We start from the raw sequence: 72089 nt of genomic DNA, 5'->3' as shown, positions 1-72089 counted from the left end.
GGTAGTGTCAGTCACACATCAGTAGTAGCTGTCTGATGCCCACTGTTCAATATACCAACAAATAAGGTATGTTAACCGTGGGGTATGATGTTGACTCTGTAGCTTGTTACAATGTGTATAGCGGTCCTGGACACAGTTAGTTGCACGTGGAGCACCTCTGACGCATTGTGCTAAGTAACTAGCCAGGATGTGTGCACAACATAGTGGGATATGGGAACCCCTCAGCTGTGGGTGTGCCGGTCCAGGTATGTGCCTGAAAGGTATGGTCTGTCTATAACCTGTCATTGCAGGTGTGCTGTGCAGAGCCTAGAGGCAGGTCCCAGTCACTGCAGAGATGTTTGAGTGGTGCATTATAAGGTGTGCCTTGCCTGCGTGCGTCACAGAGGAAGATGCAAGCATTGTGTCACATGACCCCATGTCGTGCTTGCCAGTTCCCGTTCTGCCGGTGACAGTTATTGGAAACTGTGCAAGACAGGCAGTATAGAAGTAGCAAGAGCCTTACATGTGAGCTGTACTCCCAGGGCTGACAGGTGCAAGTTATCTGTGCCACAGCATTGTATTTGACCAGGTCAGTCAAAGCGGACAGATACCAGATGCCTGTGGAATGATAATAGGAGCATAGGCAACTGTTGAAGTGACACAGTCGGTCATTGTACAGTGGTATCGTGTCCGGACAAATGCAAAATGCTCCCCAGGGCTTGGCCCACACCCTCAGGGCTATAAGACTGGTGAGCTATTGCATGTCCCTGCACATGTAGTCTGTGAAGTGGCATCACAGGGCAGTCACACTAACATGGAGAATGACAGTCACATCGTACCTGGTGAGGTGTGGCATGGGTGCATAGGTTATGTTGCAGAAGCAGTAACCCGACAGCAAGATGTAAGTGACTATCGCCTTGTGTAGCCTGCTGTGTGGAACTGCAGTGTGACTCCCTACAGAGTCACCTATGACTGGTGTGTTGTGAATGTTATAACTCCCTATTGGCTGTATGTGATGGGCACACATGAGTCTGTGGGCTATAAGTTGATGATGTTGTCTTCCATGATGGGGGCTACCTCTGGTGCCTACACTGAGTATGGAGACGTACTGCACAAGTTGTCCTCGTAGGTGTGGCCAGTGGTGGAGATCATGTGAGACTATGTGATGGGTGGGGTGTGTTGCGAATGTTACACATCCCCAAATGACTGTCAGGTGCAGTCAGTGTTGGTGACAGCATTACCCCCAGCCATAGCTGTCAACCTCCTGTCCCCAAAATGAGGAAAATTAGCCCTCATAATGTGTGACAAATGGGCAAAACGTGGAACACTTACAATTGGCTTACTAACAGCTTCAACTAGGTAGGGCATATGATGGCTAAAATAGGCTGGTTTTACGTATAAAAAGATATTCTAATGAATTAATATAATTCCCATCTATTTAGCCATGGCTAGCAGGTAAACAATTTCCAACAATGAATGTGTGACAGACCCTTTCAATGTGGAACCTTGAGGAACATGCACCTTTTAAGACCCCAAATGAGGTACGTTCCTCGTAATGAGGTACACTTGAGAGCTATGCCTCCAGCACGGCTGCAGAAGTGCATCCCCCACAGGCTGTTGTGTCGTATGTTGGGAGGTGAGCATTGAATGTGTACATGAGACAATTGCTCTATTGCCACATGTACGACATATCCCTCATATAGACAGGCAGTAGCACTGGTACGTGACAGTTGGACATGCCTGTATATACAACCATGTCCCACAGGATATGTGCGTTACGTGTGTACAACAGCTGTTGTACCATAAGCAAGCTGTGAAGTGTAGGACAGCCAGTGTACCTGTGGGAAATGGTGTGTAATGGGTGTTATAGTAATCAGTAGCTCATGACATGCTCACAAGTTCTGAACAAGTGCCTAGCATGACCATACAATACAGATAGGGTGTTGGATAATATCAACCCACAAGTGGTGATGACAGTCATTTTGGGTGGCACCGCACTATAACCCTGCTGAGTATGGTGTGCATGTCCATGAACCAGTATCACTGTAGATGTTAGCAGTACAGATGTACAAGACAGCACGGATGTTTGATTACAAATACCTTTGTATGTCACAGGAGTGTTCCACCAGTGGCCTGTTGACAGACTCACAACTACAAAGGGTGCAAGAGTGACATGTGCACATCACACCAATGCCAGCTACAGTAGAACAGGGTTAATGTGTTGTACCCCACCCTCATTGTAGCCCATACCACACAGACAAATGTTAGGCATCTGTGTATGTAAGGCTGTGAATGGCCATGACCTATCAGTATAGCTGTGTCAGTGTTGTGAACAACATACAGAATGGGATGTGTGGGTGAGGTGTGTGACATATGTGCACAGTCTGATGGATGATAGCAGCACTGTCACCGCTAGGTGAACATCCCTGTACCCATAAACTACTACCTAGGCTGTGGTCAACATTATGGACACTGTGTAAGGGATGGTGCTGTGCAGTGCACCCCCCGACTTGGTGACGTCTCCTGGCCCCTTAGGTAGTCATATGAGGTACCCATGTCATGTCAGGGTGCCATCCATGAGCACGGAGATCACTGGACAGGCATATACAGCACTGTGGTGACCAATATTGGATCACATACCACCTTTAAGGGGTAATGGCTATGCATGGATGTGCGATACCAGCCTTCACAATCCTCACCTCCACTATGCAGCATGCTGTCTACCTTGCAGAAAGACATTTGCTACACCATGGTGATGGACATGCTACATGTCCATATCCTGATCTATAAGACATATGTCATGGACAGCCACCGTCCTAATACTAGGATCGCCACAGGCTGGACAGATCCCTGTGCCATATATGTGACATACTCCTGCCATACCATGCAACCCTGTCCATCAAAGCTGCACATGTCATCCCAGTCATACATGGTGTGATGGCCTCATGGTAGATGTACTATTAACTGACTGGATCAGTAATGTGGCACTGATGCACCTTCCGGTGGCATAATGGCTGTCTGTTACAGCTTGCAAACCATGCCCGCACATAATATGGTTGATAACCATCCCTGCGAATGTCGTCTGACTAGCCATTGTCCCATGTCTATCACATGTGCAATACAGGCGATCCGTGGCAGGATGTTGAACAGTTGTACAGTGCTGTGTAGATGTATATGGCAAAACACATGCATGTACAGGTGTCCATGCATATGTGTGCATTGTCACTGCTCAAGTCCATTATGGCTGTGTCTGTGTTGATATGTGACATATACACAGCATCCAGGTCAACAGCATTACCGTGGACACATCCAGGCATGTGCAGATAGGTAAGAACACAAGTGCAGGCAAATAGACATGCCCACAGCAAGACAGCTCTTACATGGAGTATGAACACTGTAATGAGGTGACACGCATATATGGTGATGATATCCAATGCATAATGGGTGTGACATGTGTGTGACACAAACACGTCAGTCGTGTCAGTGTCATGATGCTTTGCAAAGATAACTGTGCAGATGTAGTAGATGTCATAGAAATGTATGTGCAGCAGTATCTCTGTACATCTCTGAAACTGTGACCTGTCACCATCATTATGTCTTACAGATAATGCCCCGTACACACCTCCCAGCATACAGCCACCAGGAGGATGATGTCCTCATCCCACAGCTCCATGACAACTATGACTTGTTGTTCAGCCGTGTGCCACAGCATGCCCAGCAGTGGGATGACCTGTGGCAGGATCTACGCAGGAGGGTGAACGATGTGAGTGGCCATAACCGCACCTACCAGCAGGTGCGCAGACACTGCATGGACTTGATACGACATGCAAAACAGCGTGCCACTGCAATCGCCAGGGAACAAGGTGGAACAGGTGGTGAGCCACCAAGCCAGCCCCCACTCACACACACCGAGGAGCTACTGGCCAGTCTGGGGACACCCAGGGAACAGCATCCACAAACACTAGCTGCCATCATGGAGGTGGGTGTCTCCCAACCAATGAGCCTGGAGTTGCCTGGTAAGTCAGTACTGCACATATGGCTATTATATCCCATTTAGTTGCATGTGTCATTATGTAAAGTAACAACATATGCAAGGTATGTGGACACACATGCTGCATGCTACAGTATGCTACGCTGTGTATGCACACATGTGCATACTATATGCTATTACACAGGTGAATATGTTCACATGCACAGTGCAACCTGTGGCTGTCATACAGTCATGGATAATGTTCATACTGCTGTGTCACCCCTATACAGGTACCTCATGCCGCACAGACATGAGTCCGTTGCAGGTGAGACTGTCATCAGTATCAGGCATGTTACAGTGTAGATCTATTTGCCATGTGGCCAGTTAACACTTGCACACCTGATGTTTGTTCCAGTCACGATATACAGGTCGCATCACCCATCATTCACACAGACCACCCATGTGCAATATATACAAACAAAATGATACACCGACTTGAAACCACAGTACTTGTCACTGCGACATGTGTGGTCAGCTGTGCATACAACGGTGGAGGTGTTCTACAATGGAGGCATATGTAGTATGCATTGGAACAACATGTGTGGTACACACAGTACCACACAGTGAGCTGTGATATGGGCAGCCCACAGGTGTCACCATTGTGTCATATGCCCCTGCATTGAGTGCACACATTGTGATGTGCCACCTGACATGTCCCAGACACGTAGTGTTCTGTCTGCAATATTGTCACACTATCTCATGACCTATACCCCACATACCAAACATACAACCCGTTGTCTGCATAGCCCTGTGGATTGTGATATATCTGACATCTATGGGTGTATGTCATATGGGACAACACAGACATGTGAGATAGATTGCCATCACACACATTTGGCCAACACATGTGCACACATGGCCATGGGGGATGGCCAGAGACATGTAGCCACACAGTACATGGGATGTGTATACACCCTGTTGCACATTGTCCACACATGGTCCAATTATAGCCTTAGTTGACCGATTATACAGTTGATGTGGTACACTGGACATCCTAAAAGCCTGTGCACAGCTACTGGAGGTGTCACTGAAGTCTACCATATACGATCTGTTGAACATCACAACTGTGTTGCAGTTATGGATATGCAATGTGTACATATTATGCATTCTACAGCAATATAGATGCTTCATGATGCCATGCAATGGCACAGTGTCTGTACTTCACACTGCATAGCAATGTAGATGGCTCACACTACCCTCCCATGCTCATGCACATTTGCTAAACATGCATTCTATCTGTAGGGCATACAGACAATACTGAAATATGAAGCCCATTATGATGCTGTACATGTGTCAGGACACCACTGTGTCAGACATGTATGCATGCTAATGCACATGTCAGCAGATTACATGTCAAGGTCACGTCAGCCATGTGTACTGTTATCCTGTTCTGGGCCACATGGTGCATCACGGGGATGAATGCATACTACCATGATTGTGTGAACTGCATGGCTACTGATATGACACCTGCTTGCTGTAGTGTCCACCCCAGGGAGGTATGCTTACTAACACTATTAATGTCTGAGCTGCATGCCCTCTGCTGTATCACAGGAATGCTGCATGCCATCTGACAAATCACATGCATGGTGTGTCTGTGTGTGTGTGTGTGTGTGTGTGTGTGTGTGTGTGTGTGTGTGTGTGTGTGTGTGTGTGTGTGTGTGTGTGTGTGTGTGTGTGTGTGTGTGTGTGTGTGTGTGTGTGTGTGTGTGTGTGTGTGTGTGTGTGTGTGTGTGTGTGTGTGTGTGTGTGTGTGTGTGTGTGTGTGTGTGTGTGTGTGTGTGTGTGTGTGTGTGTGTGTGTGTGTGTGTGTGTGTGTGTGTGTGTGTGTGTGTGTGTGTGTGTGTGTGTGTGTGTGTGTGTGTGTGTGTGTGTGTGTGTGTGTGTGTGTGTGTGTGTGTGTGTGTGTGTGTGTGTCTGTGTGTGTGTGTGTGTGTGTGTGTGTGTGTGTGTGTGTGTGTGTGTGTGTGTGTGTGTGTGTGTGTGTGTGTGTGTGTCTGTGTGTGTGTGTGTGTGTGTCTGTGTCTGTGTCTATTGTACTTTACAGTATTTCTTTGCATTCACAGGTGATGTAGGTGCGTTACCCTCCTGCGGTCCATCTGATGTTAGTGTCCCCACAGATACTAACGGTGATGAACATATGCATGATGTACAGGCAGGGTTGTCAGGGGCTGAATCTGTGCCAATGGTTACCATCCCAGCTATGTCCCCCTCTTCCCTGCACACAGTTCTGCTGCCAACACATACCGCATCACCAGTGGCCATAGAGGAAGGACAGTCATCGTCTGTTAGCGTGGAACAGGAACGTGTGGTGGCTACAGAAGGTGTGTCTACACACCATGATGTCAGTGTAATGACTGCAGATGTGCCACACAGGCATGTGGCCGGTGCTGCTCATAGGAGGACCTCTGGCAGACATGCACCTGCAGGACAGAGCGCAGCAGCTGGTATCACCAGACGCATGTTCCAGACTGTAATGGCGGCACAGGCATGTGCTGAACGGCAGAACAGAGAAGGGCAGAGGCTGCAGAGGGCTGTTATCCATACCCTAAATGACAACATACAGGCATTGGCACATGCTCAACAGCAGATTGCTGATGTTCTGGATAGGCGATTGGGTGAAATGGTCAGAATCCTTGACCGAGACATGGCAATCCGCGAGCAGGAGCTGTCTGTGCTGGAACATCTGGTAGGAGTGAGGCGTAGGCCACGTGGATGTAGGCCAGCAACACCACCTAGTGTAGGTCGATGTGACCGTGCCACCTCACATGCCCACTCCCATAGTGCCGGTAGCAGTAGCAGTGCAGCTGGTGCTGCGCTGTCAACACCAGGACACAGCAGGCCATGTGGACGTGGCCCTGGACATTCTCAGCGGGGACACGGTTCCAGCGGACGTGTGTCATCAGACAGTAGCCACTCTGTACCTCCACCTGTTAGTGCCCATGCACAGGTCACGTGGCCGTGGACGGACACAGTGAGCTGTACAACCTGGTCTGTACAATCTGGGGCTGTCGATTATACCCCGTGTAGGCCTCACAAATGGCAGAACTGTGTACACACATACACGCACACAGCAAACACAACTGTAGGGCTCCACAACATCCACATGCATTCTGAACAGACATGTCCAATCAACTCACCGGCCCTTACACACACACACATGATGTTATCCATTGGTGCAGCCTATGCCCCTGGCAAACATATCACCCTGTGCATATGATGAAGCCTGTGCCGCATCCCTGTCATCCACACCATCGGTGCAGGGTTATGCACAAATATTCTGATGCACAAGGTGAACAGAATACTGAGAGGTGTATGTAATATTACCTGTGTATGCATAGTGAGGGATGTGTATGTTGCAGTGGTTGTGTGTGAATACTGAGAAATGTGTATGTGACATAGGTTGTGTACTGTCGACATGCACCGGTCATACCATGTAGTGCAGGTGCAGCATGCATTGTGATGTGTTCACGGTATGTATGTGTCTCAGTTACATCTGTAGCACCATGTTGGTTGTGATACCCTGGCTCCCTCCTATGGTGTACTTGCATGTGCCTACAGGTAGCAGTGTTTGCAGTCCCCCACGTGTAACTGTGGATTACTCACAGGCACGTCTGGCAATATCAGCATGCTACATGTACCCTCAACCTGACTGTTGGAAACACCAACATGACACAGATGTCCGCATATATACTGCACCTGACGCATGTGGTAAGTGCCACAGGCTGCACTGGACAGAGACGTGACATACATAGCAGGACACATTACAGGTATGGTGACATGGTGCAGGGGTTGTACATAGCGGTCTGGCCAATGATGATGTGAGGTGTCACTTGGTAGCTGGAGGCCACACTGTGCAGCAGTAGGACCCTGTAACAGTACGGGAACAAGGCCACGTTCATGGGGTGTACATCACTATAATGCACACCCCATAGTGTTCAGGTGGGGTCCCATGCCTATGTGGTCATCACTCTCAAAGTACTATGCACCCACACGACATGTCACAGAGAAGGAACATGCACAGGTAGCCAGTATGGCTGGGACCAATGGCATCAACAGGGTAGTGCACTGCATCACCATTACGGGTTAGTCACCACATGGGGTTAGTGATCATTTCTCTCTGTATATTAGCATACACCCTCACACCAAGCACCAGACATACATACAGACACACACACACTGTGGTGACCACACATGTGTATACAGACAGCCGACGTGTGTGATGCACCACACCGGCTGATGTCATGCTTCCCACACTGATGTATGTACAGATCTCTACAACGGTGTACAGGGATGTGTAACAACTAGGACATATTCCCCGTGATATGTGGCATCTCTGGTCACACATTCGGACACACATGGCAGTGCTGGGAATGATACACCTGACATATGATGACACGTTTGATAGACATGCAGCGGTATTGATTGCATTATGTGTACCAACGCTATAGCTGGCAATTTTGCTGCTATATGCACACGGGAGGTTGTAGGTGTTACAGGTGCCATGTGACATATAGTTGGTAACACCTGACCGCTGTGTATGCATTATGTCAGCACCGTCACGTAACAGCGACATAGCGTACTGTTTGCACATGGCATGATAGGATGGTGTGTGACACAACTGTGAGCCACTCCCTGCACACATACATCTACACAGGTGGTTCACCACTTTATGTACACACATCCCTCCATACGTGCTGTTTGTATGTCACCGTATACAGGTGTGAATGATGGGTCTGCATTGCGACTGCATGTCGTAGTTAGGTGCAACTATGTTACGGACATCGGCCACTGCACATGCATGGATGCTGCATGCACAGTACAGATGTCACATGTGTCTCCTGTTGCCATGTTTGTATGCATTGCTATTGTTGGACATGTGTGCTGACATACATAACACATGGACTGTGGCATGATATCACGGGTGTCACAGGCGACCAGTACAAGGGTATGTGTCCCGGTCAACATTGCTACCCCCTGTAGTGTGAGCATTCAACAGACATGGACCCACCTTCCATTTGCGTGTGTAGCATTGATTAGGCCACTGTTATGCACGAGGTACATCAAAGGCTATGCTATGTATGTATGTGTTGTGTGTGCAGTCCATGCACACATCCACACAATCACATGTATGACATATCCAGACGTGAGTTCATTGGTGTACAGCAACAGTCATGTGTCACAGCTGTGTAAGGGCCGTGGTATGTCTTGAGCTGACCTGTTCATGTATACTGGTATCATTGCAATGCATAACACCTGTTGGATCCCTGTTTGTACATGTGTACTCTGCACAGCTGGTGTACACCTCTGTACAGCCCAGTGGTCATGTGTCACATGGTGTTGTGGTACTGTAAGGCTGTGTATTGCTGCACCGATGACATGGTGATGACTTGACAGCTACAGTGTACACTGCAGTGTGTACGTGATTGACCTGCACCTGTGACAGCTGTGATGGCAGCTGTGTGTGTACAGGTCACTGCATGTGTGACCGCCCTGTGCGTGAGGACAGTTATACCTTACTGTGCCCTTCTGTACTGTGCCCTTCTGTGTGTAAACTCCATCTGCATGCATGACAGGCCTTTGCAACAGCTAAGTGTGTGAGCATGCCCAGTATGCTGTTGTATAGATGGACACACAGTACAGTCCATGTACACAGTTGTGTAGATGGACACATGGTACAGTCCAATCTGAGACCTTCCGTGTTTACACTCCATCTGCATGCAAGACGGCCCTTTGCAACAGCTAAGTGTGTGAGCATGCCCAGTATGCTGTTGTGTAGATGGACACACAGTACAGTCCATGTACGCAGTTGTGTAGATGGACACACGGTACAGTCCAAACTGAGACCTTCCATGTTTACACTCCATCTGCATGCAAGACGGCCCTTTGCAACAGCTAAGTGTGTGAGCATGCCCAGTATGCCGTTGTGTAGATCGACACACAGTACAGTCTGAACTGACGTATATTACCAGGTGCGCGGCCATGGCCAGTGACACCTTGTGTCGGTGATGTCCCTCTGTGCATGGGCATGGCCGTTGACATCCTGTATTGCCATGATGGTCATCCAGGCAACGGATTTCTGTCTTCAACGTCAGGATGGATGCCTACCGAGTACACACTGGGTGACTATCTGGAAGGGTGTACTGTCTGTGGTGCGTACTGTGTCTATGTATTATTGTTGTAGTGCTCCATACATGTATATTTGCCCCGAGTACACCACTGCCGTGTGTTTGTATATGTCTACCGTGGGACAGTACTATGTCTGATCGTACACTCTCTATACAATCCCTGCCGGCATTTTGGCATTTGCGGATGTTGACACGTGCCTAGAAGAATGCCTGTGGGACTGCTGTGTTTAGTAATCTCGGTAGCGCATTCTGTAAATGCGTCATGCTGTAGTGTGATAGGGTAGTTAGGTGCAAGTTCGATTCCCAGCCCTGCCAAGTGTGTGTGTGCACATGCTCCCGTCTGCCTGGAGACTCAGGTTATGCTTTTAGATGCTTCACACCACAGATATATCCTGCTGACGACTTTGCCTTTGCGGATGTCGACACGCACCTAGAAGAATGTCTGTGGGTCTGCTGTGTTTAGTAATCTCGGTAGCGCGTTCTGTAAATTCGTCATGCTGTAGTGTGATAGGGTAGTTCGGTGTAAGTTCGATTCCCAGCCCTGCCAAGTGTGTGTGTGTGTGTGTGTGTGTGTGTGTGTGTGTGTGTGTGTGTGTGTGTGTGTGTGTGTGTGTGTGTGCGCATGCTCCCATCCGCCTGGGGACTCAGGTTATGCTTTTAGACGCTTCACACCACAGATATATCCTGCTGATGTCTTTGCCTTTGCAGATGTCGACACGCACCTAGAAGAATGCCTGTGGGTCTGCTGTGTTTAGTAATCTCGGTAGCGCGTTCTGTAAATGCGTCATGCTGTAGTGTGATAGGGTAGTTAGGTGTAAGTTCGATTCCCAGCCCTGCCAAGTGTGCGTGTGTGTGTGCGCATGCTCCCGTCCACCTGGGGACTCAGGTTATGCTTTTAGACCCTTCACACCACAGATATATTCTGCTGACATCTTTGCCTTTGATGATGTCGACATGCACCTAGAAAGATGCCTGTGGGACTGCTGTGTTTAGTAATCTCGGTAGCGCATTCTGTAAATGCGTCATGCTGTAGTGTGATAGGGTAGTTAGGTGTAAGTTCGATTCCCAGCCCTGCCAAGTGTGTGTGTGTGTGTGCGCATGCTCCCGTCCACCTGGGGACTCAGGTTATGCTTTTAGATGCTTCACACCACAGATATATCCTGCTGACATCTTTGCCTTTGCGGATGTCGACACTCACCTAGAAGGATGCCTGTGGGACTGCTGTGTTTAGTAATCTCGGTAGCGTGTTCTGTAAATGCATCATGCTGTAGTGTGATAGGGTAGTTAGGTGTAAGTTTGATTCCCAGCCCTGCCAAGTGTGTGTGTGTGTGTGTGTGTGCATGCTCCCATCCACCTGGGGACTCAGGTTATGCTTTTAGATGCTTCACACCACAGATATAGCCTGCTGACATCTTTGCCTTTGCGGATGTCGACACGCACCTAGAAGAATGCCTGTGGGTCTGCTGTGTTTAGTAATCTCAGTAGCGCGTTCTGTAAATGCGTCATGCTGTAGTGTGATAGGGTAGTTAGGTGTAAATTCGATTCCCAGCCCTGCCAAGTGTGTGTGTGAGTTTCCAGCTGCATGACAACAGTACATTGCTTTTACAGTATTCACTCACCATAACATCTGTGCGGCGTCTTTGCCTTTGATGCCGCTGTCTACAGGCTAGACGTATGTCTGTGTGATTTCCGTGATCTACTAATCACGGTTGCACGTTCTGTCACTGTGTAATGCTGTTGTGTGGTACAGTGGTTACGTTCGTGTTTTGCTCACAACCCTGCCACGTGTGTGTGTGAGTGTGTGTGTGTGTGTGTGTGTGTGTGTGTGTGTCTGTGTGTCTGTGTGTGTATGTCTGTAGCTCTATATAGATATATATATATATATATATATATATATATATATATATATATATATATATATATATTTTCTGCCATAACTCTGCTCTTGCATGGACAGCTGACTGTTTCATGTATCGCATATTTGCATAGCTTTCACATACCAATGGGGTATGTTGCAAATCCCAACATTGTCCGTGCAATGTTCGTGTTATGGGCGGTGTTACACGCCCTTACAGGCATTTGCTGTATAGCTTGGCAGACATCTATCCTTGCTGTACTCTCACTCTACTTGTACACGCCGGAGGCTTCATGTATCATGGCCTAGTTTTGCTGTGTGTATGTCTATTTGTGCTGTGTGCATGGCTGTGGGTATGTCCCACTATCATCATTTGTAAAGGTGACAACCCTATAGGTACGTCATGTAGACTGCTGTGTCATTTGACATGTCAGCACATACCTGCGGACAGTACTGAACGTCCTACTGCAGCGCTTTTCATACCTTCTGCATTATCTTGCAGTCAATAATGCTGTTTCCTCACACATGTATCTGTTTCTGATCATACCACTCCACCTCCTAGAGCAAACATCTGGACAAACCCTTAACTGATAGTGGGACACATAGGGGCAGTATTTACATATTGCACTTACAAACGTAGATAGTTGACACAATAATAGGTTTTGCATTAGTATGACTTTTCTGACGGATTTGGTGTCTTAAACTCACATGTTTGTCATTATTTCATGACTTCAGTTCTCAGGAATTTGCTAGAATGGTACTGATTTTAAGTGGAACACACCAAACATATGAGGCAGAACTCTGCACATTCTGCGTAAATCTGTTCAGTTGCGGAGTATGTGTCTGATACAAGATATCAACTTTCTGACACCAATACATACACTGTATGGCGGCATCACAGGCCACATGCCATTACATTTATATTGCAGGACACACCCACCCAGAGGGTTGTATTCCTCACACAGGCCAACAGCTGCTTATCCACACTAATTAGTCTATCATGTACCTTATGTGTACGCCGGTATTTGCGCTTTCCGTCAGTGGCAGAGCTCACATATGAGTATGGGGGACTGGACATTGTAATGGTGACACTGCATGACACCCTGAGGGACACATTTCTTTTGAGTCTATTAACCTTCCACATTGACTTTCACAGGGCATACGTTGTCATTCACATTTGTCGGAGTACATGCGTATGACTTGTACATGTTTTGTCATTTGTCCTGACGTCTTTCTTCTCACCTGTCCACCTAGTATCACTAGTTCTGTACATGTATTTTGGACAGGTTACCTTCATACCCCTAACCTGTACACATTATGGGTAAACGCCCTGACGTTTGACCTTTGCTCTTGTTACATTTGTCATAATAATGTGCCTTTCTGGTAAATTACTGGCAAGGCATTACGAACTGTGCGGTTAGATAATAGTGACTGACATTTCTATGTCATGATTAGTAACACTCATAACATTCATATTCCTGGCTACTCCAGTATTCTATCAACGTTCTGACTTTGTCTGGGACATATCTAATATAGTCCCTATTTGTATTTCATGTACTATGCCTTAGTGCAGCTGTCTTATTCTGACAGTTTCCCAGGTATGGTTACCATCTTGGTCGTACGCATGTCCATCCATGATAATCGCCTACATGACACTGATATAGGGCCCTACATATTCCCACAATGATTTACGCAATATCCAGTGGATGGTTTTCCCCATTATTGAGAATATAGGCGTGTGCTATACCCCCATCACTCCCACAGGGCGGACCTAATAAATCTCTGCCAAACAACACCTAGGCCCATTTCTGCATACCCATGATTCCCATACCTGACACCCCTCCACAGTACCCATTACACATGTTTAATGTGAGCGGTACTAAAGTGTGGAGACACTTATATGCACTCCCCACTCTCCGGATATCAGTTCGTACGTCATACATTCTATCGACACATGTGTCATTACCCTTGCACCTGCTACTGTTGCATGTACAGCTATATTGTATTTGCTGAGGTCACTTATTTTGCATCAATGACAGTTGACACTACGTATGGATCAATTTTTGGGGTCCTGCAATGGACACCTATATTCATGTTTAAAGTGTAGAACTTGCTGGACTGTCACTTTCTGGCCAATAGTTTGGAAAGCAGCAGTTTATTCACCTTTCGTGCATATCTGTTTGTCTGCCCATATTAGCTATGCCGTGGCCTATTTATGTACATATGTCATATCTACGGGACATATGTTTGTTGTGTATACATATATACATGTACAGTCCTCATTTCATAATTTGCTTTGGTTTACGTCTGTGGATTATGTGTATACACATATATCTATATCCATACCATACCTTTCCACTGTACAGATTGTCGCAGAATGTACAGCTGGTTGCCTCTTTATCTTCGGTGTGTTTTTCATAACCTTGTGTCTATCTGGCAATGTAGTGGCATTTCATTAAAGACTTACATTGGGAAATACTGGCAAGCAGTTCAGGTTACGACTGCATACCCTTCAAAGAATCCATGCTACTGACACACCCGTTATTCTATCCACTTTCTATGTTTGTTCTGGCACATATCTGGGGTTTGTCCCTATTTGTACTGGTAGTTTGCATGCCTTTATCCGGTTTCATACTTTACGGGGTTAACAGGTTTGAGCCATGTATATCTAACGTGGGGGAAACAGCATTCATTTACTATGCTGTGAGCAGATCACACACGCACAGGCACTTGCATTTACATGTTGTGGGTTACATCTGTTTAATAAATGTGTGTGTGCTTGCGTGGCCTTTCATACTTCTGACCATAACACTTACTTATCTGTAGTCCGGTTTACGGACTGGTGTGAAACACACAGTTCACCTTTACGTATTTAACTGTGTGTACAGCACGAACGCATTCATTACACTTTACAGGGATATCTGCAGTGGTCGTAGGTCAACCGGGACTGCATTCACGTTGGACGGATGCCGGAAACAGTATTCTGTTGCTGTTCTGCCTCATTGATATGCATACCCATAGTACTTAGCTACATCAACATACGCCTCAACGCTTCACTTACAACCCAGGCATCCATTCCCCTGCTGTGGGAAACGTGGTACTACATATTACACATTCCGTATTGCCTACTGCTGTGGACCCCAGCTGCATTGTTAATCACTCAGAGGATATGCAGAACACCAGGGCATATAGTCGTATCACATACACATTTCTGATTGTCAGGGTGTTCATGTAGTGATCTGGGTATGGGCTTGTCCGCCTGGTGAACGGAACTTCCCTGGCCGAGTTCAAATGTCAGATGAAGCATGTGGACAGGGAGCTTCTCCCTATTATGAACATTTTACCTGTATTTATAGACACATGTGTTTGGGCACCTATCAGGAGCTTATTCTGTTGGCTGTACATATTATGGGTGGGGTTGTTACGGTCCATACTCCACGGTGAGGGGGGGGGTTCCCATTCACATTTGACTATTACCTGTATTCATTCATACGGGGATTATTTTCTTGGACATGTTGTGACTACAGGTATGCAGTTGTACATTACACAAATGTCATGGGTTGTTACTGTACATATGTACGGACCATACCTCTCGACCTCTTTGAGCAACAAATCTGCGCAAACCCTACATGATGGGGAGAGTAAGAGGGACACATTTTAACTAGTTTCCTTACAAGCTTATAACGTTGATAGAATACTAGGTTTTGCATTGTCACGACTCTTCTGCGGGATGTGGAGTGTTATACTTATTGCTCATTATTTTGTGATGTCAATCCACACCTATTTACCGGACAGATGCAGGTTGTCGGAGGCACACAACACTATGAGCCAACACTCTGGTCATTCTGCGAATATCTGGACAGTTCAGTGATATGGTACGAACCTCTGTGATACGCTGTTGTGTTCTGGCACAGCAGTAGCTCGGCATTAGGGACAGATGTCGGGATGTGCTGGCAGACATTTGAGTTTCAGACTTCATACTCCAGACATTAATGCCATTTTGCAAACTGTCATTCTATGATATATCTATGTTTATCCAACCACATGGATATATTCCTGCTTGCACCTGTTATACATTCTACGGATCTCACTCCTCTGAGCTCTCCATACTCCTGCTCCTCTCTACCCTCCAGCTTAACCAGACTTAGCTGACACTCACTTGACTCCAAGTATGTCATTGTTGTAAATTTCTGTATTACCACTACAAACTCTGGATTATGCACATGTTATGCATGTGTATTTCCTGACTGTATGCCTTTTACTCTTGTATTTTACCTTTAACATTATGTAGCCTTTATTTCCTTGTATTGTTTGTGGAGCTTTTCTACCCGGGCCTCCGCTGTTACTGGGCACTTCTTCGCCCAGTGGACTTCCCGGGTACTCGGACTGCACATACATGAATAACTTCTAACAGCTATATTTGCATATTGTACCTGCTGTTGTACCTTTGTCTCACTTGTAGTCACAGCTCTGTCCAGATATCTAGCTCACACAGGTTGTCAGGTATGGTCGGTCACGCCGGCACACACTAGGTATCCCTTACACTTCATCAGGGTTCTCCTGTTAATGTCGGGTGTCTTCCTCACCCTTCTGCCGTTTGCCACTATGCAAGTGTGCGATATATTCTCCTGCATATTTGTGTGGGGACACGTGCATCACGGGAAGGTGTTTTATCCTGGGTACTGGGTTATGCATGACCACTCAGGTCTGGACAGTGTCTTGGACCTGTACTTCACATTCTGACTTGTGTCCAGATATGTACAGGATTGGACATCTTGTCGTCATACCCATTCTACTATTTACACAGGTTACTTATCCCGTAAGGGATATTCCAGAAATTGGACCATTCCACACAGAAATGATATTGAAATGTATTTTGGCTTTATGAAAATGTGCAGGGGGTTTAACATGCAGGGAATACATGGTTTGCTATCCTGACACTGCCTAGGGTGACAATACCTACTACATATGCGTAGGGGTCGGTATGTGTAGCTGTGTCTGCAACGGACCAGTGGGCCACGTACGGGTGGATTTGGTGGACGTTCTGTTACGGGGCTGGGTTGTGTGATGTGGAGGTTATGCTGGGTAGCCCATTATGCAGCCAGGTGTGTTGCATTTGTTATGGCCAGTTCCATCAGGACCAACCTGTAGGTATGTGATGGTGACATATCTATACATTTTGATCGCACATTTACATGATACATATGTTTGTGGGATTGTGTTCTACACTATGGCCTGTCTGCTTGTCTTGCAGCTGTTTCTCCATGTGTTTGTGTTTATGTCCACTTCACCCTCTGCCCCCTCCTATACCTCTGGTTCATGTTTTCTGCATACGACACAGTATCCCTTTGCGGGTTTTACCATTACCCATCCACCCCTCACATGCAAATTACTCACATCCGATAGCTCACTACTTTTGTTGTTGGGCCATGACACGGCCAGAGTAGCACATTGACTGCCCTACAGGTGTCGGGTACCTTTATGGTTGTGTGGACTACCCTGCCATGTTTGCTTCCCACGTGCTATACCTCACACACATAGGTACACGCCCATACCTCACTTTCGTTACTTAGTTGGTATACCCGGGTACTACCCATTCGGCTATGTCACATACTAGTTTGGCTTCTACCGATGACTCCCGGGATTTGCAGACCTGTTGTACTCATTGGGGGGATGGCACCTTTTCTGATGTCCATGCTATTCCTTCCACATATCTGACTGTTGTGGACAATGCCTTCCCACAGTCTACGGTACCTTTTCAATTGGCCACAATGTAACATTTACGGAGGACACAACACATTTTCCACGCCGACACATACCCACGGTCAGTTCGGCAGATAGAACTTACAATTCTTGCCTATATCTAAGCTTTAGTCTTGTAGCATTTCAGTGGCTTATTCTTTTTCTTATGACATTTATGTAATATACGTGTGGAGAACAACTGTTTAATGCCACTATTACATGACGTCTGAGGGATAATTATGTCCTATAATCTCTGCACATTTGCCATGTTTACAAGCTTGTGTCAGGACACATCTGGCCGCAGCACTACTGTCGCTTGCAAAGTGGGACAGGTGGTATTCTTAGTCGATGGTACGGGTCATACTGTTCCTTTCGGCCTACATGTGTCCTTATTGTTGTAGCTTTTTCTATGCTCCTGATTCGTTTACATGTGTATTCTAGTCCCTATCACATTTGTTATGTGGGATACAGACATACCTTTTGTATGTGACTATTACATCCCTTGTGGGATATTATTCGGACATACAGTCACTACATATATCTACATTTCTCCTCGTGTATTTTGTTATGGACACATCTGCACAGCTATGTACCCTCCCTCACATTATGGGTCAGCTGGTGACCCTCTCCATTGGGCTGGACGTACCTCCTGGCGGCGCCCTAGCATATGATATGTTTCACTTCCACATGGTATAGCTATAAACACTACGTTGGACCACGGGCACACGTTTTTTCTGTCATTTGTTCAAGAGTAGGGACCTGTTATTCCCTATCGTGCATTTGTGTTTGCTTCTTCATTTTCTGTTCGCAGGGACTATCTTGCATGCTTTGTATACGTTTCAGTCTCCACGGACACTGATAGTTGCGAGTACTACTGCAGGCAGACTATACTATTCAGCAGTTTAGGTTGCTCATCGACAGCCGACATTGACACGCCTCCCTCTGCAACTTCGGTACGCCCCATGCACTCGCGCACGTTTCCTATGCACGTGGCTGTGGTGGCTGCATGCCTTCATTAATATGCATATGGCGCTACTACTCCATATATATGCCGCACGGCCGGCGCAAGCCTTACACCGGCCTTGTGCCGAGCTTCATGAATCCGGGGGATAGACTATTATTTTTTTCTTATTTTTTTTTTGTGTATGTTTGTCACAGATAAAGCCTTTCTTATTGTATGCAGTAAGCTAAAATAAATTACTATTGCTATTTTTTCTTTCTACTAGCTAGTCAGTGACAGGTGTTTTTGTCACTTAATGTGGATGGTCACTGTGCCTCTCTGTTACAGCAAGCAATAGGTTTAATTAAATAAGTGTATAGAATGTTGCCTGTTTTTCATTGTTGTTGGCGTTGACCGTGCCACAGCTGTTGTTCTCAGTCTGCAGTAATACAGTACTGATGCCAGTTCTTCTCCTCACTAGGCAGTAAGGTTTACTCTTTAAAGGCCATTGGGCTGAGGTGCTAGAGGGTTTTTCTATTCATGGTTAACTAAAATTTGGACATTTTCTGGCCTTTTGTAGTTCTGTAGTAAGGTTTACCACGCCTGCAAAGGGAAGGGAGGTACAATGCATGCACTCTGAGCTATACAGCATTTTATGTTTGTTTGTTTATGCAGTTATGACCATTAGCAATGCTTTTTTTATTTTTATTTTAATGGTAAACTTCTCAGAAATGGTATACAAGATGTAACATAAAGTGCACATCCTTTCATGTATTCATGATTATTGGTGCAGGTTATGGAAAATGTATTTTTCATATTTTTATAATAAATTAATGGAAACAGTAGACAGAGTACATGCAATCATACGTGTATAAACAATGGTAGTAAAATGGCATGGAAATGAAAGAGGTAACATGTAAACTTCCTGACATTTACAGCTTTGTTTCTGCCTGTATTTGCAAAAGTTATCAATATTTGAAGATGTAATATTAACCTCTTAAGAATGTCGTTATCAGTAACAGACAGCAATTCGGCATCTGCAAGTTGATATGAAATACGACAATATTATGTGCACTGAAACAGTCCTTCTGGTCCTGAAGACTGCAAATATTTATTGGAAAATACAATATTTTGTTACATTTGCTTTAATAATACATTAACATACTTGGTAAAAAGCTAAAAAGCATTTAATTATACAAACACATGCATAGGGTGGTAGTAAAAACAATACCCAAAAAATAAAGGTAATATAGCTGAACAGCTTTGTTTTTTGAAGAGCGATGGATACTAGCAAAGTTTGAATAGTAACATCAGTATCTAAAGAATGTCATACAGTATTAAGTAGCAAGGTGGCATTTGCAAACTGACATGATTTGGTAGATGTGTATAGTAAAGCCATCACTGCGGTTTGTACAGAGCCTGAGTAATTGAAAAGTATTTGCCAAATATTTAAGAATAATATCAGTTTCTTCTCATATTTCCATTAATAATGCAAAAATGGAGTGTGACAATGATATGCAGGGGAACATACATAAGTAGTAGAAGAAAGTTACAAATAGCAATAAAAGAAGATGAAAAAGATAAAGTCATCCAGAAATATGATGGCCAGTATTTTAAAACTGAGACTATAATCTCATGAATGGCAGATTTTGCATTAAGAGGTAAAATAGTATCTGGTAGTTGACATGATTTGATAGACATAAAGAGTGTAGCCTTCACTGTGGGTTGTACATGGCTTGAGTTATTGAAGAATGCCTGCCAACAGTATGAATAATATGAAATATTTTCCATATTTGTGTTAATAATGCAAAAATCAAATATGATGCTCTATATTGGGGGACATATGCAAATAATGGATAATAATAAAACATGTTTCCAAAATATGGTTAATAATGCGGGTATTTCCAGGGATATAACTCTTTATTTGGCAAAGCAGTTACTAATTTTAGCAATAGTTCCATATCAGAATGAACATCATGAAAGTGGTGTGGCCTGCAGAAAAAATGCTTCAGACTTACACACAACATTAAGGAGTAGAGATTTACTGCTGGTATTTGCCATCTATATGACAAAGTTTTTTTTTTAAATACTGTGAAGATATTAAACTATAATTTGCACTTTTTTGCAATATCAGAAAACACTAATGTATTGCCACACATCACTTTAAAGCTCTGGGGCAAATTAACAATTCTTGCTCCTACTGGTATGTCTGTGTTGCATCCTTACAGACATATAACCATTTGACCATAATGGTACTAATTCTTTGCAAAAAAAAAAAATAAAATAACTTTCATATGCTTGCAAAGTAAAATCAATGTCTGCAGATAACCTTTTGATATTAACATAAATTCATAGTCTGTCATCTAATAAAGAACTTTTGTGTTTTACATGTTTATTTGTCACTCACATAAAATTTATGAGATATGTTTTTCAATACAGGATTTGTGGAGAATCCTCTCAGCACAGAAATGTTTCCAGGTTTCAAGGGATTCAGGAAATTAATGTATTAATTTGCCCTGTGCTATACTATATAGAATGAATTTAATCTGTTCCTCTATATTTGCGCATTTCTTGTCAGACTTCATTTTATTTTGTCTCTCAACTTTTCTAACTCAACATAGTTTTCTTAGTCTTGCCAATTGTAACTGATCCACCTCAACTCTTCCCTCTGCACCTTTGATCTGACCAACCCCCTCCACGTGGTCTGTGATGTATAAATTTTGTATGACTATGTTGTTTACCATTTTTCTATCTTCTTCTTCTTGGAAATCTAGTCAATTTGCTTGTCTGTGTTTGACAATATCTTGTGAAAGTACTACTCCAAATTGTCTTTGTGATGTTCCCTTCATAAGTTTTTCCTTTCCCCCTTCTCTTTTGTTCCTAGAAAAAAAAAATCACATTCCACTATTCTAGTTAACCTTCCCAAACATTCTGTCCTTACGTGAGGCTATTGTGATGTTTAAGCATCCTCATCTTATTTGTATTTCTTTCCTCTTAATCTCTTTCCATTGCTTGAAAGATTTCTATGCAATTTTGTGTCACGTCTGTTTGGAGTATAAATATTGACTACACCATACGCTCCCTATCTGATCTTCCCTTGTCATCTTATCCACCTCTCTTCCCACCTTTCTCTTCCATCCTTATGACAATTAGTAGGTTCCTTTTAAACAGTAGAGCTACCAATGTCTCCCATATGCCAAATTGTAGTCACTTTCCTCTTTTGGATATTCTGCACTACAGGTTTAAGGTTTTCCCAGTTTTCCTTAACTTCAGTCTCATCACATATATCTGTATCATGACTCATTGGTGAATACTGATACTGGCATATAATTACCTTTTTATATTGCACAGTTATACCCACCAGTCTTTCAAATTACTATTTCAATTTGGTAAATTTGTTTTCATCCTTTCCAATTAGTTGTCAGTTGTGTCCTCTCCCTGAAGCAAGACCTCTAAGCTGCATTCTCTGTCCTTTGTCTGTCTACTATGATAAGACAACCTCCTCCCTCCTCAGGTTATGGATCTACCTCAGCAGTCCTGTTGTTGTGTGTGTGCATCAGTCTGTGGTAAATCTTAGACTTTTCTTCATTTTTCCCCTGTTCATCATCTCTTTAAAAAATGTCTCTCTTTCCATGATTTCCCTTAGCTTTTCACCATGCCTATTCATATTGTATGTTTTATATGGGGTTGATTTATTCTTTTCTTAATCCATCTAACATCTTTCTCTTTATTTTATTGATGTAATACATATAACAACAATCAAGAATTAGTAGTTGTATTATATTTCCTGCCTCCTTCCTCAATTGTTCTCTTGACTGTAATATACAGTGTACATTTTGTAGCTATAGCTATCTCCCCTCTCTGTTTTTATACTAGTATATCACCTGATACTCAATCCATTTAAGGACATCCTGTTTCCTTTTTCCTCAGTCCTCTACAATCCAATTTTACAATATTGATCCTCTGTACCTATGCACCAGGCAGATTGATACCCTTTATTCAGTTTTCCCTCCTGCTGGACTGACATCTCTTGCCTTTGATTTTTACTGGATTGCTGCCTAGCAGAACTTTCCATATTGAAATGGTTATGCTGTAAATAAGTATAGCTTCCTTTATATTACTGAAATGGATGCACTCTAGCCCTAGTGTGATAACCTTTGTTATTTTATAGACAACTCCTTGGGTTAAATTATTTATCCTCTATATTATTTTATATGCAATTATTATTAATGTTTTCTTTTGACTTTTTCCATTTTTAGATGTCCAATATCTTCCAACATGTGGATAAACACCAGTTATATACAAGTTGTAGCAGAACTTGTTTCAGAATCCTTTCTATTGAATTACCACCGTTGCTGGATCAGACCCCCAGAAGAGCCCTCTGGACTATTTCCTTGGCCCTTTCTGTAGCCAAATGAATGAATGAATGAAACTGTGGCATATTAAATGTACTTTAACAAGATCTTGATGAGCAGTTACAAGAAGCTGATGTTACCTGCATTATTAACAAGATATTAAAATTCTTATATTCACTCCCAAAGTAACCAAACAACATATCTATATCTATATGTATGTATACATCTACATTTATGTCTATGTCTTAAGTGTACTCCTGCCTGTATCCTGGAAATGGTCTGCAGATTGAACACTGCTGGTAAAAAATAACGAAAGGCACTTTGTTTTGTTTTAAACTGAATCCGAGGGGGCAGGTATCTTGTCTTATAGGACTATGTTACAGTTACTGTCTTCAGTGTCTCCTTAAACTTAGTCTGGTGGTTTGTACATGGAAAGTTTTCCAGAGACTTTCATATGTTCACATTATTTCTGCCATGAAGTGTAAGCCATATTTTGGGATAATGATTCCCTACAGTGCTATAATTGTCGTGTGGTATAGTTTCCTGTTACCCCAATAATAGAGGTCTTATTAAAGAAACTTATGAAATCATAGTTGGGGGCCGATCAAAACCTGGTACAATTACAGCAACAGCTAGCTATGATGACTGATATAACTGCCAGCCTTAAGACTATGCCTCCTACGCAGAAACCAACCATGAAAGATGACCCAGTGCCTTTTTTATTAGAAAATTCTGCCTCCATAGGCAACTAGAACTATGTAGATCATGTGACAAATATCCTGTCATCTCAGCTGACAGGCAAAGCAATGAAAATGGACAGAATATGAACATAGAAGGAACTGACTACATAGACTATGTTAAACTTAAGAAATAACTTTTAGTTAGGACTAATGCAACACTTTCTCCCCCCAGATCGATAGATAGATAAAAATAACTGAACATTTAAAGTGAATATACCAGTAAGTACACAGATACATGATTTAAAGACAGTTTAAAGCTTTGTCTTGAACTTGATAAGAACAGATTATTGGACCTGATAGAAGTTTCAGAAGTAGGCAGTTCTGAAATAGCTTTACTTGGTAAAGTAAGACAATGGGTATTTCAAAGCAGTCACAAGAACTATGACAGACAAGCAACTACAGAAGAACACTTAATAGTTAATTACATCATGATTAAAACTGAATTGCCTGTTTTAAGACAAAAACTGAAATAAGAAACATATTCTTCTCTATAACAAAAATATGTGATGGGATACTGTGTTTCAAATGCAGGGGGAGGAATCACATTCCTATCTTTTGCACTGCTAATACTAAAGTAAATACAATTGATAAAAATGAGAAAGCTGAAATGCATCCTGGGAAAGAAGGGGTACTTTTGGAATGTGACAACACTAGAGCTAGAGAAACTAAACTTATGTCATTGTTTTCTAATTAAGCTAGTGTAATGTGTTGCACTTTTAGAAGGAAGGAAGTTCAAACTCTTCCATAAATCTCATCTGTCTGATATTTGCCAGAAAATACTAACATTAGCTGCAAAATAACAGGGTTCCATGAAATTCTGCATGACCTCTTTAAATCACAACCTGTTTGTGTTTGTTTCCCTTCATCGACCTTTGTGTCATCAGCCATGGCCAGGGTCTTGTAACATCACTTATGTTAGATATAATGATTCACTAGTGCTGTGACAGCTACTATGAATAACTGTAGGTGAGTAGATTAGAAGTTTTTTTTTTTACTTTCCATTTAGTACAACACCAGTAAGTTCATTATACAATAGTATTTATAGTTAAACCCTTTTGGAGTAGGTTAATAAAAAGACTTTTCAGTTGCAATCAGAATCAGTTTTACAAGCCTGTTTTAAAAATCAGACTGTTGCAAAAGCTTAGAGGAATATGTGTAAGATACATTTAACACAGCATACATTTTTTTCTGAGCATCTTCCAAAACAAATTGTGATTTAAAGAGTCTCAGATAATTGTTTAACCCTAGCTAACATCTGCCTCTGTTCTTGCTCAAAACCAGGATAAACCATATCCCTAAATGTGAGCAAGTACCTTTTCATTTCTTACACCGCCTTACTCTCCCTTCTTCACTTACTTCCTTACTGCTATCTAATCGTCTTCACTAACTTTCTCTCTAAATATACTATAAGCCTGTTTTCTCTCACTTCGTATTGTAATTCCTGTTTGGGTTAGACTAACTTACCTTTAATTTCTCTACAACCTGTCTAAAATTTCTCTAAATATTAAATGATTGCAAGCTACCTTGTGTGACATCCGGCTACTATCCCACCAGATTGCCAACAATAAATGTGATGTCCCACACTTAAAACCCAGGTTAGTAATCAAATAACCTCAATCCTCACCACTGGCTCCAGTGTGGGAGCATCACAGAAAACACCAGAACAAAGAGCACATGAGAGTAAAATTCCACAATTTCCCTAAAGAGCACAACAGGAACACACTCTATTTTCCTGGGACTGGACTATATACCTCTGTCCACTGCAAATGTAATCCCATATCATACATTTCAGAGGAATGTGTTCCAGTTTAAGATCTCTGACTCACTCACACTCAAAATAAATTTAAATCTCACACACTCAAACACTTATGGGAAGCCTGACACAGATTTCCAGCTCTGTCCCTACCCAGTATAAATGGTAACACTGTCACCAGAGTCAGACATGCCCTTCAAAGCGTGATCAATTAATAACAATTAAATATCAAAATAAATTATAGCTTTGACCAGAACCAGCCAGGCATTCAAGGTGACATGGAAAGTATCAAACAGGTATAAACACTCTCTAATCTCTAAAGAACACACTGATTGTGCAGCCACAATGTAAAGTAATGAAAAACATTTAATAATAAACAAAATTATTACAAGAATGTAAATCAACAACTGTCAATAAACAGCAGAATTCAATCAGCAGAAATATAACATTAAACCGTAGGATAGAAGTCCATCATCTTTGAAAAAGTCTATCTAAATAACTAAAGTTTCCTAATCTAATTACAGAATACTGTCCCTGATCTAATCAAAAACATAACAACAAGGCAAAGGCAGGCTTGCAGTTCTGGTGAGTCTTTTTTCTGGGTACCTTCTGTACAGCAGTGTAACTGATTGTAACTCTCAACTAACTGCTGCTCTTCACAAACTGCTCCGCTTAACAGTTTCAACTTTCTTATTTTAAAAATAACAGCTATTTGAAAAATATATTTTTCCTGTCAATCAGCTGTTCAAATAATCACCGAGCAACCAGGAACAATCTAATGACATCACCTACTGATTAGCTGATTCTCCACAAGCAGTTTGTACTTTAGAATCTCCCAAACATGTGCAATTAGAAATGTATCAAAACACTGACAGATTCTTTAAACATTTTGTACAAACACGGAAATACTCAACATTTTAAAAACGTATTTACATTTTCACAATTAGACATGCTGGCATAGAGCACAAGTTAATCTGAGAATTTACACAAATCGCCTGACAGACATGCTACACATATAACAGTGTTTTCATTTTCTTCATAACTTGCATCAATTCTTAACCAATATTTTTATATTATGTCTAATTTATTATAATTATTTAACCTGCAGATGTTTTGTTTTATTTTTGAAGATTGTAAAATAATTATTCTTAAAATGTTTTCTAATAATTTGGAGCTTTTTCCCCCCTGGGCCTTCCACTGAAAATGGGATTCTACCCAGTCAGACTTTCCTGGTTGTCAAATGTCAATAAATAAATAAATAAGAAATAATCCCACTTCATGACAACTAAAAAGCATATGAACATTGCAAAATGTAAAAGTTGTGCTTCATGGTCTCTAAATCTTTCATACGATTCAATTTTGTATTTGCTTTTGTATTTGTTATAGTAATCTGTGATGTTCTTAAATTATATTGCTGTGTTGTAAATAAATAGTTTAGATTGATACTCAAGATTCATTTAACAGAATGCATTTTTTTTTGCTTTTCTATGTATCTGCCTAGAGGCCATTGTGTAATTACTTAAATGAATGCCTAAATATCTAACAATACATATGATTACCAGGAATGTCCCACTTGGTAGTTCATACTTAGCCTTTATACATTTAATTTTGTTCTTAAGCCCCTTGCTTAATTTCTTAAGTTCAGTTTTAGGTGTGGGATTTTCAGTTTTTTTTCTGTGGGTAAGGAGTTATTTTATAATATAGCTTTTCTATACCAGTGTTTTACCACAGAGGCTTGATCTTAAACTGGGCATTGTGTTTCTGTGAGATTTGGACACATTTCTCAGTGCAGGTTGTGAGGTACAGTAGAAACACATTGTGAAAGCAGTAGTATATACTACTTGGCATTTGAGAGGAGTAGGACTCTTAGTGTGTTATATCATTAGCTAACTGAATTAGCTTCATTTTTGGAGAACTTCCTTTAGATAGTGGGATTTGTGTACATTTTAAGGTAACTCTTTATGGTGATTGTCAGATTTCACCTCTAATGCAGTTGCTATAAGTATAAAGCATAAACTTGCTATATGTGTGAAGAAGAAGACCAGTAAATAAGGACCCTGTTAGGGTACTGTACTATCTTATCCAGGATGAATGTAGTTATTAAATCAAGAAAATGTTGTGCATATGTATTAGTTCATGAATTGACAGCAGTTGTCCCCAAGGAAAACAATGTTTGTTCCAAGGTGAGGAAATCAAAACTTGTTTAGGTAGTCCTCATGAATTTTGGATGTCATAGAAGGAGTTCTGTAGTTGGCTGGGATGTGAAAATGAGTCTTATTTTATACTTATTCATACATGGATGAGTTTAAGATTGTTGTCTTAGTCTATTTGTCTAGATGTGATGTAATTTCAAATGAATATGGAAACATCTTCACCAGTAGCAGAGTTAACCTTTATAGAAGACCTAAATAAGTTTTAGGCATTATAACTTAATAACTTCACAGGTAGAGCATGTTTTCACTGCAATGGAACTACCTTTTAAGGATGACATAGCTGTCTGTATATTCTCAGGCCAGAGGGGATTCTAGATGGAGCAATTTCTTGTTTAGGTTTAACATTGTGCAGAGGCAGATCACGGTAAAATTTGATGCTAGGCAGGGTAATGGACTGTCCCCCCCCCCACATACACACACACAGCTGTATCAGTATCCAATTACTTGGCTATCTCGCCTCAATTACCATAAATCACTGATTAGACTTCTTGATGCACATACTATTTATTTTTTTACTTATACAATGACTGCATACATTTGAATTTAATTTAAAACTGTTAATTTCAAATCTTACATAAAAACTCTCACAGCTATTTGCTAAATAAAACAATTTTAGCATGAAAATAGACTTACTATGAGCAACTATAAACATATCTGCCTATGAAACTCACATTTATTGAAACTATATCTAAAATCCCATTAAACTACAAGGCATATGCTGGGAATCATCTTAAAACAGCATATAACAAAACACTAATTAGCATCTATGCAAAGGGTGCAAGGTTTCAAAAGACAGCTTGGGGAAGTAACTGTCCTTTTCTGTGGCAGTTTAGGAGCACTGTCTGGTGAAGAGACTTATTCAGAGAAACACAGCAAACAAATGAATACCCAAGAAATCAAACTCTGCACTACAGAAGCAACTCCCAGCCTTACTCTTCTGCATTAAGTACCAGACTGTTGTGGACCACCATTTTGCATTTCACACCTCTATACCTACAACAAAAGTTTAATTAAAAATGTATTCACAATTCGTATATTAACATTAAACTTGTAGATTTCATGCTGTCCAGTTTATTCACAGGCAGATAATAATAAATTACACTGTTAGCAGTCAACAAAACAAGGAAATCAAAGATCATTCCCCAAAAAACATGGCTAATAGGACAATGTTCCTGATTACTACAATCAGTTCCTTCCTTTGCACCATAACTAATGTGGGTTGCAGAAACCAAGAATTTATACGCTGATACAGTACCATCAGTTGCAGATATTTGCATGACTGTACACATCAAATATTTGCTTTGGAATACATAAATCAATATATTCATAAATAATGGGCCTGCTGTCAAAACTGTAGAGTCAAACCCGTTACAACCATCTTCTGCCCTCACTTCTAACCTCAAATCAGAAACAAAGACCCAAAAATCAATAACAAATCTGAAATATTTCTCTTATATATTAAGAAAGTTGTAGAATAAAAAGCATTGCATTAACAAGCATTTGCTGAGGGACACAAAGTCCCAAACTAATGCTTGATATTGTTTAATGACTGCAATATACAACAGTTTGCCAGAAAGCGACAAATTCTACAAGGAATGGATAATAATAGCTCTCAACTTCTTTGCTCAAAAAGTCTGGATAAAAGCAAAAAAGTAATAAGGGAATAATGGCCCAATGTTTAAATCATTTTATTTGTATCTATTTGCTGACTGGGTAAACTTACTGTACAAAGTATCCTTCTTCAGGGGTGACCCAAGAGCATTATATGAGTGCCTTGCTTAAAACCATGAAGTAGGCAGACATAGATGGAAGGATTCAAACTCTGTATTTCTGATTAGAGGAAGCAGGAATAGTTCAGAGCCAGTTGTCAGACACTTCTAATAAACTTGAAATGCATTTACTGAATAACTATGAAACTCTGATTTGTAGCATTGATTGATTATCATTAGAGGTTTACCACAAAATGCAGAAGATAAGGAAGGCCTTGCAGGTGGTGTCATGGAATAATGCTCTAAGCTCTTAATGAGCTGTTTCCTGTAGTCAGGGGTATAAGGATTGCTTCTTTCAAGATCAGTTTGCCTACTGTGTGACTGAGCAAGTGACTTAAACAGATGGTGCCCTTAGGACTTTATTGAGCAAGATGACAGTTTAATGACTGGTATTACTGACTTTCCTGAGTTTTCTGTTAATACATAGCAGTAATCATACTTGGAGGGTCTGGAGGCATATCCAGGACTGGAGTAGGAGGAATACAGCAGTAGTCATCCTTGCAATGCATCCTTGGACAGGAATAGGAGGAAACAGGAGTAACTGGAGTAGGAGGAATGCAGCAGTAATCATCCTTGGAGTAGGTGGAATGCATCAATAATCATCCTTGCAGTTGACTGGCTGAGCAACATACCTCTCAACTTCTAAGCACAATAAATCCAAGCAAAGCCAAAAGTAATGGGGGCCAAAGGCCCAAAATCAGGAAAGGTTTTAGATATTGCTCTTATAAGCTTAGACATTGGTAGAATAACAGCTTTTGCATTAACATCAGCTTCATGAAGGATGTGAAGTCTGACGCTCAAATATATGGCATTATTTAATGAGTTAAATCCTCACTGATTTGCCAAAACATAAAACAATTTTATGTAAAACAGACCAAAAATATCAGGCAAAATCTAAACATTCTGTGAATATATGTAATCTTGAGAAGTATGTTGGCAGACTATCTGCAATGCAGTACACACACACACACGCACACACGCACACACACACACACACACACACACACACACACACACACACACACACACACACACATAGACACACACACACACACGCACATGACACACACACACACACACACACACACATATAGACACACACACACACACACATGACACACACACACACACACACACACACACACACACACACACATGCACACATCTCAAATTCTGCTTTTGTGCTCTGTATCTAATATGCCTGCATCAGTGCTCATGAAGAATTCTCCTTCAGAGCAACTTCATCAGACATTACAAAGAATTCTGCTTCAGAACAAGCTAAAAAGTACACAAATGCTTCAAAATCTTAAAGCTGTGCTTCATAATCTCCAAATCTCTTGTGTAGCAAATGCTTTTGTGCACACACTCCCATGCAGAGTAACTGTAGCAGTAATCTCTGAATGGCTGATGCTGGAGGGTAGTTTCTGGCCTGGATAGCTGAATCAACATTATGCTGTTCATATCTTGAGGTGCCTCTCTCCAGTGCTATTCACTTTGCTGCTGTAGTGTAATGGAGCATTTCTAGGACCAGGCCAGGATTTCCCAGCCAGCATCAGGTCCTAGGAAGCTGCCTAGGTCACTTATAGCTGTATACGGCCCTGGCATTGAGCAAAATTTATTTAATATTGTCTTTCCTGGGTTTGTAAAAGTTGATAAATTGAGGCAAAGTCCTAAAACACATTGCATGGGTAAACAAATATTTAACTAGTATACAAAAGTCACTGGCAAAACATGGAGGTCTGTAAATAATCTCCTACAATGCAGGCATACACCATATTCCATCTGCTGGAATAACTCTCATGACTAAGCTGATGGTTTAATTTAATTATCTTTTGTACAGATCATGACAACATCCTCAGCAAAGGTAGGATGATAGTCTGTACTAGTGTTGCATTGCTCCCAAATACATATTCAGTGGGGACCCTCATGTCTATTTTCATATAAATCAAGAATGTATGTCTCAGATTATTCAACCCCACATGGACAACACTCATATCATAAATGTATCATGGATGAATGGACTTCGGGCCTTTTTAACTGTGCAAAATTTCTAGCTCATAGAATGGTTGGAATTTATTTTCATCCTGAACCATCAAGTCTTCCATATGATAATTGCAACTAACAGCATTAGATGAAGATAGATTTTTTTTCTGTCATCAGTGTATCCTTACAAAAACTGCAGCACTGTCTTGTAAGTACCCTCAGCTATTTCAGTTAAAGGTTTTTCATATATTTATTAGTAACAGCACAGCAATGAGAGAAGGGTATCATCACAACATTGGTGTGACTCTTGCTATCCACTGCTCTATAAGAATGACTGTATCATTTTTGGCACTGAGAGTGTGGTATCTGATTAGAAATATGATTGTTGGCAGAGTGTACTTTGAGTACAGGATATGGAGTAGTGTCATTGGAGTGGTATTAGTAGCTTCTCCTGGGAAACACTGTGAAAGATTATGTATGAGAAAATAGTTTAGCTAAGTCTCAGTTACTGCTGTTAAGTTTGCACTTGAAATAAACAGGTTCTGACTGTAGCTGGTAAAATGCTCTGAAGTCAGTGATTAACAGCCCTGTTCTATGGCTGGACAGGATAAAGGAGACATACAAAATAGCCAGTGCCACGACATAGAGGGCTAAAGCTATAACAATGGCCCAGGCAACCTGGGTTTGATTAGTGGCTTGGCTGTCTGAGGAACTGGCAGGAAGGGGTGGGCATGCCCATCAGGGGGAAGGGGAGTTCATCAAAGACACTCCATAAGGGAAGGTGTGGTCCATAGTGGGGAGTAGCCTTTGGATGTTGTCAATGAATGCAGGGATAGGGACTGAGAGGAAATAAGGACAGGTCCTAATAACTCCATCTCTACAGTTGAAGCAGGTGGCAACACCCCTACCCAGATACCCTCAATTTCATGCTGGTTCCAACTCACTCACAAAAGCCCTGGGAGAAAAAAGGAGCAGATAGACCCAGTGAGGGGCAGGGCCACTGGGAAGCTCAGAATGACTGAAGCAGGAAGGAAGTGAAAAAAAGAGGCATACAAAATAACTGAATAGGAAAGAGTCACTTAGATGAGAATTACCAGAATATTAAATTTTGCTTTTCCAGGTGTAATTCCTATACTTTCTGCTCCTTTAATGTGTAACAAAGAGAAATGATCCATAGGAATGTACATAAAATAACAAAATCATTAATTTTACTACAATCAAATAATTATATTTTAGTTGAATTCATTATTCTTATTTTAGATTATATCATGTCAGTGCTTTGTGAAGATTCTCGGGCCTTGTATTCATTGACATAATTCGCAGGAAAAGGAACACTGCATTTGAAATACTCATATAGTTCAGTCATCCATGTAAATTAGTCTTTCTTCAACAGAACCATTTGCTGAACTTCTATCTTTTTCATTATAAAACATTGTAGAGTAAAAGAGAGAGAGAGACAGGCAGACAGAGAGAGAGAGGAAGAGAGAGAGGAAGAGAGAGAGAGAGAGAGAAGGAGCTGATAGGTGGGGAAATCACCTGTTATCCTGGGCATGTCTGCCATTTTCATATGCTCCTGTAGCCCTCACCTTGCTACTACAAAACTGCAAGCTTCTTAAACCACAGTAGAGATGCATTCTTCTGCATACTTCTAATACTTAACCAGATTGCACAAACTCTTTGGACTTGCAGTCTGGAGACATATATGCTGTAGAGTGTACTAGTGAACCATATCCAATCATGTCTATGCCACTGACTGAACAAAGATCATCTGGGCCACATTTAGAACTTTATTCCTACAAAAAACAGAGAAGAGTATAGATGTTCTTTTAGTCTTGTGCTTTTTATAAATATGCAAATGACCTGAACCTAGAAATGAGACCAGAATCAATTTATTAATGTGCTAGTCTCCCTTCTACCACACAATAATGCATCACAGATTGCTATGCCATGACTTTTTTTATGTTATATAAACAATGACAGGAGCTGTTATAATTCAACTGATGTCTGCACTTTTCTTATGATCACAGAAGAGAACTGATATGCATCCTACAGCTTTAATAGTTCTGTCTCTGCAATCTCAAGGGTCAGATAACTCAATCCATAGACTGTTATGGCGGCGTTCATTGCCAAACAGAGAATTAAAACAGTTCTGATACTCAGGGACAATTCAGCTTTTCCCCCTTGTGTATTGTCATTTAAAAATAACACTTATAAAGAATTAAATGATTAATTTTAAAGCCAGTCCTAGAAGAATACACCATCTAAGCAAAAAAAAAAAGATTCAATTCGAGCAATAATATGAAGTTCACAGCAGCAATTAGTGGATTCTGTGAGCAACAAACCCACTTTTCTTTCAGGAAGCAATAGATTTGCTCCTTGAAAATTATACTAATTTTATAGATTACAATTACATTGCAAAAAATAAATAAATAAATAACAACATACTTGGGAGGGCCTGATGAGCCTGAAGACGCTACTTGCTGCACCAAAAGTTGCTTTTATTAAAGTTCTTTCTGTTATTTATTGTAACAAATTTACAGTACTTCAAGTTTCCTGATAAGACAGTAGTAGTCAGGCAGTAGCACATCCACATATGTTTTTATAGGGATGTGATATATTTTGTTATTTGTCTGAATGTGACCAGAGTTCTAGGTTACTTTGAGGAAACCTACACTACTGAAAAATCAGTAAGACATAAGTGACCAGACTGTAGCACATTAAAATGTGACTGTATTTGAAAGATCTGCCAAGACATAGCATCTGAAAATTTGTAAAGATATGTACAACTGCAGAGACTCTAGGTGACAATAATATACAAAGTTGTGGACAACTGAGCAGACTCTTGGTGGCTGATAACATGTTATTCATCATGTTGACCAACCAGCTAAGGCATCAGCAGTGGAGCACAGTATCGTGTGTGTGTGTGTGTGTGTGTGTGTGTGTGTGTGTGTGTGTGCGTTTGTGTGTATGCATATATATATATATATATATATATATATATATATATATATATATATATATATATATATATATATATATATGTATATATATTATATATAGGGAAAATGGACCACAGTCTGTATGTTAAATCAGGGCTAGCCATACCACAGTGAAAAATTGGATAAAAGTGATTTGGTCACATTGATATTAGTTGGGAAGTAGTATAGCTGCCTTCTGTGTAGGTTCCAGTAGATTCCTGATTATATCATAGCAAATGCATAACAGAGAGATTGCCTTAATAAGACATTGATGATGTGGAGGTCCTCAACAAAAACATACACAAACAAAAGAGACCTCCGAGGCAAAAACACAAGCAAACTCCACTGCCCACCACACAACACACCACACATAGCGCACACACCTGTGTCTCACAACCACTAAGGCCTAAACATAAACCCAACATATTAGTCATAGGAGACTTCATTGTGAGACACACAGATGTGCCTCTCAACATGCTGGATAAGGAGAAAGTCACAGTTAGTTGTTTGTCAGGTGCCAGAATCCACCATATCACGCATGAACTCAACAACAGATACTGTTATGACTCTGTCATAGTCCACGTTGGAGAGAACAACATGAGACGTACCTCCATGGACTACATGAAGAGAGACATGATAGTGTCCCAGCCAGGTATGTTCCTAGCCTTAAGCAGCATTCTACCATCACCCAGAATGATGCCTCAAACAGAAAGTGGTTGACTTTAACAATTGGCTAAGTTTCTGGTGACATTCCAAGGAGATCCAGTACTTGACAGCCTGGGAAGACATGATTGACAAACCACAATGCTTTGCCAAGCATGGCCTGCATCTGTCTCCCTTGGGCTTCAGGCTCCTGGCAAAGGCTCTTGCCTCCCCTATAGTGCCTTTTTTAGGCAAAGCCATGAGGTCAAAACTACCAACATGAAAATTTCATAAAAACACAAATCAAAGGTCCTGCTGTTAATGTTTGGAGTCTAAACATGAAACTGCAATCATTGCAAGCATTCTTAACTCTGGAAGATGATGACATTTGTGCAGTCAGAAACCTGGTTCAAAGCTGCAGAGAGCACCCCAGCCATACCAGGTTATTCATACCATCATATATTCAGACCCCAAACCATGGGTAGCAAAGGCAAAGGATGTGGAGTTGCAATATATATAAAAGGCATACACACCTCCAATATGGTTAAACAGTATGATGTACATTAGGCACTCCAGGTGGAGTTAACCATTGACAGTACCCCTATTCAAATAATAGCTAGCAACAGGCTCCCACCTTTGACTCAATATACCCAATCCACCTATCTGGACCTCTTTGAATCTCTCAAGATTCAACTGTTTTCACTGATCCTGGGTTTCTCTAACTATCCAACCATAGATTGGAAGAACTACTTATGCCAAAACACAAATGCCCAGAGATTTCTTGATTTTGTCAGTGCAAATGCCTTGGACCAGATGGTTTACGCCCCCACAAGAGGTGAAAATATCTTGGACTTGGTATTAACCAACATGAGCAACCACGGTGGTATCTCTACAGTGTCATCCTCCTGCAATCAAGGAGCCTCAATCCTCATCACTAACACCAGGGAGGTCATCTCCTAGAAGAGGAAAAGATAACTAATACACACAGTAAAGTACAATTTCCCTTAAGTGCACACAGAGATCACAGTCAGTCTGGGGTTGGTTGCTCCCTTGTTCACCAGATCCCCAAGAAGAATCCCCACTGGCACAGCTATATGGTCCAGATCTCAGCCTAGCTGGCAAGTTAACCTCCAGTACCCTCTCTGTCCAACCAGTGCTTCATGTCCCTGCCCAGGTAGCTGACACACACCCACACTTTGAGATAAGTATCCATACAAATTCACAGACACTCCTGGGAAAGGCTAACACAGATTTTCCAACTGTGCCCCTTTACCCAGACTATACGGTCGAAATTTCCGCCACCACCAACTAATATTCTTAGCTACTAAAAGGCCCTTAAAAGAGTGTCTAGTTATTACTGTGCAATATTATTATCCAGTGGTAGTATGACACACAGTCAAGGCTTAATTTGGAGTGACTTAGACAGTAAAATCTGCAAATATATAATGTGCTTTAGAGGTTAAATTATCTCTACATAAACCAGCCACAGGTAAAGGTTTTTAAAATATTTAATGATAAATAATTAAAACACAAGATAATACTACTACACCACAGAGATACCAAGAGTTCAGAGATCACACAGAAACTTAAAATAATACAGTAAGACAGATCTGATGTCAAAGAAAATCACTTAATCTAACTTTCTAATTTTTAACTAATCTTAAGAGAAAACACAGTGCTATAATCCTACTTACATACATAAAGCATAAGCAGTGCTGGGTTAGATATCCAAGATCAAAATGCTTTTTAGTCTGCCACTCAATAATAGTTTTTAAACATTAACCAACAGCTCTCTAAGGCCCTCCCAAATTCCATCATTTTTGACACTTAGTCTGGAGTTTCCAGGCCACAAACTGCAAGCTAACACCTGCTCAGGAGACTACAACAATAAAAGGCATTTCACATATGCACTCTAGCAGAAACCAGAGCAATAAAGCACCTTCCACTTGTAAATTCTGGCCCTTAACTTTAACCTTAAAACAATGGGCCTGAAACTTTCATCCAGACTCACTGGAGCCGACTTGTAAACATCAAAGAGATTCATAAGATCTTTTCAGCTTCAAAATACACATTTGAAATGCTTGGCTTGGTTTTCCTTACAGCAGATGGCAATGTTGCAACAATCTTGAAGTTCACAATTTACAGTGTTTTCTTTTATTTAAAAACACAAGCCTGTATTTTACATTTATTTATACAATTGATAGAATTATGTATCAAATTCTATTTGACTAGGCTGGCAGCCTTCACCCATCTTCCTCCAATCTTCACAACTCTTCCCCCCCAGGGAACTCAAGTAAGTTTTTCAGGTGCCCCTTGAGAAACATCGCTTGAGAGCGTCAGGTCTATCTGGGCGTACCTCACCCCATTTCCTGTCTTGAGAGCCCATCTGCATTGGCATTGCTACTCCCACTGCAATGCTGCACTGACATATCATATGCTTGCAACCCCAGGCTCCATCTTAGCAACTTGACATTTTGCTGACTGGCTCTGTTTAACCATGTTAGAGGGTTGTGAGCTGTCATCACAGTGAATTTTCTTCCATACAGATAAGGCTGAAGTTTTTGTAGTGCCCACACTATGGCTAGACATTCCTTTTCTACCGCTGCATAGCATTCCTCCCTGGGTTGAAGCCTACGACTGAGATAAACCACTGGGCGCAATTCTCCCTCTGAAGAAATCTGGCTAAGTACAGCCCCCACCCCATAGTTTGAAGCATCCACCTGCACAACAAATTCTTTGTTATGGTCTGGACTGGCTAACACAGGGGGTCCTCTCAAAGCTTCCTTAAGCTTCTGAAATGCCTGCTCACATGCTGGGGTCCACACTACCTCATCTGGCCTGTTCTTCCTTATCAGGTCTGTGAGGGGAGCAGCTATAATACAATAATTGGGAATGAACTTTCTGTAGTACCCTGCTGTCCCTAAGAATGCCATCACCTTCTTTTTGGTAACAGGTGCAGGCCATGCCTGAATGGCTTCTACTTTGGCAGGTTTTGGCCTTATCTTACCACTCCCCACTCTATGTCCTGGTTAGGAGACCTCTGCCATACCCACTTGACATTTGCTCGGCTTAATGGTCAACCCTGCCCAATGTAGTCTGCCCAGCACCTCCCTGACATTCTGAAGGTGTTTCTGCCAGGAATGGCTGTAGATAGCAATATCATCCATGTAAGCAAGGGCAAATCCTCCTGCACCTGCTAAGATGATCTACCAGCCTCTAGAAAGTCACTGGGGCATTCTTCTTCCCAAAGGGCATCTTTATGTACTTATACAAGGCAAAAGGGGTCACAAAGGCTGACTTCTCTCTAGCACTGGCAGTCAAAGGCACCTGCCATTAACCCTTGGTAATATCAATGGTTGTAAGATACTTAGCCCCAGCCAGCTGCTCTAGGGCCTCATCTGTCCTAGGCATGGGGGTAAGCATCTGCCTCTGTGTGACTATTTAATTTCCTGTAATCCACACAGAACCTGGTGCTGCCATCCTTCTTTGGCAGCAGTACCACTGGGGAGGCTCAGGGACTGTTGGATTCCTGAATCATCCCTAGTTCCAACATCTCCTGTACCTCTTCCCTCAGAGTTTGTTTAACTCTCTCAGGCACCCTATAAGGGACATGCCTGATAGGCCTTTGGAGTCCTATATCCACCTGGTGCTGCACCAGGTGGGTGCTCCCTGGTTTCCCATGAACATGCCCCCAAACTCCTGCAACACCTTCCACTGAGGTGTCACCCGAGCCTCACTGAGGAGATCAGTCCCAAGATCTCTCTCAGACTCCTCTTGCAATCCACTACAAATGCTCAGCACAAGGGCCTCCCTATCATGGTAAGGTTTCATCATGTTAACATGGTACAATTTGTGCCCCTGCCTTCTGCCTAGCAGTTCCACCATGTAGTTAACACCACTTACCTTTCTTACCACCTTGTAGGTTCCCACCAAAGCTGCTATAACTTGTTGTGTCTGACAGGAATGAGAACCATCACCTGCTGCCCTACAGCATACTCTCTAGCTCGAGCATTCCTGTCATAACACACCTTTTTCTGTTGTTGGGCTTCTGCCAGGTTCTTCTGAGCTAGGCCCATGAGTTCCCTGAGCCTTGTCCTGAGGTTCAGGACATATGCCACAACAGACTCCTTGTGAGACTCATGCTCACCTTCCCACTCATCTCGAATTAAATCTAGAGGTCCCCTCACCCTATGCCCATACAGCAACTCAAAGGTGAAAAACCTGTGGATTACTGGGGAACCTCTCTGTAAGCAAACAACAGATGGGGCAAATATTTGTCCCACTCCCTCTTAAACTGAGCTGAAAATGCCCATAGCATGGACTTGATTGTAAAGTTTAACCTCTCAACAAGAACATTAGTCTGGGGATGGTAAGGGGTGGTCTTTATGTGCTTCACCCCACAGGACTTCCACAGGCAAGCCAGCAGGTCTGACATAAAATTGGCACCTCTGTCAGACAGTATTTCCTTTGGGAAACCTACCCTGCTGAAAATCTCTAGCAAAGCATTTACCACCTTGTCGGACTCAATGGAGGACAAAGCCACTGCCTCAGGGTATTGTGTAGCATAATCTACAATGACTAGGATATACTTTTTCCCTGTGGAACTTGGGGTACTCAGAGGACCCACAATATCCATAGCTACCCTCTGAAATGGATCCTCAATCACAGGCAAAGGCATCAAAGGAGCTCTCACCTTGTCTCCTGCCTTTCCTATCTTTTGGCACTACTCACAGGTCCTGCAGTACCCTGTTACATCTCTGGAAATTCCAGGCCAAAAGAAGTTTTGCATAATATGCCTGTTTGTACGTTTTATGCCCACATGACCTGCAAAGGGAATATCATGGGCTATGGCTAGAAACGCCAGATGGTAAGCTCTAGGCACTACCAACTGCTGTACTCTCTCACCTTCTAGCCCTCCCTCAGGGGTCCCCTCTCTGTACAGCAACCTTTTGTTCCAGTATACAGATTCCCCCTTCCCTTGAGAATCAGGTGCCTCCCTAGTTACCTGCCTCAGGCCTTGCAATGTAGGGTATGAGAGCTGAACCTGTCTCAAGTCTCTCCTTGTTACCCTACCCAGCTCCCCTTCCACAGGAAGTCTGGCATCCTCTGACAGCGGTGCCTCACTGTCAGCCTGGGTACTACTAATCACCTCTACCTTTGCAGTTACCCTGTCCAAGGGAACATCAGTACCCACAGGCAGCTGTGGCTCACATCCAGTCTCACTGTTATGGTGTAGCTCGCTCCATGAAGTAACCACCTCAGCAGTCCTGGCTGCAAGTATGCAGTCTGTCTGGGTCTCCCCCAGGCTACCAGACCCACATGCTTGTCTCCTAGCCTCACTGCATGTAATTGCATAAGTACATAGTACTGCCTCATCCAAATCCTTCCCTCTCAGGACATCTGCAGGATGGTAGTTCCATACCCCTGTTGTCTCAAGACAATCCACTGTTGGCATTTTGTCTTTCCCACTTACTGGCTCCCTCACCTTTGGTTCTCCACCTTGCCTCTGTGGACATCTGTATGCCACATGGCCCCACTGGTTGCATTCAAAACTTTTAACCCTAGCTGCTGGATGTGTAACTGGACTAGTGGCTTTCCCTGCTACTGGCGGATTCTGTTGGGGCAGTCCATGCTGTCCACCATGGGTTCCTTTAGTCCCATGAGCAGTACTGGGGGTCCCTTTCCTGTGCAGGGTTGCCTTGCTTGCTAGGTATAGGTCTCCCTTCTTCCCCAACTCCTCTGAAGTAGCACACTGTCTATCAGCTAACCAGATCCTCATGTCCTCACGAAATGCTAAGGGCTTGTTCCCTTACCAAAAGGTCTGCCAGCCCTTCAAAAGTGGTGGCCTGACATCCACTCACCCAGCTATGAAAATAAGTGCTCAGTTCAGCATAATATTTTCACATACATTTTCCTCTGCCTTGTGTCTATGCTCACAAAACTTTTTCCTATACATTTCAGATGTTAGCTTAAAACATTCCAACAAGTGTCTTTTCACAGCAGTATAATCCAAACAGTCAGTGTCATGCATTTATGCCTAAGAAGTTACAGCTTTGCCATGGAATAAGGGGGTCAGGAACCGTACCCAGAGCCCTTGGTCAACTTCATACTGTTTACATACTCATTCAAACATATGAACGAAGCTATCAAAATTATCCCCCTCTTTAAACTGTGGTATAAATTTACTGACCTTTTGTGCTTCTGGGGTCTGGGTACTCCCTTCCCCATTACCTCCATGACTCTGGCGAAGAGTCAGCCTTTCCATCTCATGCCTCCTCTGCCGTTCATTTTCCTCAACTTGTAGACTCCTAATTTTCTCAGCTGCTTCTAGTTCCATATGCCTGGCCTCCAACACAAGTCTCTTTAGCTCCAGCTGGATTTTTAAGTCCACTGCAGAAAGGTTGAGCTGTCCATTCTCCGAGGATATTATATCTCCACTGTCAGTCTGATTGTCCTCCAGACTGCTGTTTTCTGAAGCATCTGTAACCAAGGCTGCATACAGGTCTGCCTTAGTCAGGTTTCCATGCACCAGTCCCCTAGCTTGGCATATCTCTGCCAGCTGGCTCCTTGTCAGCTTTCCATACTCCTCTGCTGACATGCTGCCTGCTCACCCTGACTAACACTAAGCTAACAAAAGAACTAAAACAATTGTGAACCGAACTCTGAGTATACACTGCATGGCTGTTTTAGAGTACAAAACACTATTAGAGATCACTGTACATAAGCTACAGGAAGCTGCTCTACCCATACCACTGCAAACCAATTAGTGTTTGCCAACTAATCAATATGTGATGTGGATCCCATCACAGCAAACCAATATGTGTTAGGATATCACTACCACTGCCACCAATATGTGACACCCATGCCCTGGCCCAGCCATCAAGGAGCCTCAATCCTCACCACTGACACCAGAGAGGGTGACTCCTTGAAGAGGAAAGGATAACTAATACACACAGTAAAGTACAATTTCCCTTAAGTGCACACAGATATCACAGTCAGTCTGGGGCTGGTTGCTCCCTTGCTCACCAGGTCCCCAATAAAACTCCCCACTAGCACAGCTATAGGGTCCAGATCTCAGCCTAGATGGCAAGCTAACCTCCTGTACACTCTCTGTCCAACCAGAGCTTTGTGTCCCTGCCCAGGTAGCTGACACACACCTACACTTTTAGATAAGTATTCATACAATTTCACAGACACTCCTGGGAAAGGCTGACACAGAATCTCCAGCTGTGCCCCTTTACCCAGACTATGCGGTAGTAATGTTTGCCACCACCAGCTAATATTATCAGCTACTAAAAGGCCCTTAAAAGAGTGCCCAATTATTACTGTGCAATATTATTATCCAGTGGTAGTATGACACACAGTCAAGGCTTAATTTGGAGTGACTTAGACAGTAAAATCTGTAAATATGTAATGTACTTTAGAGGTTATATTATCTCTGCATAAACCAGCCACAGGTAAAGGTTTTAAAATATTTAATAATAAATAATTAAAACACAAGACAATACTACTACACCACATACTAAGAGTTCAGAGATCACGCAGAAACTTAAAATAATACAGTAGGACAGGTCTGATATCAAACAAAAACACTTAATCAAACTTTCTAATCTTTAGCTAATCTTAAGAGAAACTACAGTGCTATAATCCTACTTACATACATAAAGCATAAGCAGTGCTGGGTTAGATATCCAAGATCAAAATGCTTTTTAGTCTGTCACTCAGCAATAGTTTTTAAACACTAACCAACAACTGTCTAAGGCCCTCCCAAATTACATCATTTTTAACACTTAGTCTGGAGTTCCCAGGCCACAAACTGCATTATTTAGCAAGCTAACACCTGCTCAGGAGACTACAACAATAAAAGGCATTTCACATATACACTCTACCAGAAACCAGAGCAATAAAGCACCTTCCATATGTAAATTCTGGCCCTTAACTTTAACCTTAAAACAATGGGCTATAATCCATCATCCAGACTCACTGGAGCTGACTTGTAAACATCAAAGAGATTCATGAGATCTTTTCAGCTTCAAAAGACACATTTGAAATGCTTGGCTTGTTTTTTTCTTACAACAGATGGCAATGTTGCAACAATCTTGAAATTCACATTTTACAGTGTTTTCTTTCATTTAAAAACACAAGCCTGTATTTTACATTTATTTATACAATTGATAGAATTATGTAACAAATTCTATTTGACTAGGCTGGCAGCCTTCGCCCATCTTCCTCCAATCTTCACAGGGTCAAACAAAAAAACTTCTTGAAAGCTGATTACAATATCCTGAGGGAAGGTATAAAAAGCTTCACAGCTCCTTATCCCTCCATAGGAACTGGCACATATGCCCAAACCTACACTAAAGTACTATACGAGTAGTTATATAGCTGCATGTAATCAGGGATACCTGACTAGACAAAATCCTCCTCCTCCTCAAGGAAGAATAAACCTGTCTGGTGGACATCTGAAATAAATAAACTCTATAATAAAAGGAAAGAACTGCTGTCCAGGATGAAGATGGAGCAGGTAGCTAATTAGAAGCAATTTTGCCTTAGTCTGAACAAGCAAATAAGAGCACTAGTAAAATCATCCAATGCAAATTTTGAGACCAAACTGGCCACATCTACCAAAGGCAATCACAAGGCTTTCTTTGCATATGTCTGCAAAGTCAAGGGAAGCAGCCAGATCTGCTCAAAACTGGTGGTGAAGGACACCACATATGCAAATGCCATAGATATAGCCAACCTTGATGGCAGAAAAGTTCAGTGAAAACTTCAACCCTCTCCCCCCCATCAGTAAATCAGGACATCCCTAGCACCTGCCCCTCTGCCCTTATCTCTAGGCATCAAGTCATCACTGCCCTCTCAATGGCAAAAATATAGCTTTTATGGAACCAGATAACATCCCAGGCTGCATCCTACATGAACTCAGACAGGAACTTGCTGCACCATTAGGCACCATATTCAACCAAAGTCTGAGTACTGGCTTTGTTCCAGCTGTGTGGAGAATAGCCACTGCCATCCCTTTGCACAAAGGTGGAGTGTCCACTGATCCAGGAAATTATAGACCCATCAGCCTAACTAGCCTGATCTGCAAAGCCATGGAGTGGATTATCCTGGACTTCATTAACAAGAACATTCACAACCTCCAAACACTTGATCCCACACAGTTTGGCTTAATCAACGGGAGGTCTTGTCTGCTAAATTTGGTTGACTTCTTTGAGACAGTTAACAAAGCCATGGACGAGGAAAAGATGGTGCACACCACCTACCTTGACCTGACTAAGGTCTTCGATACTATTCCTCACTCAGGTATAGTAGATAAACTCTCTCAACTAGGCATTAATCCATATGTTACAGATGGATAGCAAACTGGCTCACTGATAGAACCCACCTAGTCAAAATAAGGGAAACCACCTCATGCAGTCAACCTGTAACAAGTGGTCTAGCCCAAGGATCAGTCTCAAGGCCTTTGTTGTTTGGGATATACTTTTCTGAGGTGCAGGTCAAAACCAGTGGGCTATGGCTTACCAAGTTTGCAGATGACTGCAAGCTGGGCACTGTCATCATTTCCCCTAGTGATGTGGACATCCTCCATGAGGGTCTCTCACAAACATATAACTGGTGCCAGAAACATGGCCTCAAACTGAATGCCAAAAAATGCATCATCATCCTCTTTGGGGAGAGTGACTTCCCCACAAATTATCACATTAATAAAGTCCTAAGCATGCAATCAGTTGTGAGGGACTTGTGCTCCCAGGTTGATAGCAAACTGACTTTTGACCACCATATTAGCTCCATTGTACAGAAAGCTTTCTACATGGCCCAACTCATTAGTAAGGGCATCTCATCCAGGGACAAGGCACTCATAACATCCCTGTATTGTTCTCTTATAAGAACCATTTTTGAGGACAATGCCCCTTTCAGCATGTACCTCACAAAGCACATGCAGCAGCTGGAGAGACCACAGAGGTTCCTCACCAGGAGATTCTAGGCCCTAAAACATCTAGCCTACACAGATAGGCTAAATGCCTTGTCCCCCTACTCAGTCTACTACAGACTCCTCAGAGAAAATGTCTGTCTGGTATACAAAGCAATCTCAGATTCCGCCTTGATGGAACTGCTGCATATCTGTAAGTCAAGCTCCACTTGAGTAACTGGCACACACAACCTCAACCTGGTCTGTGACATCAATAGGACTTGCTGGCAGGCTAGATTTGTGTCACAGAGACTCCTCCCTTCTGTGGAATAGACTCCCACTACACATCAAGCAGAGTGCCTCATTAACACTTTTTAAGCATAACTTGGATAACTGGATGGGGAACAGAAAATACACCCCTGGGATTCCACCTGTGTCCCTGGGGACAAGTGCATTATGTGCTGACTTGCAGAACATGGTATACCTTCTTGGCTAGGTTGGTAAGGGCCTCAGGGCCAATAGCCTAGTAACTTCTTATGATCCTATGTACATCAAAGTCTGTTTTTATTGGGAAAAAGTACATTTGATTGTGTGTGTGTGTCTACATGCACATGCGTATGTGTGTTTGATGGGTTGGGCATTTAATTTTGTGGTGTAGATGAAATTATATTTTGTTATATAATTCATTAGTGAAAGATGGAACCCTATTTAGTGAGTATATGCTTTGGATACAGGCCTTATCGTTATATTTTAAAAAACATACAGTAGTAACTGTTCACACAACAACACTAGTGCCCAGACAGCATCACATCAAAGATTGCTTTCAGTGGTTAAGCAGAAATTTCATGAACATTAGTGGGGAAGTTTCCTGATTATGGTGTACCCAAAGTATAATACAGATAATTGCTTGATGAACAACTGAGAGGACACCGGGCTATAATACAGCACATAAAACAAGGCCCATTTCAAGAAAGTGTGCATATTAATATAAATTTCAGTAGATCTACAGCCTAAATGTTGACAAAATGGTTGCTAAAAGGTCAGCAGTCCAGTGTGCATGTTCAAAGACATAACCATGGAGAATGCAAATTAAAAACAATGATTTTTGTGGGAGGTAAGCTCTCCACACTTCCATATAGGGGAATATTCCATCACATCCCCTGCCAATTAAATGTAACAGCCCTGAGATACCAAAAAATGCATATACCACAACCATAGTATTATATCAGTCTCACAAAAAAGTTAATCAGTTTTCCTCTCGACCTAATGCAAAAGGCAGCAGTTGACTAATTTTAGGGTCGCTATAGATATATACATATATATATATATATATATATATATATATATATATATATATATATATATATAAACTTAGAACCAAACAGATGATGAAACAAACTATAATGAAACTGCACGTGTTGCATACATATATGTATAACTGCACCTGTTGAATACATATATATGTATGTATATATATATATATATATATATATATATATATATATATATATATATATATATATATGTGTGTGTGTGTGTGTGTGTGTGTGTGTGTGTGTATCTATTATCTATATCTATCTATATAAATTCATACACACACACACATATATATATATATATATATATATATATATATATATATAGTGAAAAGAGTAAAACCAAAGTAATAAAGACTTCCACAAATTCCAAAAACTTTCCCTTGATGAGGTGCAGCAAACTGTAAGCAAACTCTTCAACTATCGTTCAATGGGAGACAAATAATCCAACAGTCGAGTACTAAAATGCAAGTATTTAATAAATGTGAGCCTTTCATGGATTCAGTGTTCCGCTTCAGACATCAAGAGTAAAACAAATTCAGTATATTTAAATACCCTCCCACTTAATTAATAATCAATCAAACAATTAAGTAATTATCACAGTACAAACTATGAAAGTGCTTACCAAATACTACTGAATGTTTACAAAATTTTAAAAATATGTTAAAAAATATATGTGTGTTAATATATCTTATAAACAAACTTATTTCACATAAATTTCACTAATATTGATTATTTAAGTTTCCTCTTCTTAAGTATGGGTCACAGAGAGACAGTTTCATTTAAACCTCTCCCTCGATGCGCACCCAATCTAAGGATCCAATATACTTCCATTCTCTCAGTCTCAATATTAATGTCCCCTCTTACAATGTTGTCATGGACAACTTGTAGAATCTGAAACAAAAATGTATGTTCCTTTCCCATATTTAAAGTGTGTTTCGCTATAGCACTATATTCTTCCCCTCTATTGGTACAGTAAATATGGTCTCTGATCCTCTCTCTTAGGGCTCTATTGGTCTTACCAACATAGTATTTAAAGCAGATCTGACAATGTGCTACATATACTATGTTTCTGGTGTAGCAGTTACCCGTCACTCTTAGTGTCCATAGGTGTCCAGTGTCTGGGTGTTTAAAGAAATGTGATGGATCAATATATACACATTGGGCACAAGTGCCACATTTCTTAGTGCCCATGTTCATGATATCAATGGTATTAGAAGTATAATGCTTATAACAGAGTCGCTGCTTAAGAGACTGTTTATTACTATATACAAACCTGGGATGGTGACCCAACAAATCTTTAGTCTGTTGGTCAATCAATAATATATGCCAATTACGTATTACTGCTTCCTCAACAGTATTCACATTTGTAGAATATGGAAGAATAATATTCAAATTATTATAATGGTAATTATACTTCTTTCTAAAATTTTCACTATTATCACTATGTGAAAAATATGGTTTTGCCCGGGTAGGTCGTAGAGCCAAAGCTTGTGAACATATCTGGTCAAGCTCCCCTTTATGATAGCCTCTCTGCAAGAAATCATGCTTAAGGGATTCGATCTCTCTAGATAACATCTGTTCATCACAACATAATCTAGAGAGTCGCATTGCCTGTCCCTTTACAATATTCCTGAAAAGCTTGTCGTCATGCATGCTATCCCTATGCAGGAATGATGGTTTATAGCAAGGCTTCCTATAGATCCTTGTTTTCCATTCAGCATTATTCAAAAATATAGTAACATCCAAAAAATGTATGGATGAAAAAGATATTTCATGGGTAAACTTCAAAAACGTACAGGTAGAATTAATGTATGTTAGGAACTGTTGTAATTCATCACTGCTCCCCTTCCATATAATAAGGAGATCATCTACAAATCTCCTGTAAAATAATACTTCCAAATGATTGCACACATATTCTTGTTCCCAAGCCAACATGACCAAGTTGGCATAAGTATTTGCACAACTGGTACCCATGGCGACTCCATTCCTCTGCCTGTATGTTTTGTCCATAAATGTGAATACATTGTTTTCCAATACTAATGCCAGGAGTAAACACAGTAAATCTACTTTAATGTAGTTGTTAGTACTCTCTAGAAGTAAATCCTTGACCATCTGAATCCCCCTGTCATTAGGAATACTGGTGAACAAAGACCTAACGTCCATTGTTAATAATGGTAGGCCATTTGGACTATCAAGTTGTGATGTAAAGGCATACAGATCTTTCAAAAGATGTTCAGTAAAGTACATAGTTATAACGAGATAAAATATTTTTCAACTCGTGATCTAAGTAAATAGAGATGGGTTCCATAACCCATCCCACACCAGCCACAATCGGTCTAAATTTGGGCTGTAGGGGATCTTTATGGATCTTTAGTAGATCATGTATCCTCGGTAAAGAAGGGGACTTAACTAAAAAATAATGCAGCAACTCTTTCGTAATAATACCCAAGTCAAAACATTCCTGTAAATTAGAATTAACATGACTATGTATATCTGTAATCACATTTAAGTCAATCAGTTCATATTCATCAGTTTGTAGCATGTCAGTCATATTAAGCACATAGTAATTAGTGTCCAATACAACAACAGGGCCACCCTTGTCTGCAGGTCGTATAGTAATAGCCTCATTCTGTTGCAAGCTAATCAGAGCTTCCATCTCGTTCTTAGTTAAGTTAAAGTCTTTAGTCGACCTATCTTGTAGTAGGTCATCATACAGACTGTTCTCAAATGCTTTTAAAAAGACATCCAAATGTGGGGGCATTTGTGGAGTGAATAAACTTTTCCTCTTAAACGATTCATTAACAGTCACATTTTGATTGCCTAACATTAATTTAAAGACAAGTTCCGAAAAAACATTCTTATAGCCAAGTCAGCTTCACCGTGGTCAATACTGGCTGTGGGGATAAAAGTCAACCCCTTATTTAACACTTTACATTCATCTTCAGTCAAGATGTTTCTAAATATATTCCAAATCAAATTCCCTGTTGCCACATCTTTTTTATGGTTACGTACCTGCATCTGGTCTGGACCCTCCTTTCACACACACACACACACACACACACACACACACACACACACACACACACACACACACACACACACACACACACACACACACACACACACAAAATATTGTGTTTGATTGAAGCAAATGAATGCTACTAAGAGAATAAATTCCACACATAACAAAAACATAATCAATTCATTGCTGAGAGCTGCCTGAACAAGGGTAAATGTTGACTGTTAATCATAAAAATCTTTGCACTCACAACAGGAGTTTGAGAGTAGATTGCATTTTGCTGCCTCACCTTTTCCACTTTAGTGCTGGAAATGAGATCCAGGAGAGGCCCAGAAAAATAGGATCGAGTTCAATCAGAAAGAAAACAAAGACGTCAATAAGACAACTAGAGAGTTAGAGTTCAGAGAAGAAGCAAACTTCCCAATTCCTATTTTTAGGCCTAAATTAGGATGTCACTATTTTTACACTTGATTTACCACTTCACACAATTTTCTGAACCCCCCCCCCACTATGTGTGATTTTTGAAGCTACCTAGTAAATGGAAAACCACACCATATGACCAACATACGACTGGCAACATTAATTTGCAGAAAAATGGCACATATCTTAAATCTTCCTTTTCCTGAAGCAAAAATAAATGACGTTGTGTAATAGAATTTTGCAGGACAGTTTATTAAATTCTAAACATTTTACAAGGTCTCTTTAATAATGTGTTTATATCTTTCCATCAATTGTCATTCTTTGTTTTTCAAACATGTGTTTTTGAGTAGTATCCCACATTCCTGCGTGAAGTGGGAAAAGTTATGTACTTTTGTCCTTCATATGAGACATTAAACCGAGGACACGTCGTCTTCAGTTTGTAGCTCAGGTGAACGTAAAAGATCCCAAACACCTATACCTATCAGAAGGAATAGGGGACATTTTCTAATGCCCTTGCCAAATTTCCACTAGTAGTATAAATACCACCTCAGGTCTCTTCTGGAAAGAGGTTAGTAGTGGGACTCGCCAGGTTAACAAAGGATAGATAAATAAAAATAAAATGTGGTATTCTCACTTTATGCTAAGTAAATATCCAAACTTTTAGCTGGATCTTCCTGTTTTTAAAGGACCTTTGTTCCTATTTTCAATGTCTGCAGGTTGCAAGGGATGACTGGAAAGGTTATGTATGACTGTGAGTCAATATACACCTGAGTACAAGTCAGGTAGACATCTTCATTCAAGAAATGGTGAAGTATCAAAGCTTGCAGAATTACACAACTGCTCACCTCCTCCTTCTCCCTTGTGTATTGATGGGACTGGGGTGAGGCCTATTTGGCTTACAGGTAAGGAAGACCTTGCGGAGACTTGTGGTTTACCAGGAAGCTAATAGATACATAAAATTTCCTCCAGTGGATATCAAGTATCCTTAATCAAACCCTTATTTTAGGACACCTAAACATAGACTGGCAAATTATAAATACCAACAACCCAACTGAGTGCATTACTTTTTGGGGGGGGTTATACAACTTATTTCATCTCCCACAAGCTCAGGCAGACAGTCATCCTTAGCATGGGTACTCACTAACAAACAAGACAAAGTATTGACAAGACAAACCAATTAGCTACAATCATATATGTAATGCAACAAACATCAACAAATATACCTTCATCAAAACATTATCTCAGCAACTGAAACATATCTGAAACCATGCCCTTTGATATGGCAGTCTCCCACTTTAATGATTTGTTCCTAAACATCATTAAGCTGGGAGACTGCCATATTTCACTATGATATGTTCCTACAAATCCTTAACAGTTTAGTCCTAATTCAAAACAAAAGAGTCAAATCCAGTCCGGCTCCATAGCTAATAAAGTAAATAAAACAACAACAAAAACAACAACAGCAAAAAATTGCTACATGAGATAAACTCTGAATAGAATGCCACAAAAGCAAACCCTAAAACTCAAGCCAGCATTTCAGACAGCTAAAAAACTTCACAAAGCCCGTATTAGAAACAAGAAACAAAACTATTGTAACATCATTCAAACAAAGACATCAGAACAACCCAAACTCTTCTGATCAACCCAAACGTAATTCCTATACCCTGGCCAAACCACAGCACCTTTACTAGGACTAATAACAATACTGGACCAATCTCCACTCGGTTCAATACCTACTTCATACAGACAATATGTCCCTACCTAATACCAATTCTACTGCTTCTGTCCCCCTTGAATCCCTAAAAACCAAGTTCTCCCATCTCTTCAACTTAATCCCTATACCCACTTCTACTATAAAAAAGCTTCTACTAAAATTGAAAACTACCCCCTTTGCCACTGATAAGCTCCCACCTAAATACCTAAGACTTGCTGCTGAAGCTATTGCCTTCCCCATCTTGATAAATAGATCCATATCTGAAAACCATGCTCCAGCCACTTGGAAGTATCCATATATTATTCCATTTCAGAAAATGGGGTACATCAACTGCCTTCAACAAATAAATACCTATAGTTATCCTCTCATCACTTTCAAAGTTTCTAAAAAAATGCATCCTCGTTCAGCTTGTGCAATACATCAACTCAAATAACTTCCTTTCCAAAACACAACACAGCTTAAGACTACATGACAGTACAACCACGGCTCTCCTTTACTTCACTGGCACTGTAAATCATCTTAGGAAGAACAGTAAACTGATATATATAATGTTCTTAGACTTATCTAAAGTATTCAACACAGTTTCACATCAACACATACTCTCTTAACTACTGTAACTACTCTCTTAACTTACCTCACTGGGACGTCACATTCCTCCCTTTCATGGTTCCTTAGCTATCTGTCAGATAAAAATACATGCAGTTTTTGGTCAACCATAGAAGTAACACAAGGCACAATCATTGGACTCTGTCTCTAGCATCTTCACAAACAAACTCCAGGCAGCTATACAAAAAGCTAATATAGTCCAATACAAAGAGGACTTTGCATCAATACGTGCAGCTCCAGCTCTATTTAAGCTCCAAGATATAACTCAAGTATCTTTCTCATCTGTAGTAGACACATCTCTAAATCGCATATCTGCTTCTAAATTCAAAAAAAATATTCTGTTTGTCCCTAAACAATACTCTTAACTGGAAACAATCCATTTCAATAATATTAAAAAAAAATACCAAAATAGACATATAATCCCACAAACCAGATTACTAAGCATAGTCAGAGACAAAAATCTCAAATCTGGATATCAAATCTTCCAAACCAACAAAAAACCTCATCCAAAACTGTGCTCACTCTATAGAACCACACAATACCTAAAGGACAAAGTAAGGCAGACCTTAACTTCTACCTACTTACACCCAGCCTCCCATATGAATCACCCATTTTAACAAATGTAAACACGTCATTATTTATCAAACTTGTCTCCTGTTAGAATGAAATTGCTAAATTCTCTACTAGTTCAGCACTTAAGTCCCATCACTGGAAGGATCTAAAAAGCCCAATTGACTCAAACAAAGCAATGCCCTACACTACTCACAGCTAGTGTCTGCATACATACTTATTTACTATCCATTAATTGCCCCACACTAAAGAATACTGTCTTGACTTACTCCCCCAAAGGTCCTTTGCGTCAAGTTCCTACTATAAACAGCTAAGCTTAGAATATGTCACAAAAATACGGAACATTATTCCAGAACCAATCAAACACACAAAAAAACTAACTTGCTTTAAAATTCTTCTCAAACAATATCAAGATAAATGCTGGTCATGATATTGCTTTTCTCCAGGCTGAAACTCTTTATATCTGGCAGTTCCATCCTACTAACCCCTAAATTGTTTTGAATGCACTTTTCTCATTTACAGTCATACAGGCATGATTCATAGCCCTTTTATATAATATACTCCTTGACCCTGTCAGTTTTACCCCAAAACCTACTAAAGCTACATTCCACATCTCCCAACTTTATTTTACTTCCAAAAATGCAAAAATAGCCCTTAAACTCTAGGAAGTAAAACACAACAGTTATTAAGCCCAAATGCAAGAATTATATCTCAGTATGTTATACAACTAAAAATGTACTGGGATGTATGTATCAGTGCCAGTTGTAACCCAATCTATGTCTGGATTACCATCCATTCATCCAGGCTACACTTGTTTTACAAGGGAGTCTATTACAGAAAACTGTATATTTTTGCTAAGGTAACTGTCTTACTAACAGGTTCTGCTTATGTTAAAATGAAGGTTGATGTTTTCAGTGTGGGTGTTCATGGTATTCCCAGTTTTGAGGATATGAAGGAGATCATTCAGTACAAGGTCTTCTGAGGCTAAAACAAGATAAGACTGAGAGGTTTGTAGGTGATAGAAACAGGGTCATGATTTCGAGATGCCCATCAGGAAGATTAAGCTCAAACACATAGGGCAGGATTCACAAAGCCTCCGTGTAAGAGTTATAACTTATACACGGAGGCTGCAGTTAAACGGAGTGATGTCAGCATGCTCTGCATTTTCATGAGAGCATGCTAAATCACACCTAAGGCTAACACGGTCCATGTAAGACAGTAGGGGTCGTGTCTGTAGGCCGAGCCCTGTAAGCGTACACGCCCCCAGAAGAGTAAAAGTGCCCAAAGTAAACACCCACGACAGAGTCCATGGAAATGTGAATAAACACAACACAACACATGTCCCCACAGACTACGAACATAAAATGTACAAATGAACATCACATAATTTTTTTTAAATTGTAAAGATGTTTAACCGTGAGTGCGCTCGTTTGGGCGGGCGTGCCCGTAGCGCAGCTACAGTTAGCAGTCAGTGGGAAAGCATATAAGAACTAAATATGCAAAGCAAGCCAAGAAGCAATAGCGTAGCGGTAGAGATGTTGGCTGAAGAGCAGGCATTCATGGTTCGAGCCCCCACAACACCAATTTTTATTTTTAGCAAAATAAGCACGAAACAAGTCCCTGACAAATATGTACTCATAAAATCAAAATGTAATGAAATAGCCCATTTATACTGAAGAAATGTGAGGTAACAAAACAATAAAAAATGCCAGATGTGCCCATAGCTGAGCTACAGTTTAACAGGGTGAGTGCATCTGCCCGTAGGTGAGCAGTGGTTTAACTGGTGCAAAATGAGTGCCCGTAGCTGAGCAGTGGTTTAACACGCTAAATCTATGTGCCCCTAACTGAGCTGAGCATAATATGCGTGCTGATAGCCAAATGAGGCTTAAACCAGCGTACCCCGTTTGCGCGGAGCTGCGCACTGCGCAAACAAGCTAACTGACAGGCAACGTTGAGCAAGCCGTATCAAAACTGCCTTTACACAGACACACACCTCAGCTTGTCTAGACAGTCATAAAAAATAAAAAGTAGTGACCAGGTTCGAACCCAGGATACTATACACCATAGTCAAGGTACTGAACCACTAAGCTATGACAGCAGTACCTATAAATGCAATAATAGCTAATATATAGGAATGAATACAAACTGGAGCATGACAATGCAGGTTTACTGAAGTTGATACAATTCCAAAATGGCCAATCACAGATATGTGCAGGAAAAACGGACTATATAAGCCCCATAGGTGGGAATACACAGCATAAACTATTGTAGAACTGAACTGCAGCCAGAATGACAGGAGTAGGAGAGGGTAGTTGCTTTCGAGCACAGAGGTGGGGCGTTGAGGAGTCCAGGTACATGGTCTGGCTCCTAGTCCACAATCATGAGGCCCAATTCATGCAGGGCCAGGTCCTGTGTGGAGCATATAGGGCTGAGGCATGGGACCGGTTGGCTCATGATCTCACCAGTGCCACAGGGATTCCAAGGACTGGTGAGCAGGTCCGTCACCACCATGCGGACCTAAAGAGATGCAAGCAGGCCAATTGAACCTTTGGATCCAGGAGGCCCGGCAAATGCCCAACACCCCACTACCGAGTAAGTTACATTTAATTATGTATGTAAGAAATTAAACTAGCTGATATTATGGAGATGTGTATTCCAATATTACTTCATTTATATTACAGCTGCAGGTGTCCGTTCTGCGAACCGCAGAGCCTACGGCGATAGGCTGGTGCGGTTGCACCAACAGGCAGGTCAGTAATCCACTACCAGTAACTGTAAAGAAATATAAAAGTATGACAGTCAGCAAAAGAGTGCAGTGTAGTCACTAAGTAATAAAATGTGCAAGTAACAGTGTGAAAGTGTTTGCAAGTATTGCTTGATTACAAAAGTGTGTTGCAGCCTGTAAGCCAAACAGAAAAATGAAAATGTCTGACATAAATTCTGAAATAAAAATGCCCCACCTGTAAGAAAATAGTACACAACCTGCAGCAGGCTGAAAAGTATAGCTGCAGAAGATGATGAAATCACATGTGTGAAATATATCCCTGTTGAAATACTGAAACATGACAGAAGTGAGACTGCTGGAAAGGATTGTAATAACTACAGGTAAAACATGTCAATAAAGCCTAGAAGTAAGTACCATCCTGAATAGTAAAATGAAAACAAGTGAGAGAGTGTGAGAAAGTGTCATGAATCCAGCAATACAGTAGTAATAACCCCTGAATAAAGTATACTGCAGTCAGTACAGAATGAAATGCATGTGAGAATCCAAACCAAACAGCGAAATCTGTTCTAAGTGTTGCTGCATCTGGAATGTGTATCCCAAAATCTGGATATGTTGCTCTCAGTCTGCAATATGCAGATAGTATGATTGTCTGATATACCAAACATCCACACTTGTCTACAGCTATATAAAGCAAATGTAGCAGGATGATGTAGCTGAACAAAGCTAGATATGAATGTGTATGAAGAACAATAAAATGTATATTGATGTTGCAGTAACAGTCCTATCACCAAGTTGAAATAGTTATCATATAGGAAACTGTAGTTAGAACAGTAGTGTGTATATATGTGCAGCTATTAGAAATGTACAGCATATGTATTGGTATTCGAAGGTGTTAATATTATTTTCTTCACCCCACCCTATAACCACATATAACCCATTCCACGTGAAAATGGTATGTGCAATCACAATTAACACCCCTGGACATTTGTCCTGTTGGGTCATATATATTTGCATGTCTGTTGATGCATCTGCCCTGTTCATACATTCAAACCTGATGGCCTGTTGCCATCAATCAACCCTGCATGTTGTTGGACTGTGTATTGCTGTTCAAATTATGCATGTGTTATGCTCGCTGTTCAATGGTGTGAATATCTGGGTGTTTGGTTAATGGGAATACTAATGCATGCTGTTACAACTAATTGTGAATGGTACTATATGTCACTAACCCAAACTGTCATGACATAATGCAAAACATAGGACGACAGGGAAGGTGGGTTCCAGCGGACCCACCTCTCCCACCTCAGCTGGCGAGTGCACCTGGCACTAGTGCCCAGTTTGGACCCTCCTCCAGTGGCCCTGTGCCACCTGCGGGTGGAAGCGCTGCAGGGGATGGGGCTCGCCCCCCACCTCTGCAAGTGTGGCCGGAGGAGAACCATCACTCACCCTCCGTAGCGTCCGGACTGTGGTGCATAGGGAGATTCGGGACTCTGTTCTCGAGCCCCTACGCCAGCTTGAGGCACGGGTGGCACAACTTACGGGCATGCCTGTTGCCCGGCCTACACAGCCCCCAGCACAGCCCCATCCAGGGCAGTGAAAGAACAGTGGCAACTGCCTATGGGTGGGGATATCAGTTCCACTGTTGCCATCTGTGGGCTCATGGGCTCTGGATATCCAAACCTCCGTCCCCGTCAATTGTGTAACCCCCCACAGGTGTCATACACCGCCCCTGTATGCGTCTTGTTTGTCTTGTCTGTTTACCTACCCAACCTACCTCCCCAGCTGTACCGACTTCCTTCACCTGACATACCACTCTCACCTGAAAAAAAAAAAAAGGGCACTCTGTACCCACAAAAAAATTACGCCCCATACATAGCTGCCCATTCCGCACACATGTCTGCTGGACATGGAAACTATCAATTACAATTGGCTGTACAACAAGTATTATTGTTGTCCTGATACCTCTCTCAGGGGTGGAAGGTTTCAAATGTCACACCAAATTACATACATATGCACAGCTGTTGCTGATAAAGAAATGGGCAGCTATGGGCCTTACCTACATCCCTCCTGCAAATCCCAAGCTTGTTTCCCTACTGTCTTACCCTCTTTGTGACCCCTTTTTCACCACTTTCCTGTCTCCCCATTTTCATTTCTTTCAAAGAAAATTGCGTGGGTGTGCGCCAGAGTAAGCACTGTTAAGCGGTTGTAAGCGGGTGTGCGCGGAGCTATCCGCCAGTTCGCATGCGTGAGCTCCGCGCAAACCAGCACTAACCCGGTTACAACTGCTTAAAAGTGCCTTAGTCACTTTGATTGACAGGTCCTGTACTCAGTTCAAAAGCAAAATAAAATCCCACTGTCAGTCCCGAACCCAGGACCTTGGAAACAGTAGTCTGTATGACCTACCACTAAGCCATGACTCTTAGACAAGAACATTGTGCTAAAATAAATATAACATGTAATAGTAGGGATGAATGTAAAGGGAATATAGGATGTGTAGTACCCAAAGCATGTGATTTAGAATTACTGTCAAAACTACTGGAGTCCCATAATAGTAGTGTGTGAACAGAAACAGCCATGCTAGTTGGTAGCTTGTAGGTAATAATGTCAGTTAATGTACATATATAAATGTATGTATATGTACATATATATATATATAAATATATATCTATATATAGTTGTAGGTGTCATTGTGCATACACACTTACTACAGGGAACAGGAGAGAGGAATGGAGAAATGTGAATCTACGACACAGCCTGAATCATGAGAGAGATACTAACCTTTACACTCACAGAACAGTGTCCACAGCATACCAGCATGGTCCCCGCCCTTGCAATCTGAAAGGGCAACGCCTATCTCACATACCCTTTTATAGCACTGTCCTGAAATCACAGTGAGAACTGCAATCAGTACACAACTGGCTGTATGCTATTAGCAAATGCTGGCTTACAATTGGTGCAGAGGCCATCACATGGACCTATGCAGATACCTACAAAAGCATCCTGTACTAACATGCCACACATGCAATACATTCATTGCACTGTCTGGAAGCAGACAGAGGGAGAGAGACAAACCGAGACAGAGAGAAAAAAAAAACAAAAACAAAAACACTCTACACACTGTGACTCTAAGCTGTCAGCAGTGACAGTAGCAGCAGGAATCAGAAGCAGTGGTAACACAACCAGCTGCGACAAACACAGGTAATGCAAAGTAGCAGGTTAATAGTGTGCATACTGTGAACCCTCCAAATGTGTCATAGGTCTGTATCTATAGGTATGTCCATGTGATATGTTGTGTGTACGTAGTTCCACCAAAAGGGGATGACTATACATTACATGTCAGTCAGTGTTAGGCCATGATCCTAGCAGCAGTTGTCTGTGCGTTGCCCTCAGCAATGGCTGTAGTGACTGCTTGTAAAACAGGTCAGCCAGGTTCAAAAGGCAGGATCAGCCCATCACAAAGGCACGTTGGCTGGGAACAAGTGTCTGCAGGTACCCGATATAGCTGCATATGCATCCCATACTGCATAATTCCATAGCTTAGCAGACCAGGCCGGTTATGCATATGATGTGGTAGTTCCCAGGGTCAGTCGAGGTGCCTCCTTAGTGGTGTGGGACCACTGTTGCTGTATGCCACTGTCTAGGTACATATTCTGTAGTACGGCCAAGATAAATTATCAGTGTTATATGCGGTTGTATGTCCTCTTGGAGTGCAGGTAGCACACATCCAGGGATACCATGAGGTCACAGTGATGCTGTGTGTTCTGCTTTGCTGAGGGCGGCCCTCACCTGGACATGTGAGATGATAGGGAGGTTACATACAGCTGTGATAACTATTTCAACTGGTGGGGGAGAAGGAAGGGGGATACGTGCACCGAACCTGTCTGCAAGAATGTTGCCAATATCTGTGTGTCTGGTGAATGTTAAGTAGGTGTGTATTAACACAGAGCATATCTGAGGCATTTGGTCCATATGTGTAACATAACTGAAGAAGGCCTTTTGGTTATCCATAGTGTTTGTGGCCATTTCCCTCCCAGAGTAGGCTGTGGCCGTTGTTATGAGGGACCATAGCGTAGTACCAGTGCTGACCACAGATGCCTTCCCTTAATGTGAATCTGCTCTGTCCTGCAGTAGCCTCCTGCTATTGTTATACAATCTGCCTCTGTCTGGGGTCCACTGGACAGGATGCCTAAACTTTGTGGATAGGGTCTGGGTTAGAAATGTGTGTGCAAGTTCCATGCAATCTGTGGCATGTCCATGGTAAGCATTTGCAAAGGGGTCAGCAGTGTGGGTTGTGGCTTCCACTGGCCCAGTGTGCTGCATGGATACCATCTCAGTCCTAACAAGTGAATAACTGTCTAATCACATACATATCAAAGTAGTCTACTGTGCTGGTGGTGGTGGTGGGATATGTATATCCAGGCCGAATAACTTGTGTCCACATCACACTAGTGGATGGTGTCCCACATACAGTACCTTGGGCTGAACCCCCAGAGTGAGGTTGTGCATTGGACCTGTCAGTGTGTGCTGACCGATGGGGCATGCTACTATGTTGTGTGGAATGTGGCAGGTATTGCTGCACAGGTGTTGGCTGAGCACTGATATCTGGCCATGTACTTGTGTATCCATCACGACACACACACATGCAACATATGGGAGTAGTAGTATATCACTACACATGAGTATCATGTATAGTATGTGTGCCATATATTGCTGACATAGTCTGCTGATATCCTGTTTGTGTTCTCTTCCAGGGAGATGGCGCGTCAGCGTAATCCCGCCTACTCTGCAGTGGAAGATGAGGAGATACACCAGAGCCTGGTGCGGGAGTATGACATCCTGTTTTCCCGCATCAGTCAGAATCAGCAGGAGAGGGCTGCACTGTGGCAAGACCTTGTCCGTTGGGTAAATGATATTGGCACGCATAATAGGACATATGAGCAGGTACGACATCACTGCAGTGATTTAATCAGAAGTGTCCGTCAGCGTGCATCAGATATCCACAGGCAACAGGTTGCCACAGGAGGTGGGGTGGCCACATCCCCCTCACCAGACTGGAGGGGCTACTCCTAAGTGTTGTGGCTCCAGCCCCAGAACAGCAACAGCAGTACACCTGCATCATGATGGAGGCTGGATCCACACAGCAGCACGACATGGAGCGTGCAGGTAATATGCCATATGTACACTTGACTGTTCTGTACACTGTTAGTTTATGCATGTGTAAGGTGTGTCCGTGGTATGTATCTGTCATAATAGTATGTAATTACGCATGTGTGATACTGGCAATATCAGCAGCTGACGTGTGAAAGGCAACTGGTATACTACTGCACTGTATTATATGCAATATCAATGGCACAGTTGTGCCCACTGACATTAATCTCATCATTTCTGCAGGTCCCTCTGGGGTTACAGCAAGGCAGGCCATCCATGCTGGTGAGTGTGTTTAACAATCCCTATAATAGTCCTGATAGTGCTAGTAACAGTAGTGTAACTCAGTAGTGCTCTGTGTGTATACTACGGGGTGTGCATGTGTGCATGTGTGCAGGTGTGCCTGTGCCCATGTGTGCATATGTGCATGTGTGCATGTGTGCAGGTGTACCTGTGTCCACGTGTGCATGTGTGCATGTGTGCCTGTGTCCACGTGTGCATGTGTGAATGTGTGCATGTGTGCCTGTGTCCACATGTGCATGTGTGCATGTGTTTATGTGTGCATGTGTGCATGTGTACACATGACCACGTGTGCATGTGGTCTGCATGTGTCCACGTGTGCATGGGTGCATGTGTCCACGTGTGCATGTCTGCATGTGTGCATGTGTGCATGTGTGCCTGTGTGCATGTGTGCATGTGTGCATGTGTGCCTGTGTGCATGTGTCCACGTGTGCATGTCTGCATGTGTGCCTGTGTCCATGTGTGCATGTGTGCCTGTGTCCATGTGTGCATGTGTGCATGTGTCCATGTGTGCATGTGGGCATGTGTGCATAAGTGCATCACTGGTAACAATGTGTGGAGACTGTAAACTGTGTTTCCTGTCTTCCTCCCACAGGTTCTGGTGCTGCTCTGGTGTCCTGCAGCAGGGAACCTGAATCAGGTGCCACAGGTACTGGTAATGATGATATTTGTGTAATGGTACAGGAAGGTGTGTCAGGGTCCGCCATTGGTCAGCCAATTGACAGTACACAGCTGTCAACCCCATCATTGCGCACAGTCATCCTGCCAGTACATCCTTTGTCACCATTATCCCTAGGTGATGGACAGGATACAGTGGGCATTGACCAGGGTAATGTGGTACCTGTGGCACATGCGTCCCCACACAGCAGCCATGGGCAGGGTCCTGCGATGGTACCACAAAGACAGTTGCCCATGGGTTCTCGTGGGAGCATCCGTGGGCGTACTGCCTCTGGCCGACGTGCCCAAAGAGGTCTGTCAACCTCAGCTATGTTTCAAGCTGTCATGCAGGCACAGTCGCGTATGGAAAGGTACACCAGACAGGGTCTGAGGGAGCTGAGAGCATGTCGCACAGCCATGACTGACAGTATGCTTGACATCGTGGATGCTATCCGTAATTTCACTGATGTCATAGACAGACGTTGTCGGGACATATTACAGCAGTTCCACAACCAAATGTCCATGAGCCAGGGCAATGGTGGGCGTTTGCGGCGTCAACGTGGCCGTATGCCAGCAACAGCAGCAGCTGGCAGTCGGCGCAGACGACAGCAGGCCCGCGCACACCCCCATAGTGCCAGCAGCAGCCCCAGCAATGCTGGGTCTGTGCTGTCATCAGAACACCCCAGGAGACCACGTGCACGTGGCTCTGGACAGTCCCAACAGGGACCTGTGTCCAGTCAACACACTCCCCCTTCTGATGACAGTACCCAGTCTGGCTTAGTACTGGATACGGTCCATAGCACCCCTGCCAGGCACAGGTACTGTGTCCATGCCCACAAGACACTGATCTGTATGACCTGCCAGGTGCAGTCTGTGGCTGCCCACAAACCCCTGTATATGGCAGCCATGAGGTGGAACTGTGTGCATGCATACACACATGCGAAATGTTAACACCTAGGGTGAACACATACACGCACACACTGCACCAACACTGCCCCACCCTGTACTGCTGCCCCTCACCAACACACATACACACACATGTCAATTGGTGGTATCAGTGGCTGACTCAGGCATACGGAATTCACACCCTGTGCATATGATGACACTGTGCCACCTCCTGCAATCTCCAACATCATTGCGGGAACAGGTAAACACGTTGCTGATGCACAGGGTGACTACATAGAAGTGTATTAGTAGTATCATGTTGGTAACAGTACAGTGTGCTGCTATGACTGTGTGTATATCCCAGCATGCCTGATGCAGTAACCGTATGAATGTCCTGAATTGTTATCTGCACCCATAGTACATACCAAAGTGTAACAGCTGCACATAATTGCATGCCGGTGGTAAGGATGTCAACAGATAGCTGCATACATGGGTAGCACAGGGGGGAAGCTAACGCAGGTAGTGATATGCAATGGTGGACATGTACAGTAATGGTGTCAAGTTGCCCACAATGACTATGCAATGTGGATGTTTGCGCATGTTGATATGTGTGCAGTACCAATTAATCCAAATCACAATTAACTATGACATAATATCAGTTCTACCATGGTCATCTGCGCTGTGTATTCCTGGGTACATGTTGATAGTGCCTACATATTTGCATTGTTACTTACTGTTATTGTTACCCCTTCTTTGTTGTACAATGCATTACTTCCAGCCCTGCTTACTGTAGCTTTGTTTGCATGCATGTTCGCTTGGGGTTCCCTGAAACACTGCTTACACCTGCAATACAGAGTTACAGTGCTTCTGTAGATTCCTAGTGACATCTGCATAGCGTAGGATACGTATGTCAAGTTTACACATGATAGAACGTCACTGTCTGTCCTGTACGCATGTACTTTGCCTGTGACACATTGCACATGTCTTACCTGGCATTTACCCACGTGTGCAGTCATATATGCCAGTGCTATGAAACAGTAGCAGTACACCCACACATACACACCTTCAGTATGTTGTTCCCCATTGGCCCTATGTGTTGGTACTCACCATGGCAATCACACTACTAGGGTAGCATGTGCAAAGGTAACTTGTGAATCACCTGTATGGTCCAGTTGTGGTGTATGTGAGTCATGTGGCAATGTCACAGCTGCCACATGTATGCAGTCAGCCATCACCCTTGGCCAGGAATTTATAACACATGTGTGGGATGCCACCACAAAGTCAATCTGGGGACTGAGCTCTCTGAACCCAGTAATGCCATACCCTGTCAGGTGGCATGTCATATATACTACATCCTGGACAAACTTCAACCCCAATCCCTGCTGCTACTATTGATAAAACCCCTGAAGATGTTTCTGATAGTTTTAACCAATTCTTTACTGAGACATTTCAAGCCCTAGCTAGCCAACTACCTCCTAGCTCCCCTGGTCCTGAAAGTAGCACCCCTAGAAACCTACTTGCGTTCAGCTTCCAACCAGTCACCACTTCACTTATCCGTACCTTGATTGAAAAATTAAAACCCACTACACTTTCTGCAGATCAACTCCCTGCCGAGTACCTACAAAAATCAGCTGATGCTATTGCTTACCCCATCTCAAAATTAATCAAACGAACCATGGTAGAAGCTAAATTTCCCACCATCTGTAAAATATCCTATGTAATCCCACTTCACAAAGGAGGCAGCTCTACTGAATTCTCCAATTATAGGCCAATAGCTATACTCTCTCCACTTGCAAAGATTATGGAAGTATGTATTCATAGACAATTCATGCACCACCAAATCCAAAATCGCCTTATGGCAGACACTCAGCATGGCTTCCGTCCTCATCACAGCACTACTTCAGGCCTCCTAGCCTTTACTAACACCATAAACCATAATCGCAACAATAATTATATATCCTCAGCCCTCTTTTTGGATCTTTCCAAGGCATACGATATGGTTGATCACCAACTTGTAATCCACACCCTGCAAACATTCTGTCTAGATACTGGAGCCCTCCAATGGTTTCAATCCTACCTGAATGGTAGACAGCAGGCTGGCCTCTGGCAGAACAAACTCTCTAACCTTCTACCTAACACCCTCAGAGTACCACAAGGCTCTATACTAGGGTCCTTGCTATTCTCCATCGTCATTAACGACATTTATACTGTCATCCCAAAAGTCAGCTGTATCCAATATGCTGATGACTCTACTCTGATTTGCTCAGCCACATCTCCAGTAGAGTTATGGTCAGCTACCCAGACCACCTTTAATACAATAGAAAACTGGCTTTCTGAACATCGTCTGATCCTAAATCCCCAAAAAACTAAACTGCTGTTATTTCACCAACACGTAGGTCTACCGCTTTCACCTTTACCATAAAATCAAATGATGGCACAATAATCTCCCCTGACCCATCTACTAAACTATTAGGTGTCATCATATACAATAATCTCAAATGTGACCTACATGTTAACCAAACTATCAAAACCATCAATAAAAAACTAGGGTCACTTTACAGAATAAAAGCCTTCCTAACCCCTCCAGCTAAAATTGCCATAGCTCACTCACACCTTCTTTCAACCCTTCTGTATGCATCCCCTCTACTCTCGAATATGAACAAGACTGTCCTTAACAAACACTCAATTTGCTACAACCACATTGCCAAGTTTGCCACTGGGCTGCCTTTTAGGACACAGCATTGCATCAATCTAAATCAGCTTGGTTGGCTTGAACTACCTAGCCTACTACAGTATAACCAACTGATTATGGCCTATAAATTCCTCTATAATCCGGACAATACTCCTGCACTTAAAAATATTATCACCCCCTATAACAATCCTAGACCGCTTCGATCCTCTAACAAACTACTAATTCAGACTAGCAAAATTAATAACACAGCCGGTGATTCTCTCTTTGCAAACTCTGTAAGTAGATCCTGGAACTCACTTCCAGCTGATATTACCTTACTTTCCACCTTAGGTCAATTTAAAACTAGACTCAAACAACATTTGTCACTTAACTGGCTATGTCAATGTATCAAGCCTGGCTAACTCGAATGTGTAAAATCTGTTAACCAGTTTACTGTGTAATTTAATTTAATCCTGACTTGTGCTCAGGACTAACTTTAACCTGTGGAACTTGTTTAACTTGCTTACTTATGTAATCTCTGTAAATAATCTGTTTGTAATATGTAATGCTGGTATCATGTAATACTGTATCTGCTTACCCTTGGAGCTTTTCTCCCTGGGCCTCTGCTGAAAATGGACATGCATCCAGTCGGACTATCCCGGTCAACAAATGTAAGATAAATAAATAAATAAATAAAGAATATTACAGTGACTACAATACAAGTCAGACATTGACACGCACTGACAGCATGCTGAACACACTGGGGCATATGTGGGGACTCAGAATAGCATCCTGCCTGAGCATCACACACCTCCGCAGCTGGCACACAGACATATGTTCCGTCGGAACAGAGCACATGCCACACATGGCACACACATCCCATGTGCCACACACTCACAGCCTGTAGGGCTACACAACACACCTGCTACAGACGTGTCAGGTACCTGTCTTGGGTGCTGCACTGGGGTCCCGCTCAACAGGCTGTATCTGGTGAAGGTCACAGTGATATGCCTCAGGGGCACTATAGTCCACCACAGAACACATGCATACAGGTCAGTCAGAGGCATGGACACATATGACTCACTCATTGACCATGCCACTATGGCTGACCTGAGACATACCTCCCTGGACGACATGATAGAGAACATAGAATGGATCTCTCAGCATGTGGTACAGGCCAGTATGAGCCTGATCTTGGTTGCCAACATACCCTCACCAGGTATGCTACCACTATATGTGGGAAGGGTGTTGTATGTCTACATTCTGCTCAGTCTCCAATGTCATTTATAGGGTATCTGCTGGCTGTCAATGTGTGCTTACATGCTAGGGAAGCCACAATGATGTGCAAGGGTCATCTTGCACATGACACCCATGGCCCGATGTATATTGGCAAAGCTCCTTGATACACACATACTGCCTTATGCTGCAGGACACGGTTTACCTAGCCACCTCCACGGGTATCACACAGGTTAGGACACTAACAGTGCTGCTACACAACAACAGCAGTGTACACCGCAAGATGCATGCACTGGACACTGTCCTCAGCACAGTGAACTGCAATGTCTGTGCAGTACCAGAGTCCTGATTCATGGCTCACAGGTGTTACCCATCACTGACAGGTTATGCCCCATACCATGCCTGTCGTCCCCTACACATGTAACACACATGGACAGGGGGGTGGTATCCCAAGGCACCACAGATACACACACCTCCAGGTTGTTGGCACAGCACAAAGCATCAGGGCCTAATCATGTGCAGCTAACAGTGTGTCGGACTGCCATCTGGTTCATAGCCTGGCACACACAACCTTCCCATACACAGGAAGACCACCTGTCCTCCATAACAACACTGGCAATATGACAGTCTCAAGAACTGTCTTTATATGGCCGGACTGCATCCAGCCAAACATTGTGCGTGAGCATTACTGTAGCTACAACACACTAATTGAAGGGTTCACAGCATGTGGTCACTGAATTGCAGTGGAATGACATGTTACCACTACCACAACAGGTGGGAACATGCAGCACCTGTACATCGACTACATGTAGACTATATGGCCCAGAGCAGATGTGTATCCCCTGCTGTAGGTATTTTGCCATATACACCCACACTGTATAGACACATACCACGTGCCGCCCCTGCACAGTAAGACAAAGTCATATTGGTATACATTGCAAATACCATTTATCCACTCGAGGCATGTGTCAGACATGGTAACTACTGCAGGTCATAGGTATTTATGTGTATGTGTCACACACATACATCATGTGTGCAATGCCATTGCTGGTTTAGGCAATGGCATGCATTGTTATGTACAAAGACCCACACAAGGTCATAATATGTGACACAACCACACGTGGCAGTTGTGGGTTACCAAAACATACCTATCTGTACTCTGACAATGGTAATAGACACAGTAGCAGAGCGCACTATTGGCATTACTGGCCAACTAGCCCTGTTTGGCTGTGCTGATAGTGTGGTGACATCCCCTGTGTTTACTGGGGGAATATGCAGCATCTGGTGTATTGTAGTATTTGCCAAAAGGATCTGTTCTCTCACACTTTCACACACCCTACTACCCCCCCACACACACACAAGCACACTTGCCATTTGCAGGATTCATACCTCTACCTAACTAAGTCATGACACATGAGAGAAACACATTAGCAAAGCACACTATTCGGATTACTAGATAGTTCCTCTTCTCTGGCTGTACTTATAGGGTGCTGACATCATCAGTATTTTGAAAGGGTAATGTGCATCAGGTAGTGTGATCTCCTGATTGCCAAAACTAACATGTTTTTCATACGGAAATGCACACACACAAACTCCCCACGTCCAAACACACACACACTTGCCACTTGCAGGTTTCAATCCCCTACCTAAATATGTTATGGCACTTGAGAGTGATGCTGTAGCAGGTTGCGCTATTCTGAGTACGGGCAGATGCCTCTTCTCCAGCTGTATGTATAGGGTGCTGTCATCATCACTGTTTGGAAAGGGTAATGTGCATCATGTAGTGTGATCTCCTGATTTCATAAAAGCACATGTTTTTTATACAGAATTACACACACAAACAGAGTCCCCACATCCAAACACACAAACACATGCCATTTACAGGTTTCAAACTCCTACCTAACTATGTTATGACACTCGAGTTGGACGCATTAGCGGAGCGCGCTATTCGCATTACTGGGAGGATTCCCTTCTCCTGCTGTACTTATAGGGTGCTGACATCATCAGTGTTTAGAAAGGGGAATGTGCATCCTGTAGTGTGTTCTCCTAGTTGGCAAAAGGAATACTTCTTTCATACAGTCTTGAACACACAATAACCCCCTCCACACACACTGAGCATGTGCAGGATTCAAACCTCTACTTAACTCTGTTATGACACTTGAGACGGACGTATTAGCGGAGCATGCTATTCATATTACTGAGAGGATTCCCTTCTCCTGCTGTACTTATAGGGTGCTGACATCATCAGTGTTTAGAAAGGGGAATGTGCATCCTGTAGTGTGTTTTCCCATTTGCCAAAAGGGACATTTCCCTCTCATAGCCTTTCACACACACAAACCCCACTCACGCACACTGAGCATTTGCAGGATTCAAACCCCTATCTAGCTATATTATGATACTTGAGGGAGACGCATTAGCAGAGCGCACTATTCGAATTACTAGGCATCTCTTCTGCACCTGCAGTATTTATAGGGTGCTGACATCTTTATTTCTACAGAGGTATGTACATGTAGTACTACCTGTCAGGTGGGGGATAGCATATATATGCATTTGCAGCCACCTACGTCAGGGTCAGGTATGCACATCGCACTGGCAGGTTATGTTCTATACCATGCTTTGTGACCACAGGACCTGTAACACACAACACAACCAGTCCAGAACACCACACCCACATCCAGGACACACACTTAGCTTCCCTGGGAACAGTGCCGGGATATGCAGGTGTTCACATACACCGTTCCAGTTGTTAACATCAGATACAGGCATATTGTTTGTGAGAACTACTCAGGCCTCTACCACTTTACCCTACAGCCACTACAATTTGTGGGTCCATGTGCTATGGCAGAACCACACACCACAGCCACATGGAGGAATACATATTGCACCTGTCCATCTGCAACGTGGGTACTCACTGTTCCACACCAGAGGTAGACCACCATTGTTGATATCTGACCATACCCACCTTTCCCTGGACATCCATATCCCATCTCCACCCCCAGGCAATGTTGTCACTGCACACAAACTGTATTTAGCACAAGCAGACTCTACACTTGTTAAGACTGGGGTGGACGACTTCCGAGTACCCATGCTGGGGGACTATACTGGCCACTCAGCATAATCCTTGACAATTGCATTCTATGAGCATGTGTATAGTTTGCATTGATCATGCTATCCCACATATACCCATGACTGCTCTACAACAAGACACCTGTCAGCTGTACACCAGCCATATATGCACCGTACAACGGACAGAGTGAGCTAATACATTGCAGAGCTGTAGCCCACAGAGGGAGGACATCTGTGAACAGTTCCGGCATGGCACTTCATTCACACATAATCATTAAAACACAGTGTTGACAGTGGAATCGTCCAGAGAATGCAGATAGGGCTCCCCTCAGTCTGTTATTGACGGACACCTACTGTCAGAGATCCTCAGCAACCCTCTCCCAGCACACACCGACAACATGGCTGTGGCTTAGCACATTCAATCCCTGGGACCTCCATGGTGCCCCTGCTTGACAGAGGCACAGCTTACTAGCCTCACATGTTGCCTTCTGTGACCTACTTTACAGTGGCACAGTAGCCTACTGTCCTGGGGATGCAGCTGCCAAGCACACTCTGGCTGAGCTGTCATTCCCTAGGGCAACAAGCCTAGTATTGACCTCTACACCCATATGTTCAATTGTCGGATGCACAGTATTTGTTGTGCTGTTCTACTGTTTGCAGGTCTTTATTGCCATAGCATTCCCTGTTCCTATGACCAACTTGTGTATCTGTGGAAGATGTTTGCATATGACGGCGATCCACTATATCACTTATGTCTCTGTAGTCATTTACTGTGTGCACTGGGCTGATTGCTGTGTTGTGGTTGGTTCCTGGACTGACACGTACAAATACCAGATATGTGTGGCCAAGTGCTAAACGGAGATATGGCCTAAGTGTGTGAGCATGCCCAGTTCAGCCTTTCCATGGCATGTTGTCTGACATATGCCTCATTTATCAAAGTGTGCGAGCATGCCCAGTGTGAGCTTTCCATATGTTGCACTCTGAAGTCCACCACATATTTGGGTTTGTGTGAACTTCAACAATATCTCACGTTTATGGTTGTGTGTTGGGTGTCATGTTGTGTACTAACTGGCCAACTGCTTCATGTCTGCCACAACAGGGATTATACTGTGCCTGCTGGGATTGCATGGGATACTTTGCAGACAGTTCTCAACATACTTTCATAATGACCTAACACTGTAGTACCGTATAGTGTACTGGTTCAGTACTTTCACTGTGGTGGACAGTATCCTGGGCTTTATTCCTATGACTGCTTGATATCTTCATAGTGAGCACAACAGACTGTGTAGGGGCCAGTTGTGCACATATGACCATGTTGCATTATGTTCAGATATGGACTACCTACACCAGGCTCGTCCAACATTGCTAGTGTATTCCACAACATGGGTGGACATTGGCAAACACTAGCGATGTTCCCTAGGCCATTTCTGATGCTAGTCACAGGGTGTGTTTGTCCTTCGACACACATTGTAACTGGAGTTTGCCATGACATATGTCATGGTTAGTATACTGGGCCTCCATCTACCTCTGACATAACAGTGATACCCAGGGTTAGCCTACCATCTCCCATCCACTCATCAGGATTCCTCTTGAGGGGTGTCAATATGTGTCTCTCTGGCTGACCTGTACCAGGAGTTTACTGAAGAGTAGGGGTGCCTTCTGTGTTATGGATCATTCTGTACAGCTTGTCCTATGTATGTCAGTGCTGGGGTTCAGGTCTCTCATGTGCATAGCTCACTGCCATTCAGATTGTACAAGGTGCAGCATGTTCATTGATTCCAGGTTGGACATGGCTTCATACATCAGGCACAGTTTGCCTGTAGCTGGGCAGTATGGCGGTCTGTGGGGCTGCAGTTTGTTTACTCAGGCAACACATGGCATCTGTTCATGCTCTTTGCTACTCCTGGTGGGGTACTGTTGTGGACTTTACAGTTGATGGGGTGTCTACTGCGGTATATCCCACAGGGGCTATTGTAGTCAATTGTGAAGCTGATGGAGGATGACTGCAGAGCCACAGTGAGTTCCCCTTATCTACATCTGCCAACCTTCATGTTTGGGTGGGTATATAGTATATGTTTCTGCGAACACTACAGCCACATGTTTGTCCAGTGCAGGATATCTATCACCTTTTGTACCCAGGTCTCACATTACATGTTAGGTACGTCATGGGTTAACACCTGTGTGGTAATTTGTGGGCACTTACTGTATATCCACGGTGGTTGTCTATACACAGTTCTGCAATTAGCTTGCTGACATGGCTATGGCTCCAGTTGTCTGTTTGTAGGTGGCCCTTTTGTGGGTTACTTGTGTCAGCTGGGGGTTGGATATGGTGGGCTGTTTGTACTCCTCTGCATACATGTTCAGTCACAGTCCTTCCATGTTGGCCTATACCTATAGGACATATATACAGAACGGGGGGGGGCAAGACCAGGCCTTGTGGGATGCTACTCATATCTGCTTTGTAGTCTGACATGGATGCGGCATGTCTGACCATGTCAGTTCTGTCCTTGGTCTGGTTTGCAACCCCTCTACTGACATAGGGGTATATATTTAAGCTGGTGAACATATCCATACTGAACTCATACGGTATTGTCTAGAAGCATGTGCACGGTCCAGCTACGCTGTGTGGACCACATTGCTCTCATCAATGACCTTAATGACTGCTTCAAATGGGTCAAACATGTTTAGGGGCAGGATCTGCAGTTACGACAGCCACACTGTGTAGGGTCCAGTATCAGT

The sequence above is a fragment of the Protopterus annectens genome, chromosome 6.part0 (assembly GCF_019279795.1).
Source record: "Protopterus annectens isolate FY-2018-M chromosome 6.part0, PAN1.0, whole genome shotgun sequence".
NCBI lineage: Eukaryota > Metazoa > Chordata > Ceratodontiformes > Protopteridae > Protopterus > Protopterus annectens.
Note: the sequence above shows the minus strand (reverse complement) of the source record.